We start from the raw sequence: 58,290 nt of genomic DNA, 5'->3' as shown, positions 1-58,290 counted from the left end.
GACGACGAGAGAGCGGCGGAAAGAAGAAGAAGAGGGAAGAGGAGGAAAAGAGCTACCATATTGCTATCTACCGATCCAATGTGGTAGTCAAATTGGGGGAGAGAAGAAGCAAAGAGGGAGGCAGTGCAGTGACAGTGCGTCCTTTTTCCGTATAAATCGCCCAACAGCGACCTCAGCCTCCCTCACACACTTGCCGTCTTTTTCTCTTCCCCTTTTTCTTTTCACAGCTTGTCGTTATTATTATTATTATTATTATTATTATTATTATTATTATTATTATTATCCTCCTAATCCCAAATAATATTTTTTTATTCATACTCGAAATAGCCCCGATTATCTATCTTTTTTTTATTACAATATGTTATAGAGTTTTCAGTAATACTAAAAAAAATATTATAAATTTTTAATATTCTGAAAATAAAAACACTATGTTATAATATTTTTATACTGCATTATAGTATTTTTTTAGTATTATTAAAAATATTATAATGTAATATAAAAATACTACAAACTTAATATTTTTCATAGAATTTATATAAAAATATTATGTTACATTATTTTTATACTCCATTATAATATTTTTCTGATATTAATGAAAACAGTGTAACATAATGGAAAAATATTATAACCGGAACGATTCACCCTATGGAATCAAATAAAAAAGATACTGTTTGAGAATTCTAGAAATAGAATGTTTCTCAAAAGAAAAATCAAAAGAGGATTTTTTTATATTTTATTTTGTATATTATTACTATTATTTTTATGTGACCAACAAATGATTATATATACTCATAAAAATCAATAAGATAATTGACTATTTATATGATTTATGTAGTGTAATAATATACGGAAATGATTAGAGTGATTACGATTACTACTGTTATGGTAAATAACTTTCGGGCCGCGAATTTGGGGCTGACGCGGCTGGTTCTGGGCTCCAAATGCCTGGGATTAGAGGTGTCCCCCTTTGTCGGGCTTTAGGTGGCGGATGCGAAGGATCTTGCTCGAGGAGTCCGCCTGGGCGAACCGGGTTGACGGTGGCTGGGTACCTGCACACAGGTCGGGTCGGTGGCTCGGCCCGACCCCTCCGACGATCAAGTCAGTGGAAGGGAATGTTATCTTGGTTGAGAGAGAGAGAGAGTTTTCCTTTCCTCCTTTTTCCCTCCCTGGCGTGGACCCGGGGGGGGGTATTTATAAGGGGGGTTGATGTTACCTGATGGGCCATCCTGCCAGAGCAGGACCGTACCTCTGACGACGTCTGTTGCCGCTGTGGGCGTTGCGTGGAGAGCCGAGCTGCCGCAGGGTATGGGGGTGTCAGCTGGCGCCTCTGCCTGCCTCGGCCGGCTGCGAAGAGTCAGCCGAGGGGGTTGTTCGGGTACGGTGGGTATGGGCGTGCGTCGCGTCGTAGTTAATGCTATTTTCCGTGGCAGAGCGCCGTACCGGGCGTCCGACGTGGGGTGGGGGGGGGGGGGGGGGAGGGTGGGGGGTGTATTACGTCAATTCTGGGGTGTTACGTCAAAGTCAGTTTTTTACCCTTATCATATGCCCCCCCCGAAAGGAGCTATGCATTAGCTTTGTGCGTAAGGAGTTCGATGCATGGCTCCCTGCTTCAACGTGCTGCTCAGGTGGGTCTGAGTGGGGTCAGTCTAGGGGCCATTAAGGCCGAAGAGTACCAGGAGGCACCGCGCAGGCGGTGCGATCGCGCTAGTGTGACTGAGGAGATACGAAGTCGAGGACCGAGGAACACAACGCGGGCGGGGTGACAGCGCCGGTGTGACTCGGGGTGGCGCAGAGCCGGAGAGCCGAGGAGCACAACGCAGGCGGGGTGACCGCGCTGGTGTGACTCGGGGTGGCGCAGAGCCGGAGAGCCGAGGAGCACAACGCAGGCGGGGTGACCGTGCTGGTGTGACTCGGGGTGGCGCAGAGCCGGAGAGCCGAGGAGCACAACGCAGGCGGGGTGACCGCGCTGGTGTGACTCGGGGTGGCGCGGAGCCGGAGAGCCGAGGAGCACAACGCAGGCGGGGTGACCGCGCTGGTGTGACTCGGGGTGGCGCGGAGCCGGAGAGCCGAGGAGCACAACGCAGGCGGGGTGACCGCGCTGGTGTGACTCGGGGTGGCGCGGAGCCGGAGAGCCGAGGCACTTGGTGTCGGCCGAGGCGATGGCCCCGGGCGTAACGTGACCGAAGCGATACTCGTCTTTCGGTTATCGTTTGGCCATTTTGACCACTGAGCGGGCGTGGGCAGCCGGATGGCCTTTTGCCTGGGGAAGGTCAAAGGGCCATGCCTTTCGGGCGTCGTCGGTTTTCGAGGTTGATGTGATCAGGGGCTCCGTACTTCGCACCGTGCGGTAATTAAGAGCCTCCCCGGACGAAGTTATGGCGATGCGACTTTTGCATCTTCGCAGCGCGACCCAGGAGGGGAAAGGTCGCCGTTTCGGCGGGAAACAGGCTATAAGTAGTGCTCCGTCCGTCCCTTTCACCTCTTGGTACCTGCCTTTGCTTCAATCCCTTCTTTGGGTGTCCTAGCCCGGTACTTCTTCAGCCGCCCTTCCTTCCCAAAAGCTTCGGTAAGGATGGCTTCCCCTCCTTCGTCCTCTCCTTCTCCGCCTCCTCTTTCCGGCGCTGCCGGTGATGAGGTGGCGTTGGCGAGCTCCCGCTCGTCGTCCGAGGAAAGGGCCACCAAGGCCCTCGAATCGCTTATGTGGCCGCATGACCTCGACTCCACCGTGAGCGAGTCGTCGCTCGGCCTTCTCCGGGATCGTTACAGTGTCCCGGCGGAGTTCACGCTTATTGCCCCTGAGCCGGGGCAGCGGGCGTATGACCCTATACCCAAGGGCTTTGCCCTAACAGTAGATGCCCTTGAGGCCGGGTTGCGCCTTCCGTTCCACCCCGTCATTACTGCCTGCGTCGCGTGGTGGCGCATTTCTCCTTCTCAGATGGCGTCGAATTCTTGGCGCTATCTGGTGGCGTTCCTCGGGGAATGCTACTATGCCCAGATCACTCCGAGTCGGTCCCTTTTCCTCTCCTGTTTCCGTCTATCCAGAGGGTCAGGGGGCTATTATTTGTCCGCCCGACCGGGTTTCCATGTCAGTGGGGCTCCTTCCAGCAACAAGGGGTGGAAGGAGCGCTACTTCTACGTCTGCCATCCGAAGAGTTGGAGCTTCGGGCTCCGATGGGCGGCGCGCGCAGTCGATAATACTGCCCCGGCCTTGGACGAGGGGGAGCTCCGGGCCCTTCGAAGATTGAAGGAGATCCTCCCTTCTTCCAGAGTCATCCGAAAGATGACCGAGGCGTGGTTGGTCGAGGCGGGCTTGAGTCCCGTACCTCGAGGTATGCCTTGAGGAGGTGGCAGTGGGCCTTCCAGTTTTGCTTTTCTTTTTTTTTTAGGATACTGACCAAGGTCGTGGTGTTTGTGCAGAGATGGTGAATCTTGCTGTGGTGCGCGGAGGACGTCTTTCGTCTGCCGTATCTCCGCGGCGCCAGGTCGGCCCGAGCATCGGCACTAGAGATGCGCCAGTGGACCTCGAGGACGTCCGTCCTCGAAAGAAGGCGAAGGTTGCAGCGCCGAAGAAACCGAATCCCCCAAGGGCTCAGGAGAGCGCAGAGGCGGCGGAGTCGGGCTCGCACGATAGGCGGGGAGGGCGAGGTCGGGGCGAGGCAAGCCCGAGCAGCGTGGTTGCAGGGAAGGCGCCTCGAGAGCCCTCGATCCGGGACTTGTGTCGCCTTCCCGCGGGGCCGCCGAATGACTTCTACCATGCGCGCCTGATGGGCGAGCTTTCTGAGGGCCAACCCTCTGACCGGTTGGTAGCCCGCTGGGGGGGGGTTGACCCGCGGGACCCGGGTGTGGGCTGACGGGGAGACCGCGGCCGCGTTCGTCCGAGGGGGGCTACACCCTGATCTGGCCCGGGAGATGTACACTCTGCCGTCCGACGTCCTTCTCGGGAAGTCGGTGAAGTCGCTATTGTGGGTAAGTGTCCCGCTGCTGGCTTCCCGCTTGTGGTGCTCCGGGGGGTCGTTCTGACTTTCTTCTTGCAGGGCCAGCATTACGCGATGGCACTGGCGGACCGCGTTCGCGATGCGGGTCGGGCCCTAGGAATTTTGTGCGAGCGCAATGCCGAGTTGCGCAAGCAGCTCGAGGAGGTTCGGGCCGGGGCGGCTCCGGAGGCGGTTGCGGCGGCCGAGCAGCGCTCCTCGGAGCTCGAAGCGGAGGCGACGCGTCTCCGAGCTGAGGCGGGGGCGGCCGGGGAGCGCGTGTCGTCGTTGGAGGCCGAGGTTCTTCGCTTAAGGTCCGAGGCGAAGGCGTCCGAGGAGAAAAGCGATCTCCGGGGACGCTTGGAGGGAGCTCAGTCCGAGGCTCGTTTGGCCCGAGGCGAGGCAGCCGTCCTGACCCAGCGGCTGGAGGGTGCGCTGGCTGACATGAAGGGGGCTTCCGACGCCCTGTCGACCGAGCGGGAGCGGCGGTCGGAGAAGGAGAAGGAAATAATCGAGGCCTATAAACAGTCCCCGGGCTTCCAGCTCGGGCTGGCTCGGTCGGGGCAGGTTACCTACGAGTACGGGTACCGGATCGCCCTTGGCCGGTTCCAGACGAGCCATCCCGGGCTGGAAGTGGAAACAGATCCGTTTGTCTCGCATCCAGAGGATTTGGATGTGGACATGCCGGAGGACGTTCCCTTTGATGATGGCATGGGAGGATCAGACGGTTAAGGCGGCCCGGAGGTCAGCTCAGCCGAGCAGTTTCTGTACTTTGTAATTTTTGTGACCTTCGGGTCTGGTTACGGTTGTAACACCTTGCCTTATAAAGAAAACTTCCTTCCAATATGTCTTCCTGCTTTGAAAGTTGAGTCTTGTAATCCCATGCTTTGTGAATAAAAGCGTCTTTTAAGCTCCGGACATTGAATTGCACAACTTCGACTTGGGAGCCGGGGCATTGGCCTCAGACGTAGAACTTCTTAAGGTTCTGGATGTTCCATGTCCTCGGCAGGGAGGAACCGTCCATCTTGGTGAGTCGATAAGTACCTGGTCGAACCACGCCGGTAACCCGGTAAGGTCCCTCCCACTTGGGAGCCAGCTTCCCCCTCGCTCGGGTTGGGTCGCTGACTTCGGCTCTTCGTAGGACTAGGTCGCCTAACCTGACTGGCCTGGGTCGTACGCTTCTGTTGTATACCCTTGCGACGGCTCTCTGGTAAGAGAGGGCTTTCAGGTGTGCGTCAGTACGTCGCTCCTCGAGTATGTCGAGGTTGGCGCGAAGTCCCTGGTTCGAGGCCTCCTGATCATAGTTCCTCGTCCGAAGCGTGGCGACAGTCAGCTCGGGCGGTAGGACGGCCTCGGTTCCGAAAGCCAAGCTATAGGGGGATTCTCCGGTCGCGGCCTTGGGGGTGGTGCGCAGCGACCACAGCACGCTAGGGAGCTCGTCCGCCCAGGTCGATCGGGCCGCGGACACTCTTCTTCTGAGGCCATCCAGGATGGATCGGTTGGTTACCTCGGCCAGCCCGTTCGTCTGAGGATGGGCTACCGAACTGAACCTCAGTTGAATGCCATGACCGGCGCAGAACTCCCGGAACCTCGTGCCGGCGAACTGTGGTCCGTTGTCGGTGACGATGGCTCTAGGCAACCCGAACCGGGTCACAAGGTTTTTCCAGACGAATTTCTCCATTTGGTGTTCCGTCGTCGTAGCCAGCGGCTCGGCCTCGACCCACTTCGTGAAGTAATCCACTCCCACGATTATATACTTCCGCTGCCCAGAGGCCGGTGGAAAGGGGCCGAGGAGGTCCAGTCCCCACTGGGCGAACAGCCATGCGCAGTCGATGGGACTGAGGGGGACCGCCGGTTGTCGGAGCGCACGGGCGTGTTGCTGGCACGAGCTGCACCGCTGCACGTAAGTTTTTGCGTCTCGACACATGGTTGGCCAGTAGTAGCCTTGGCGAAGTATCTTGTGCGCCAGGGTCCGCCCGCCAATGTGTTCGCCGCAGATCCCCTCGTGAGTTTCAGCCAGGACGGTCTGGGCTTCGTCAGGCTCCAAACACCTCAGGAGGGGGTAGGTGAAGGATCGTCTGTACAGCCGGCCACTTTCCTCGGTGTACCAAGCATGTGTGCGGCGCAGACGCCGAGCTGCGACTTCGTCGAGGGGGAGGGCTCCATCTCGCTTGAAGCGCAGCAGCTCTTGCACCCACGTGGTCGGCGCACTGCCTGGGGCCGTGGTAGCTACCTCAATGGCGTGAGCGGGAAGCTCCTCTATCTCTGACCACGCTTTGGGGGTTCGTCTTGACGCCAGCTTAGCTAGCGCATCGGCCCGTCCGTTCTCCTCCCTCGGAACGTTAGACAATGTAAAGTAAGGGAATTTCGCGGTTAGCTCCCTTACCCGCGTCAGATATTTGGCCATGGTTGCGTCACGAGCCTCGTATCCTCCGCTGAGCTGTTCGGCCACGAGTTGCGAGTCAGTGAGGACGTGTATTGCGGCCACCTGCATTTCGAGGGCCAGCCTCAATCCGGCTAGGAGCGCTTCGTACTCCGCCTCATTGTTGGTGGCTTTAAACCCGAAGCAAAGGGAGCGCTCGAACGAGCGTCCGTCAGGGGCGAGAAGGACCAGCCCAGCTCCGGCGCCCCCTGAGTTGGTCGAGCCGTCCACGTGTAGGGTCCAAGTCTCTGGTGTTCGCTCGAGGTCTTTGCCCACCCGAGCTAGTTCCACGATGAAGTCGGCTACCGCCTGGGCCTTAATGGCGGTCCTGGGTACGTAGCTGATGTCATGCTCTCCGAGCTCCACCGCCCATCTGAGAAGCCGACCTGCAACATCGAACTTTGTTAAGATCTGCCGGAGAGGTTGGTCGGTGACGACTTCCACCGAGTGTGCCTGGAAGTAAGGGCGCAACTTCCGGGCTGAGAGCACCAGGGCGAGTGCGAGTTTTTCTATCAGCGGGTAGCGCTCCTCGGGTCCACTCAGGACGTGGCTGACGTAGTAGATCGGGAGTTGTGTGCCGGAGCTTTCCTTGACGAGGATGGAGCTAACCGCGTACGGGGAGGCCGCCAGATAGAGCCCCAGCTTTTCGCCGGGGAAAACAGAGGCGAGTCGAGGGAGGCTGGCCAAGTGCTGCTTCATCCGTTTCAAAGCCTCCTCGCATTCTGATGTCCATTGGAAGTTCTTCGGGTCTTTGAGCACCTTGAAGAAAGGGAGGCAGCGATCGCCCGATCGGGCGAGGAAGCGAGACAGGGCGACCAGTCTACCGTTGAGTCGCTGCAGGTCTTTAACTATCCAGGGGGACTGCATATCGATTATTGCCTGTACTTTCTCCGGGTTGGCGTCGATTCCTCTCTGGTGTACAATGAACCCCAGGAACTTCCCAGAGGTGACGCCGAAAGCGCACTTCGTGGGGTTGAGCCGCATGCCGAACTTGCGTAGCGTGTCGAAGGCCTCGGTTAGGTCGGCGAGGTGTGTCCCGGCCTCTCTGCTTTTCACAATCATGTCGACCACGTAGACTTCCATGTTCCTCCCGATTTGGAGGGCAAACATCTTGCTTACTGTCCTCTGGTATGTAGCTCCGGCATTTTTCAACCCGAACGGCATGACCCTGTAGAAGTATATCCCTTGATCGGTGAGGAAAGCCGTGTGTTCCCTGTCTTCGAGAGCCATTCTGATCTGATTGTATCCTGAATAGGCGTCCATAAAAGAGAGGCGCGCGTGCCCTGCTGTTGCGTCGACTAGCTGGTCGATCTTTGGGAGGGGGTAGCAGTCTTTAGGACACGCACTGTTGAGACTAGTGTAGTCAACGCACATCCTCCAGCTTCCATTGTGTTTTTTCACGAGGATTACATTGGACAACCACTGAGGATACTTGGCCTCTTCTATGAAGCCTGCTGCCAAGAGTCGGTCCACCTCCTCTTGTATGCCACGTTGCCGGTCAGGTGCGTGGCGACGGGGTTTTTGCTTTACCGGTCGGGCGTCAGATGGGATGTTGAGATGATGCTCCGCGACCTTGGGGTCGACTCCCTTCATGTCCGATGGGGACCAGGCGAAGATGTCGGCATTCTCCCGCAGAAGGCTGACGAGCTGTTCCCGTTCCCGCTCGGGTAGCTCCGAGCCGACCCTGACCGTTTGATCCGGCCGTGCTCCCCGTAAGGGGATGTCAGCAGTGGATCCCCTCGGCCCAGGGTGAGGGGCCGACTTCTTTGCCTCCCGGGGATCTTCTAGAGGTGATTCTCCCCTGGCCCTTCTGCCCAATGAGACAGAGGTAAGGTAGCAGCGCCTGGACTCTTGGGGGCTTCCGGTGACTTCCCCGACCCCCTCCCGAGTCGGGAACTTGACGGTCCGGTAGTAGGTCGAGACGACGACTCTGACCTTGTTGAGGGTTGGCCGGCCAAGTATGGCATTATAAGCGGTGGGAAGGTCGACTACCAGAAAGGTGGTCATGACCGTCTTTGATTTCGGCGGGGTTCCCAAAGTCAGAGGGAGGGTAATGGCCCCCAGAGGTGATATCGAATCTCTCGTGAAGCCGGTGAGTGCCGAGCACATAGGGCTTAAATCTTCCCTGGCTAGGGCCAGCTTCTGGAAGGCGCCAAAGTAGAGTATGTCGGCCGAGCTCCCCGTGTCGACCATGATTCTTCTCACTTGCGCGTTGGCTGCCCTGGCCGATATTACCAGGGCGTCGTCGTGGTGGGGTCGCTCAGCGGCTCCGGTTGGGAAGGTGATCTCGGGCTCAGGCTCACGTCCTGAGGCTTCGTCGGGGGCGGCCCGGGCGTAGGCCTTCCTGCCCGACATAGAACTTCCTCCGGATGCGGGGCCCCCGGCTATGACATCGATGTGTCGCTCAACGGGGCCCTCCGGACGAGGAGACTGCTCTTTGCTCGGCCGGAGGTACTGGCCGAGATGGCCTCTGAGGATGAGCTCCTCGATTTGTCTTTTCAGCTCGTAACACTACTCCGTGTCATGCCCGTGCTGTCGATGAAATTGGCAGTACTTTGAGCGATCTGCGAGCTCTCGCGGGTTCTTCATGGGGTGGGGGTCCCTGAGCAGCCCCTTCCCCTTTTCGTGTAGGAATATCTCCGTCCGGGAAGAGTTCAAGGCGGGAAGAGGGGGCCTGGGGTCAGGCCTGTCCAGCTTTCGCCGGGAGGTGGTGGGTTGCTGCTGTCGGGGCGGTTCCGACTTGACCTTTCTGTGTTCTTCTCGCTTTCCCACCATCCAGGTTTCTGCGGCGATGAACTGGCTGGCCCGTTGGAGCATCTCAGGGACCGCGACGTGGGGCCTCTCCACAAGTGACCAGAAGAACCTGGAGGGCCGCAGACCAGTCATAAAGGCCTGCATCAAGAGAGAGGGGTGAGCATCCGGTAATCCATGGATTTGCGTCGTAAACCGGTTCACAAAGTGAGAAAGGGGCTCGTCCTCCTTCTGGTTGAGCCCCAGGAGCAACGCCATGGATGACTTCGGTCGGGCGTACGCTAGGAAGTTAAGCTCAAAATCCTTGGCGAGCTGGTCGAAGGAGGCGACGGTCCCTGACTTCAGGCCGCTGTACCATGGCGGGCTGGTCCTCGCAAGGTCGTCGGGAACGCCCGGCACATCATGGCGTCTGAAGTCCCGAACAGCGCCATCTGGGCCCGAAAAGCGGCCACGTGGTCCGCGGGGTCGGTTGCGCCATCATACGCGTCCAGGGAAGGGAGGCGGAAGTGCGGCGGGATCGCCTGATCCTGTATCTCGGGGGTGAACGGAGATCCTTGGTGTCCGTCCGTCCCGAGTTCTCCTTTCGACTTACGAACCTCCTGCTGTACCTCGTCCAGCCTTTGACTGACGAGGCGCAGTTGGGCCCGCAGGGCGTTCGTCGAATCAGCAGTCGGGGCCTCCGGCTCGGGGCGGCTCGCCGTGTCCTCGGCTTCCCTGCCTCCCGGTCGAGTCGTGGGGTTTCGAGGCGAGCCCGGAAGCTCTGGGAGTGGTACGTGGGTCCGGGCGAGGGTCTCCTGTTGCTGCGAGGGCCTCGCCGCATGCGGAGGGGTTCGTTGGGAGACAATGGTCTGCACCATGCTTGTTAGAGTTCGAACCTGGTGGGCGAGGTCATGAAAGGCCTCGGGCGACACTTGCGAGGAGTCGGCGGGCGCGCCGCCAGGGGGTGACAAGCCTGGGTCGTTGAATAGCCGCCAATAGCGTTTTGACACCGCTGCGGGACGTTCATCGTGGGTTTCGTCACGCCGTTCCCCTAAGGCGGGGAGCTCCGCATTTGAGGATCCGCCGGGGTAAATTTGCTGATCGCTTGACATTTGGATCAGGCCCTCCTTCTAGCGCCAATCTGTTATGGTAAATAACTTTCGGGCCGCGAATTTGGGGCTGACGCGGCTGGTTCTGGGCTCCAAATGCCTGGGATTAGAGGTGTCCCCCTTTGTCGGGCTTTAGGTGGCGGATGCGAAGGATCTTGCTCGAGGAGTCCGCCTGGGCGAACCGGGTTGACGGTGGCTGGGTACCTGCACACAGGTCGGGTCGGTGGCTCGGCCCGACCCCTCCGACGATCAAGTCAGCGGAAGGGAATGTTATCTTGGTTGAGAGAGAGAGAGAGAGTTTTCCTTTCCTCCTTTTTCCCTCCCTGGCGTGGACCCGGGGGGGGGGGGGGGGGGGTATTTATAAGGGGGGTTGATGTTACCTGATGGACCATCCTGCCAGAGCAGGACCGTACCTCTGACGACGTCTGTTACCGCTGTGGGCGTTGCGTGGAGAGCCGAGCTGCCGCAGGGTATGGGGGTGTCAGCTGGCGCCTCTGCCTGCCTCGGCCGGCTGCGAAGAGTCAGCCGAGGGGGTTGTTCGGGTACGGTGGGTATGGGCGTGCGTCGCGTCGTAGTTAATGCTATTTCCGTGGCAGAGCGCCGTACCGGGCGTCCGACGTGGGGGGGTGGGGTGTATTACGTCAATTCTGGGGTGTTACGTCAAAGTCAGTTTTTTACCCTTATCAACTACTACAAGTAGACTTACTTGGAAGAGAGCAATTAATGCTTGGTTATGTTATTGATGCAGTGTAATATACGAAAGATTATTAGAGTCATCATGATATTAAGTCTCATGAGTTATGCTGATTACTACTAGCAAAAATGAAAGGAAGAAAACATTTAACACTAGGCTAAATTGTATTTTCTCATGTCTTCATGCTTGGCTTGATTCGGACTATGGTGATCGTGTGTTTTTCTTTTTCTTGGATAATATTTGTTGTAGATTACTATATTATTTTTAAATTAATTATGATTATCTAACACGTAAGAGGTTGATAATCAATTCGAGTTCACTATCTACAAAGGCATATTGGGCAAAGATGCATTTGATATTTAAGTTAACAAGCGAATTGAAGAATCAAAAAATAAAAAATATGTTATCCATAATTCATAATAATAAGTGAGAGTAAGTGGAGAGCTTAATTAATGTGTCGGAATGAGTAGGTACATTAAGATGATTCTAATATGAGTGACATGATAGGTTGACATAGACGAATCATGACATGAAGTTGGCATGCTACCTTATCATTAATAAAATACTATTTTTACAAAAAATAAACTCAGTAATTGCTATCCTTAGACATGTATAAAGCTCCAAACTCAATGGCGTTGATGAGGTAAATGATTCAGATGAAGACGAGGAGGGTCCAAAGGAGCTGTACATATAGGGATGGACCAACACAAGAAATAGATTGGATCAAGTTTTCAATGATCCGTCCCACCTAAAACGCTACCAAATTGAAATCTATAAGTTTGATAGACGGGAGAGTTTTGATTCAATTATTGTGATGGTAACTCATTGACCTCTTTGAAATGCAAAGAGAAAGAAAGAATCCATCTTTTTTTTTTACTTTAAGAAGATCCTGATATTAAAAAATATAAATATAGTAAAAGAAAGTCTAGAAAATTCTCAAAATTAACAAATATAAGGATTACTATATTTTTTTGCATAGGTTCGAAGAGAAAAACCGTATTCATTATGAAACACATTATGTGAGAATATATTAAGGTAACTCAACCTCATGTCAAATCGGACGTATTTTCATTATCACAACATGATGAATATTTAGATTTAAAATATTTTTTATATGTTAAAATTTTGATAAATGTTATATTCTTAACAATACTTAATAGATTGTATTTTCCAGTAAATTTTTGATAAATGTCCTCTCAACTCTTTTTCTCCTTCAGACCGTACAAGTGATTTACTCTTAGCCTTCATAAATTGTATTTTCCAGTAAAAGAAAAAGAAATAAAGAAAGAAAGAAAGATGTACGGTGGTTGCGAGGATTCTTGCCGGCGGCGCACCAAAGCGACGCTGGCTGTTGCTACAAAAGCCTGTAAAAGAAGTCCGCGCGCGGTGGTGATTCGTTGTGTTATGTGCAAGTAAAGGAAAGGTGATGGGAGAGGATGATTGATTTGCCTGCGTTCACGTGGAGGAGGAGAGCTTATCCTTTTCGGAGCGGGCTACGTGAAGAAGGGGTGGCAGCTTCCTCTCCCTGGGCTGGCGAGATGTGAAGGGCTAACTAATGGCGTCAAATGAGACCAAAGGGGGGTACTGCCGCTTGCTTGCTACTACTACTGGTAAAGGCTGGATGGGGATTAGGGCTCTTACGGACCGGAGCTGGTGAACATGCATGCAATGGCTGGAGAGAAAAAGGCCACGAGTGGACCATGCAATGCAATGCTTGTTTGCTGGTGTCAGCCAATCTGCTTTTGCTGGCTTTGTTTGTTGGCAGGAGATGGGACATGGAACGTTTGGTAGGGGAGAGGTTGTGGAGGCTCATATTTTGGAGCAGTGTGTCAGGTTTGAAAGGGGTGATGATATGATATGTTTTGGGTCTCGGTCTCTAGTGGTAGCTTGACATATGTCAATTGGTACGATATGGCTTTGCAATGCAATTAGCTCATTAGCTGAACTAAAAAAAAACCTTAATATTGACCTTTTTCTATGTTACTGATTTCTAATTTTTATTTTATTAGTATTTTATGAATAGCAAAAAGTATGCACATATTTACAAGATTTCGATAAAATTTTCATCAACTAATCAACACATTCAAAATTTATAAGGTTGAGGATTATTTGATCTTAAAATATCATAAAGATTTGATAATTTTTATCTATCAAGCTAATTGATACCTTCAAAATTTAATTCTAATGACAAGATATCTTTCTAATAGTTTTTAAGAATTTAAACACTAATCAAGTACAAGTAATAGTGAAGATATAAGAATTTAAACACATGGTATCCAGGTTTGAAGAAGACAAAAACTATCCCTCGTAAGTTTATCCACGTGGACATGAGTCCAAATAGACTGTTATAAACTATTGCCACTTTTATTGCCCAGACAAAAGATCAAATTGAAATTGTTAAAAACGATTAAATGTTGTCCACTCGAAAAATATTTCATAGAATATTTCGTCTCTTCACTTTTTTATTATACTCACCTACCTCAAATTAGTAACTATGGCGTTAAAAGAATCGAGTTGAGAAATCTCTCCCAACCTCAATTTTCATATAAGTTGATACATCAAAAGTTTAACGTTTTCACCTTAGAGGCATCTCGACCACACCTCAAACATCCCTATGCACACGGGTCAAAAATAGTCAAGCTAACTAGGACATCAATGATATCTTCTCATTACACCATATAATTTAATTATACTCCGAATATAATTAAATAAAAGAGAAAAACTTCATTATTCATCTAAAACTAAACAATACTTGTTGAAGTGCATGGCTCATTATTGAAGTTAGTGAAAAATTTAAGTCAAACTAGTCAGTGTTAATAATATCTCATGTCGGATACTAGTTCAACCTTTAAATAAAAAGGTTAAACATAATATATGTCAATTGACTTTTGCAATCTTTAGCAACGTAAAACTATTCATCGTCCTCTTTTTATCTCTCTCTCTCTCGGAACATTGATATTCTCTTAACAAGTAGTTCTAGTTTTATGTTTCTTTGAAACAAGCTTTAAAACAAGTTCCTTCCTAACAAGTGCACTACGACCTAATCTTTAAACAAGAACAATATACTCATCAACTCTGCAGAAAAAGCAACGAAAAATCCTGGTGAAATAAATAAGTTCGGTGGCAGTCACCAATCAGAGTAAGTAAAAAAGGTATTTGCAACATCCTATCTGTTCAAGATTCAGAAATCTGAGGAATGGAATGTGATGAATGATGAATGGCATACTTAATATAGAGATATAAACAGGAATATAGATGCAGAGTCACAGGTTCAGAAAGAGGTCCATACATTCACATTCCAGTTTTCAAACCCCATGGTTCATTGAATAGGTGTGCAAGAATCATCCTGCCCTGTCAAAGATTGTATAATTCCAGTAAAAAGAGGAAAATAAAGTTAAGGTTAGAGAGTATCTAAAATTTTTCAAGGTGAATAATGTATAACATGTAGGCCAATATTACCATATACATACAGACACGACTCCGTAAGAATAAAAAAGCATTTAACATGAAAAACGAGTGTTCAGACTCAGAAAACATAATTAAAGCATGAATACAAGGCATCTGGACAATGCCCTACTGATGTCAATGTTAAACTAAATGTAATATGGAGCATTGAAATGACATTTAATCAAGGTATAGAATTCTAGAGTTAAAATGTCTGAGGAGAAATAGTTTCTAATGTAGTGAAAACTACTGACAAGAACAAAATGTTACCCACAAATTTTTTTTTCCTAATATAACGATCTGTCAAACACATAAATCGCGCTGCATGAAACACAATGATCTATTCGTAACTACAACTATCGCAACTCATTAATGATGACAACAATAAAATGCCAATAAATGTGAAGACAATACCAGCCATTTATCTTGTTTCGACATTTGACGATGCAAATAATTCATGCAATGTAAAAAGGAAGCATCATGAAAAAGATTGCAGCATTGAGTTTCCTAAAACAGCCTTATACTAGAATAGCTAGCACAGGAGATGTTTATAGACAGACAAAGATTGCACATATCCAATATGCCCTAACATTCACCTAAACAAATACTAATCCTCCCATTCCATATAAAACAAAAAGAGAATAAAGAAGACAATATAGTGGCAAAAACTACGAGACTGAACAAACTACTTATATTGTATTATCTCCAAGTTTGTGAACAATGGTTTCGTATCCAGCTGGAGTAGGCATGAGATAATCATTCTATCTTGGACATGAAAGAAAAGCATCTAGATTCAAATTTCTATGTTGGATGCTGAAGTTCTAGAACTCTTTACATTCAGCACAATGATGGATTGGCACGTAACTGGCTTTTTGTTTTCTTTGGGCAGTAGATGATTTCAAATGGTGGAAAGAAAATTGATGGCTCCAATAAAGTGATCAAATTATAGAGGACACCAACCAATCTATGAATGCTTGAGCTAGCTTAAAGTTGAGCTCAGAAGAAAAAAAATCAGATGGAATGATTACACTAGTCTTCAGTTTCCTTGTCTATGATTATTCCAAATAGAAAATAACCCCTTTGTCTGACAGCATGATTCATCATACATGCTACTTTTAACATACAAATCATAACTTGCTTAACCTAAAACCTAAGCATGTAGATAGGAAAAACGATGGTCATATAAAGGATCATAAAGATGCGCTATCAGAAGTCAGTCAGACCTACTTATGTAGCCAAGAGTTGCTGATATAATTAAGAACCTAAGGATTGTAAGTGCAATATGGAATCACATAAACAAGATCACTGCTCCTACAGCAAGGATGATTTGAATATAGATGTGCAGAAATAGGAAGCAACAGCAATGAGGTTCTAACCAAGTTTGGCCTGCAAAACCATCTCAACATGCGAGGATGAGGAACAGAGAGACTCAATGTATAAATACAACTTGAAACATTGGATCAAAGAACTTCTGCTCTATATGCATGTCTTTATATCTATATACACAGACACAAATGTGTATATGCATATGTTTATGTATTTTATATATTATTCAGACATTTACAATATTCCAGGTGTAGTTCAGTCAAAGTATTATAAAGATTGTTTATGTCCTGCAAAAACTATTAAATCATAAAATGCATGTTTTCCTGTTTTCAATCAGCAGCTTCATCTCTGCTGGTGACCAACACCAGGAGTATTATCTCATGTCACATATCTGCTGGTTTTTCTGCACATGCAACAGCATTGTTTAAATTTGATCTGTTTCTGTAGTTGTTTTATTGACCTGACATCCTAATGAAATACAATTACTTGCCTATGCAAGCTCAACAAATTAAAAGATGATATGAACTCTTAGTTAAGCCATAATTACCATATGAGAAAATGAGATTATATAAAGTGCTTAGATTAAGTTCTTACTGCTTGACTTCAAAACTGCAGCTTTGCCAAAAAGGGCATACCCAATACACGAGGCTCCTACTAATGCGAGGTCTAGGGAGGGTCAATGTACGCAACCTTACCTTTAAATATTTAAAAGCAATATGAAAAATTGACCAAAGACTTGTAGATGTAAACAGCAAGTTCTACTTTCTAATCTTTGGTAAAGGAAAAAAAAACTGACTATGACAAATTGGACAATGCTTTTTTTTCATATCACTGATCATTATCTAACCTAAATGGAGATAAAATATTTATCACCCTGCCAAGCTTCTTCTCAAGTGTTCTTTCTAAGCAAATCTAAAACCATCACCAAACCCTGAAACATCCATACCTCTCTCTTTCCGATAATTTTTAAAGTGGTAACCAAACTTGATGTCCAGAACTCCTGTTAGGTAGTTAATTTGCTTTATAAAACTACTCTATAAAGTCTTGTAAGCATCAACCTATTTTTTACAGCAAGTATCTGATCACTACATTCACAACAGATAAATTCCATCAATATAACAGAGAGTAAATGGATGCCTGTGCAGAGTAAGGATAGGATTTTTCACAGATCTGATAAATATTATGAAAAATCTGAAATGCAAAAAACTTAATGAGTAAAAAGAAATCATTTCATGTTTCACAAGCCATCCAAAGTTACCGAACTGTCAACCATAGATCACATACCAAAAGAGACTTAATGCAGTCACCTTTATTTAACAAATAGGCAGATTACTATGATGCAACCACACAGTAGAGACATTCAACTTTAAACTCACACCAATTTAGGAATAGACTTAATTTGCTATCTCATGTCTGCTTTTCATGGAAAGAAATCATCATCTATACCCCAACTCACAAAATAGCCAGTACCTGTATGCACATATGAAGAAAGCCAAGAGCTTGAGATAGTTGAGGAAATCCAAGAAACCCACAGCAATGGCTTCCCTTAGGAACAGAAAAAGCAATCGGACTCATATCAAGGAAGCCAAGAGGTTGAGATAGTTAGGGAAATCCAAGAAACCCATGGCCATGGCTTCCATTAGGAACAAAGAAAGAGAAGTAACCCACATCAAGAAAGCCAAGAGCTTGAGATAGTTGGGGGAAATCCAAGAAACCCGCAGCCATGGCTTCCATTAGGAACAAAGAAAGAGACCGAACCCACATCAAGAAAGCCAAGAGCTTGAGATAGTTGGGGGAAATCTAAGAAACCTGCAGCCATGGCTTCCATTAGGAACAAAGAAAGAGGTCGAACCCACATCACTAAAACCCGCAGCCATCCATTAGGAACAAAGAAAGAGATCGAACCCACATCAAGAAAACCAGAAGGTTGAGATATTTGGGGGAAATCCAAGAAACCCACAGCAATGGCGTCCATTAGGAACAAATAAAGAGATCGAACCCACACCAAGGAAGCCAAGAGGTTGAGATAGCCGGGGGAAATCCAAGAAGCCCGCAGCCATGGCTTCCATTAGGAACAAAGAAAGAACAAAGATCAAATCAAAAGAAACAGAAGAACATCCAATGGGGAAGTTGAACTCCCGGAGTCGTTTTCAAGCACCGCCATCGATCTGCTGTCGTCCAGCACGGCAAGCCAACAAGGAACAGAGAAAGCGGGAGGAAGCAGGAGGTAAGCCACACGTGGATTCCCAAACGAGAGCACGTATGACATGATCGACCGAACGATACGGCTTATACGGTGGCGGAGGCGAGGGAGACAGAGAGAATCTTGCAACGAGTAAACAAATGTGCACGGATGGGAAGATCCAGCAACGATGGATGCGCATCACAAGCCGATCTGTCATGTCCGGTTGGCTCGCACACGCACTCCTCCTTTTTGCGTCGAAGGTTCCAAAAATCTATTGGTCGTCTGCATGATCAAATTAGATATTGACGAATGGTAGTTCGCCACTAAGACTATTGCTCGTCGGCGGGCAACAGCTCATCGGTTGTGATCGCCATGAGATGGCACGCTAAGCTTAGAGATGACGGCGTCTCTGACCAATAAGTATGATTTAGTTGACACTGTTTCAATAACCACTGACAGATTCATCAGTAAGAGATCATCATGAAAGAAACATGTAATTGATGTGACTGCTTCCAGCCCAATTCCATCATCGTATTACTTCATACGATAGTGATTGATCGCATTAAATTATTTCACGTTAAAGCTATCTAATTGATTCCAGCATCGACAGCAGTGCCGACGATTACAGCTGTCGTTTACTGGACATGGATATGCCGGACGTGTCGGGGCTCGTTTCCTCGCTCGTGCACCATTTCTTAAGCCCCTCCTCGCTACCTTACAAGCAGAACTCTGAAGAAGAGGAGAAGCTCACACGTGCCTGTTAGTATTCTCGCAATGGTCGTTGCATTCCGCGGCTCCATCTCCCTCCCGGGCAGCCCGAACCCCAGCGAGGAGAACAAGCCCCACCACGCCCGCTCCACCAGCCTCCCCTCCCTCTCCCACCCCGCCGTCTCGCACCTGCACGGCCAGATCTGCGCCCTACGATCCTGGCCACTGCAGCCCGACTGCCGCCACTCTCCGCCCCCCGCTGGGGAATGGATCGTCGCTGGATTTACCGGCATCGGCCGACTCCATGATGCCCTCCACGACTTACTCCGCCTCCCCCTCGCCAGGGACCGGCTCCGCCCCGCCCCCTGGGCCGACCGCCTCCTCGACGCGTTCCTCCGCCTCGCTGACGCGCACGGGTCCTTCCGCTCCGCCGCTCTCGCCCTCAGGCAGCACCTGTCCGAGGCCCGCGCGGCAACCCGGCGCCACGACCCGGGCCGACTCTCGTCCGCCCTCCGGGCCCATCGCCGCGCCGAGAAGGCGCTCGCCCGGCTCGCCTCCGCCGCCAAGGACATCGCCAGGCAGACCCCGCTCGCCCCAGGGCTGCCGGCGGACGAGGAGGAGATCGCAGACATCTTGAGGGAGGCCGTGGCGGCGACCGCGACGGCCTCCGCGGCGGTGTTCGCGGGGATCGCGGCGGTGTCCTCGGCTGCAGAAACGGCGGCAGCTTCGGCGTTAAAGGGATCGTCGACGGTAGGGACGCTAATGAGGCTGTCGTCGACGACGAAGAAGGCTGCGTGGGAGTCTGAACGAGAGACTGCGGCATTAGAGAGGTTAGAGGAGTCGAAAGAGTGTATCGAGGGATTGGAGAAGGGAAGCGAACGAGTGCTTAGGAGCTTGATGAACAATAGGGTTTCACTTCTTAACATTCTCAGTCCCTCCTTGTAGACATGACATGCACGCAAAGCTCAGAGAAGAATAAGGGTACCATATACTACTGTGTTGGAATGGACACGAGGGAGAGACCTCCTTTTCTTTGTTGTACTCAACTCACATTTGACCAAAAAGATGTTGAGAATAACCCTTTTTTGAATAATTAATTAAATATATTCATATAATATTTGCACTTCATTTGAGCTCCAATATCATGACTTAGGCTTTTAGGATTATCAATCATCCCAATCAAAACTTTTCTCAGTTATCATAACTTAGATCCTAAGTTATGAGACTTCATTAAACTTGATACAAACACATATCTCAACATCTTTTCATGAAATAAGTAAGATAATGGCTTTCTTCCAAGTGTCAATCTTCATGCAATTTGTACATATCAAGGATAGCACATGGTTGCTATGTATTCTATCAGCTATTAGCCATTGAAGAGCTTAAGAGCTTAGTTTGATCTGCAAGCTCACATGGGCAAGTGGCCAACAGTAGTATTATTGTGTTGCAAGCTTGATACAGATCATCATCATTCTACACAGTCTTCAAAGCGGAAGCCATGCATGGTGACTCCACAGACATGGCAAGAGGCAACAGATCTCATATCCCCATCAATATTTTTGGTTCCACCTGCAATCTCTGGCCTGCTCAGTGAAGCCCATATGTTCTAATGGGCTCATCATGCAATGGCAAATCTAATCATAATTATGTAGATCGAGTCGATCGATGTTAAAAGAAGCGTTGATCATGGAGCCACCGCATCTCAAGGCACCGAAATGGACGCATGTGCTGCACAGCGGAGACTCCCAACTCGATACGGCAACAAGTCTCCCTAATTGCTTTGACAAGAGTGAAAGGCAGATCCAAATCAAAGGTCACTATCAAGTGTGCCACACCTGCGGCGACCGGCCCGAGAGGGCACGTGTGTGATGGTACGATGATAGTGCCAAGATTCGTGCACCAGCACCGATCATCATCGAAAGGCTGCAGTTTCCGCATCAGATGTGGCTCCATCATTTGATCTATTGCACTTCAATGTGACCATAAATAAGAGACAACAAAAGGGATTGTTGGAGGACATCGATGTATCCATCATGCCACGAAGAATATTCTCATCTTTGAACAAGGAGGCAAATAAATAAAGTAGATAAAGATGAGGGCTCTTCGTACCATGCATTAAAAATGAGAATGGTGGGGGTTCCTTTTTCTCCACCCATCTCTTTGTCTCTACACCATAATTTTAATGCATATGATAAGGATCAACACTTTAGGATTTGTCATCTAGTAACAAGGCCTATTATTAAATGATTTTTTGTCGGTACAATATTTAATTTTATTTTATTTAAATAAGAAGAATGAAATATTATAATTTATTATGAGGAATATACATTTTTAGTTATTAATGCCTCTTATCAGTATCTCCTTTCTCCTTCTCCTTCTCCTTCTTTATTATTGTTCTATAAAGGAAGCAAAGAGTGCGACCGAGAACCACACGAGATCATGTTCTTCCAGTTCTCCCTTGTCAAAAGAAAGCCATGGCGATGTGCCTATAAAAGGCAGCTTAATCTGAGAGTTAGACAGCAATGCACAACACTGCAGAGGCCATCGGTGGCCACGTGAAGCAACTGGGGCGGCGAGAAACTGGAAGGTGAGGAGGAGCAGCAATGGCGGACCATGTGCTGTCAGTCGCCAGTGGCCTCCCACCACACAGCTAAGCTGTGGGAATAAGGGATGATGCGCTTGTAGACCTCTTTCCTTCTTCCTTTTACCTTTTTCCTTGTTCCTCCTCTCGATTCCCCTTGATCAACTTTGGAGTGCTCTCCAAATTGGAGGAGCTGTTCCTGCACTGGTGGTTTCCCCACTGCAAAAAGACATCACAGTGATGGTTGCAGTATATACTCAATACTGCTATATGAAAAGGAAGAGAAAGAAATCGTAGATGTGATACAATGATGCGAGTCTCTGTCCTCTAGAAGTGAAACTATCAGCAGTCTCTCACAGCTATTCCATTTATTTGTCCTCAGTTTTGCTGCACACATATGACACATACCAGATCACTATATTCCATCCTTTTCACAGCCAGGCTTGCCGGGTACATCTTTTCTCTGTAGCTCCTCTCTCTTTCTTCCCCATGATAAGAGATAACTAGAATGTAATAGTGTAGATTTGCTGTGGAGATGAGAGTGGCAGCTGATCCACCAGACCACAAACAGTATCATTCATTTTCCGCAGAACCAATCCACTGTTACTTATTGGCACGGTTGCCGTCTTCCTTCTCCTTCTTCCAAGAGAGCGCTAAGTTCCAACCATCCCCTCTGACATGCAGCTGCGGACAAAGTACATGATTATTTTTCTCGAGGGAGACGGTGACTCACCTACTTTTTCTTCCTTGCGTTGCCATTTGTTCTTTCGAGGCAAACTGCGTGAGCATTTGATGGAGTACTCAACCCACTCCATCCAACACACAAGCATTCGGATGTGTTCTTTTCAGAAAGACAAATTTGACCACAACCTTCGTCAGAGAAGACGGCCGGACTTGCAGATTCTCTCATCCTCTCGCTCCTAATTGCCATTGCACTCGTGCATGCCTTCTCTAAAGGTGGACTGGGGACGTAGGCCGAGAATGATACGTGCGTTTACCCCACGTGAGTTCTTATACTCATCCAAAGCATCAGTAGTCAATGTTTCTGCTATTTGGTAACGTTTGGTGAGTCTAATGACATCAAAGAACGCATGCGTTCTTTTTAATTACCCCTTCAACTCGTCCTTCTCCGAACGATCATATCGTAATCACAGCTATTGTAGTACACCTCCCAATCCCTTTCACTTCACCGCCAGCCAACAGAAGAGTTCAATGTACAATTGAGTTCAACATGATGAGGTAGATACTATGTAAGTAATTGGATATACGAAAGCAATATGATCAGATCCGGAAGACGACGAGTCGCAAGGCCGAGTCATGGACTCGACGATCCGACTCGGAATCCGACAGAAGACTAGCGACCAACACGGGAGGGTATATTTGTCGTCCCGTAAAGGGTATCTTCGTCAACTCACTTTTTAATACCCCATTAATAAGGAATTTAATAAAACAAAAAAATAAATAAAACATCACATGGAGGAGACAGGCGTCAAAAGGACAACTTCCTCGCACTGTGGTGTTTGCAGAACACCGTATCCCGCGGTACATAGTTCCGGTGTTACCGTTTCCTCTTATTACCATCATCATGTTCAGCTATCGCCTTCTCCAGCGGTATATGCAATTTTGTCCCGATTACCCCGTCGACGATATCGTATCCCCACTTCCCTCTCCTCCCCGTTTCCCAAACCCTAAGATCTCCGATCCCGTTGGGGCTGCGATGTGATCTCTGTTCCCGTGGTTCCCTCCGCGTCTCACTCCCTCTTCTGATCGTGGGAGGGCGTCGGTTCTGCTTCTTCTTGCTGCTTCCGAGATGGGCTGCGGGGGCTCCAAACTGGAGGAGGCGGCCGCCGTGGCGCACTGCCGCGAGCGCTCGCAGCTCCTCGCCGACGCTATCCACTATCGCTACGCTCTCGCGGACGCCCACGCCGCCTACGCCCGGTCCCTCCGCTCCGTCGGCGACGCCATCCAGGGGTTCATCTACCCTGGGCTCCCCTCGGCGTCGCCGGTCCTCCCCCTCCCCGCCCAGCGGAAGGGCGACCCTCTCCCGCCTCCCGCGGCTGCCGCCTCCGTCCCCTCCGCTGCCGTCCGTGGCCACTCCCGTTCTGACTCCGGCTCGCACATCCAATTCCACCCCACTGATTCCGACGATGATTCGCTCCTCCACTCCGATGGTGCGTCCCCGATTCACCATCTTCATGCCGATGATGCTCCCGTTGGGCCGACCTACGTCAACCTTAACTACGCTCGGAACCGCCCGGCGGAGTCTTCCGTCTCCTACGAGCAGCCGCCACAGAGTTCCGAGCCAATACGCCTCGGCTCCGTCGATGAACAACCTCACGTGGCTTACCCTTACTATGGCTACCCGTATCCCCCTCAAAACTCGAACCTTGACCCTTATCCTTCTTACCCGTATATGAGCTACGGCGATGGCATGCAGAGAGGATTCCTTGGTTCCTCTTCACGGCCTCCAAACATTCGACCACCAGCCGTCGCAGATGGTGCGAGTTCTACTTCTCGGGAGCCTCCACCGCCGCCTGCGCCTCAGGCTTCGACATGGGACTTCCTAAATCCGTTCGACTCGTGGGATAATTATTATCCTCCATATACCCCAAGCCGAAGCTCGAGGGAGTTAAGAGAGGAGGAAGGGATCCCTGATCTGGAAGATGAAGACCATGAGGTCGTCAAGGAAGCCTATGGCGACCCAAAGTTTTTAGCTTCTACATCGCCTGCTGTGATTGGGGAGGATACAGTGAAGGCTCTTAATGGGTCGAAGGAGGGTGTTGTCGGCAGTGTTGGGGAGGATCCCCATCGACAATCGAGGTCAATTGAGGCAGGGAGAAGCTCCGAGCATGAGGTTCTTGTGGTGGAGAAGAGCGTGGTGACTCAACCAGCAGAACGACGCGGTGCAGTGGGCTTTCCAGTGTCTCGGAGTTATCAAGATGTTTTCGAGGTTGTGCAGGAGATAAAGACCCAGTTCGATAGGGCGTCTGAGTCGGCCAATCAGGTGTCTAAAATGCTTGAAGTGGGAAAGGTTCTATATCACCAGAAGAATTCTCCTTATAAAGGTGAGAAACTACTCGGAAATTTCTTTTCTGAATTTCTAAGGACATTTGTAACAACATCTGATTATTTCTCTTTTATCCGACACATTTCTTTTTTTCTCTATGCAGTTTCTGCCAGGATGATATGTGGGTTGCCTCTTCTAGCGACCTATGACAATGAAGATCTTTTAGTATTTGAGGAGGATAAGGCGATGGGCTGTGGTAATCTTTCATCAACTTTGCAGAAGCTATACAATTGGGAAAGAAAGCTTCTTGAGGAAGTCATGGTTCGTATAGCAACCATGTTTCTAGGTTTATAGTTATCTCATCTTGATTTTGTTTTGGTATGAGTGTTGGTTTTACAGAGGAGGTGGCCACAAGGAAATCAAATAAGTAGGTATAGGGCAGCTACTGATTTGAACAAAAAATTTGATGCTGAGCCAGTAGTTTACTCGTAAAAGAGAAAGTAGCACAAAGAGTAGAATAATCAGAGGACTTGTTTCTTTGAAAATTCCTTTCTAAAATAAAGTTTTGTCCTAATATTTGTCTGAAGCAGTTTAATGATCTGACAGCTCTTGGGGGAAAACCTTCTTCTTTTGTTTGCTTTCTCAAGAACTTGGCTTCCATCAAGTCTGAGCATGAAATCCCTCTGAACGTTCATATTCTTGATCCAAATCCATGTTGGGTTGTTGAAATCATCATGTTTCACATCGTACACTTTGACTTTACAGGACAATTTTTTCATTTAGGATCACTAATATTATTTGGTTTGTGGCCTAATATAGGACATTTAAATTTTGTTGGTGTGTGCTTTGATATCGAGGATTTATTAGGAAGGCTCAGCCAGCTTCAATCCACTTATTTTCTAAAGACGATACATACGTAAATGTATATGCATTCTTCCTTGTTCATTCTGTCACTCATACATGTATAATGTGATTTGAACAAAACAAATGAATTAGCTTATTAATCAAGCATCTCCTTTGCACAGCCTCTTTTTGTCACATTGAAATAAGCAATTACAAAGGTTTCACTAGTGTTTGAATCATGTTCTGGATCTTTGAGTCTTACCTCAATTAGAGAACTTCTGACTGATTGTGAAATAATCATTCCTTGCACATGTGTGTATCTTCTACTTATATAGGCTGAGGAAAAGATGAGGACACTATATGAACAAAATCGTGAGCGCCTGAGACACTTGAGCGAGAGGGGTGCAGAGGCTGAAAAAGTTGAGGCGGTGGAAACTTCTAACAGGAAGCTATCTACAAAGATAAGAATAGCCATTCAGGTTGTGGGCACAATTTCTAGTAAAATCAGTCAGCTGAGGGATGAAGAATTATGGCCACAAGTTCGTGAACTTATTGATGGGTATGAGATTGTTCATGATATTTCTTTGTTTTAATTTTGTTGCATTATCTGTGGCTGCACATGTACTCCTCTTGAAAGTAGACAACTTATCTCCATGATATTTCTTACCATTTTCTCGCTAGGTCTATGAGACATTTGACTCCATGATGCCTACAGCCATGTATGTTATTTTGATTGAAACCACATTGATATTACAAGTTTTCACAAGTTAGAACCTTCTGAGCTACCAAATATACTAAGGATTACAACTTAGGGTGGATTGTAGAAGCAGTCGGGTGAGATGACTTGCATTTGCCTTATTACATTTGCTTATTGCTTAGTACTTCTACGGAGTTCAAGTTTGTCTTGATTGATTTGCTCTAAGTTTAAGTATAACATGTGGTGCTAATCTTTTCCCCCTTTAAATGAGTGCCTTAGAATGTTGTAGTTTAAACTAAGCTTCTTGTGTTTATATTTGTGTTATAAATTATGATGTCTTATGTGGATCAACATAACCTTGCAGATTTATGGGAATGTGGAAAGTTATGTGGGAATGCCATCGTATTCAGTGTCAAGCCATATCTGAGGCTAAAGATCTAGATTCTATTGTTTCTGGAGTGAAGCATGGTGATCGTCGTATGGATGCAGTAAAGCAGTTAGAGTTCAAGATGGTGGATTGGATTACTAATTTCTCTGTTTGGGTCACTGTTCAAAGGAGCTATGTCAAATCCTTGAATGGCTGGCTTGTGAAAGGTATGCATTATGTGCCTGAAGTTACAGATGATGGAGTTGTTCCGTTTTCTCCAGGGAGATTAGGTGCACCTCCTGTATTTGTCATTTGCAATTACTGGTCTCAAAGTGTGGATAGGATATCCAAAAGGGATGTTGTGGATGCCGTGCATGCTTTTGCTGACAATGTTTTCAACATCTGGCAACAGCACAAAGTTGAGCAGCAGCAAACGTTGTCGGCCAATAGAGATATGGATAGCAAGCTAAGGTCAATGGAAAAGGAGGAACAACAAATGCTCAAGCAGAAAAGGAAATTAATGTTAATTTCCAGTGAGAATGGAGTATCAATATCTGAACATGTAGTGCAGCAGGGTTCCACCGTGAATAGCCTGCAGTTAAGTTTAAAGCAGGTCTTTGAAGCTATGGAAAATTTTACTGCTGATTCCATGAAAACTTATGAGGTACTCCACAAACGTTCCGAAGAAGAGAAACAGCGGTTTACCAGAGAGAATGAAATTGTTTCATAGGATTATAGAGGATCTAAATTGAGCATCGGACAACACTTGACTTTGTTGAGATTCAACCATTCATTTGAGAAGAGTAGGCCAGTAATATATAAGGAGATCATAGTGAATCTCTGGCGTATTACACCTGATGCTTGGGAAATGGGTGGCTGTTTACCCTCAGCATCATCAAGTCTAAGCTACAGGAGCATCTCTGCAGGTGTCCCCTGTGGAAGGAGTTAGATGCCAATCATAATTAAAAAACAGTTCTGGGGAACCGGGGAACCTGAAGTGAGCTTCTGAGTGTTCTCTTAAAAGCATTTCCAGAAAGTCTGGAGTGAACTTGGAACAACAATCTGCTGTCGTATATAAGATCAATATCAATTGAATATATCCTTCTGTCACTTGTGTGCCTAACAAGATCTAAGAAGCTTTGCACTAATGGTCTCCGCTTTGCTGTTGTTGCAGAAGTTATGACTGGACTGAGTCGTCAAGAGGGTATATAGTGATTGGTTTCAGTGTAATTGTTGGCATTTCATTTTGTCAATAATGCACAACAGAAATGTGGATAAAATAGTTCGCTGTCAGTGAAGTCAATGGTCTCCGTCTTCATTCATTTTCCCAGCTGCATATTCGTTCTTGTTATCGGAAACATTTGTTTCCACCGCTACTGCTGCACTATGTGAGCTTGGAGAAAGTATAATGTACACGAACATTTGCTGTCACGAATGCCCCTGCCACTCTGGTTTCCACCTCTGAGCTACAGTCATTCTCGTTATGGTTGGCATCGAGCAGCAGTACGAGGGGAGGAGCTTCATAATATACCGAAATCTGGTCAGTATGTGCAATTCTTGGTCCATAATTTGATTCGTTCATTAGTGATGCTGTATAAAAAGGCATTTATACATAGTATGTCAAGAGCATCTATTTTCTGCACCAATTGAGTCGCATCTGAAACAGGGTTTCGAAGACTGCAGGGAGGAAAAGGAATCATGTACAGGTACACACGGCAGCTTGCAGTATTTGAATAGTTGCTTACGGAAGAATGTAGAGTTGCTTATTTCGGTTGGTGTGGCATAGGCAGTCTCATGAAGATTTGCCAGCTTCACTAGAAGAAAAACAACACAGTTTTAAGCTTCTTGTGACTTGTAATCTCATGGATGTTTGGCTATTCCTTTTTTGTGCTTCAAGAGCATTTGTGCATGTATCTCTTTATTGTACAAATCTTTGTACACACACATCTATTATGTGTAGCCCTACCATTATGAATTCTGATAGGAGAAATATTGGTTCTGTACATAAACATCTGTATTCATGTCAAATGCCCAATCTAAGAATTAAAAGTTGATGCATAATAGCATTCCACCTTTTACTTGGTCAAAGTCCTACAAGATTATAAGAATATATTATTCATATGTTGCTTTATCATAAATAAACGTCGCAGACTTCTGGTTTCGTTATGTTGACATGAAATGGTTGACCATTAACTTCTATGGATATGACTATTTGTTGCGTTGTTTTCTGCTATTTGGAACAGTCAATAATATGCTGCTGACTCTCGTATTACAGGATGGGATTTATACTTCTCTATCAGAATGACCTATTTCTCATGATTAAACGTAACATAAAATACATATAAACTGTACATGTGATCATTCTATCTGTTCCTCCTCGCCTTCACTCAATAGTCTCCCTTGACTTTGTTGCAATTATGTGTGCGGAGGTCAACATTTCTTGACCTGAAACCGGAATTACTGCTTCGTGGAATGACCTGAGTCCGGTAGTCAACGCCTTCAAAGCTCAGCAGTTGAGTAGAGCGACCAGGGATCCATCATCCACGGGATCCTCAGCTGAGTCAAGAATGGATCCTGCAACCACTCCAACTCGCTGTTGAGCTTTGAAACCTCCAGTTCGGGGAGACTCGGCCGCCGGAACACCCACCTCTTCCTCCTCCTGTGTGTGGTCGCAAAGAACATCCATCACGTACGTGCATGTCATCTGGAAGCTCTCCTGATCTGACCACCCCGGCGAGGAGACCGCCACCGAGCCAGAAACCTGCGACGCCGACGTCTTCTCCTCCATGGCCGCCGCACGCTGCTCCAGCTCCTTCATCGACGTCGCTCTCCGGCATATCTTGCACAACACGATAACCTCCTGCACACAAGCCGAGTCGAGAACCAGCTGATCTTACTGCTGCTACTACTCGAAGTGTGTGTCGTCACATGCAGACACCTTCAGTGGGGGTGAGCTCTCGGGCGAGTCGGTACTCGTTCATGACCCGGTCGGCCATGGTGCCCCGAGGCGCCCTGCCCTGGTAGTACACCAGCGTCTTCTTGAGGCCGACGAGCCGCTTCGGATCGGTGGCGCTGCGCACCGGCCTGTCGCATCCCGTGGCCTTCCACAACCCCGTTCCGTCGTCCGACTCGGCCGCCCGCCGCCTTGCTTCCGGTCTCTCGGCACGTAGAAGTGCCACTCTCCCCCATCTTGGCCAACCCTGCGCAAGGATTACACAAGAATCACGTAACCGTTCCCCCCACACCACCAACGCAGATGACGAACGCATGCAGTAATTGCCGCGAGATGAATGGTGGTGATGATCTCCCAAGGGTCGTGGCGGTAAAGATGAATGGTGGTGATGATCTGGAGCTGAAGCTTCCTGCCGTGAATCATGCGCAAAGAAAATAAATGAGTAGGTTGAATTTTTATTAACAGTGATTATAAATTTATACACATATATAAATATTATAGAATATGATAATTATATAATTTTTAATTAATAATAAATCTAAACTATTAATCTAAATTATTTCATAATAAAAGAGATCAAGATCATAATCTTTATTATTTGATATAATTATGATAATTTATTATCATAATTTTTATGATTTAGAATTATAATAATATATTATTAAAATATTAAAAGGATCATGATGATCTTATCATAATTTACTTTTCTCAATAATATCTTTCCTATATGTTGTTGTAAAATTGTGCTCCCATCAAAGACACCAATCTTAGATCGAAATAAAAGAAATTGTTGGTGAGACAAAAGCTCAGTAAAAACATTTGTAAGTTGATCAAAAGATAAGACATGAAAGACACATAGTTCACCATTTTGAACTTTGTCACGAATAAAATGAAAATCAATAGCTATATGTTTCATTCGAGAGTAAAATATAAGATTACCACATAGATATATTATCCTATCATAATATATACAGGAGGATTGACAAATAGTTTATATTAGTGCTAGATTCTTTGTCCTCAACACCCCCTATACAACCATAAAAATTGGTAACCCCTTTTAAATGGCAGTCTCAAAAAGGCCTACTTCTATGTAAAAAAAATGAAATAAAAGCCAAAGCAAAGTGAAAAAAAAGAAAGAAAGTAAAACTCAAGTTCAAGTTGCGAACCAAAAGGAATGACGACGTTGGGTTGTACGAAGTCTGAAACCAACTAGATTTATTTTTTGCCCCATATTTCCTATTATATTGTAGAAGCAATTACTTGATATTCAACCTTTGTAAAAGACATTACAACATATTATTGTTTCTTAAAACTTCAAATGATTAGATTATGACTAAGAAATATGATATATATAGTTGTTTTGTCATCCTTACCAATTTGAAAATCTACGAAGTAATAGAAAAGAGTTCTTTAAAAAGGAAAAAATCATGATCAATAGACTTTTAAGTACTAGAGAAACCATCTAATAGTTGTCTCAATAGTTAAAAATAGACTTGTGCATAAACTAAGATAACATATTAATTTCATATGACGAGTGAAATAATTTATTTCCAAGTTATTAAATAAATTGATTAATTATTACTAATTTATTACTAGTAATAATTAATTCATCTATATAAACTAGTAAAAATATGATTATAGAATAAATAAACAATAAATTATTATATTAAAAATTATGAAATCCAACTAAAATACCAAGCACGAGGGGCCTACCATTCTCTAAAATATAGTTATATCCAATTGTCAAAATCCTCGATTATTATATAAGATAAGACACAAAATAATATAAATTATTATTAGCTTCATAATTGAGCTAAAGGTGTCGTGGTACTCAAGGTCTTGACATTGACGAAATCCTTTTATAACAAATCTTATTATACACTTATTAATGGACCAATCATGATTTTGAAAAACTCATTTGCACCCTATAAGATAGTGACTTAGATGAGATGAGACCAAGTCTAGTGTATCATTTCGTAACGAAGCGTTATATTCTTCATATATGCTCATTATTTATTACTTTTTAAAGCTTTGTTGATAGTCAAAGGCTCAAAAATAAAATTTTAGGATTGTTTTATAGAAAGAAAAAAAATATTTATTGGTTTAAAGACTTAATTTTTTGATCTAGTAATCATCAGATAAATTGGCGTATGATTAATAACATCTCTAGGGTGTGTTAGATAAGAAGAATTTAAAATATAGAATATTAAAACTAAATCTTGCTATTAATTCTCCTAATGTGTGATAATCTCACGAAGCAACCCATGGATGAGGTAACGGATTGTACATATACACCACCATTGATGAAGGACTTATGGGTTTTGAGTGGATAAGTGCTTAGATTGATGGGTGAGGTGATGTGTACCTGAATTGGAATGATAATATGAGGTGAGTCATGAATTTGGGGGACATAATTAATAAAGTTATTTAAAGTTAGATGAGGCAAAAGAGAGTCAAGTGAATTATAAGAAAAAATAAATTCCACAAAATTAACATGGTGAGAAATAAAAAGTTCTTTTGGTTGATGGATTAATATATTTAAAGACACTTTAATTAGTAAAATATTTAAGAAAAATATATGGTTTTGATCGGACTTTCAATTTGTTATGTGTGTAAGGTTTTGATAATGGATAATATAGACACTCAAAAATTTATAATTTATTATAATTCGGAGTGGATCCAAATAATCTTTCAAATGGTGAAATCATGTTGAGAACTAGAGTGAAAATATCATTAATAAGATAGGTTGACATGATAAATATATGTGACTAAGATTAAAGAGTTAAGGAGTCTTAGTAAAGAGTATGACTAGTTTAGATGATGTGTTATTGACGAAGTTTTGTAGTTTCATTATGTTTATAAGTACGTGGAGGGGTGAGAAAAATGAGAGATTTAATCGGTTTCAAAAAGTTAGTTATAAAGTTTTTAAAATTCACTATCATTATCAAAGTAAAATGAAATAATAAAATGTTCAAAGAACTTTCCAACAATATGTTTGAATTTAAGAAAACTGATGAATATTTTAGATTTTTTAGTGAGAAATAACCATATATACTTTCGAGAGCAAAATTCTTTTTTTTTTGGAAGACTTTACTTCATGATCATATACTTTATATGTTATTTTATAGGTTGTTAAATATCCTACGAGTTTTTCAAGAGGAAGAGCTTTTTGGATTACCATTATCGTTACCGATCCTAACTTTTTTTGGAAAGAGACTTTCAAATCTTTCAAGATTAGTATAGTTTTTACCAAGAATTTTTAATCCATTGATAATATTCATAAAACAGGTATATATGCTATTAATAGATTTATTTAGTTTTATTTTAAATAACTCATAACTATGAATAAGAAGATTAATTTTAGATTCTTTTAGTACTTTGTGACTTAAAGTGTGTATCATATATCATGTATAGTGTTATAAATAAAAATTTGATTAAACTCATTTTTATTTAAAGTATAAAATAAAATATTCATAACTTTAGTATTTAAAAAATATTTTTTTAAAATCATTTTATTCATCTATCGGTTTAAAAGATTTTTGAAAATCAATTTTGATAACATTTCATGAATCAAATTCCATAGAGACAAAAAGAATTCTCATTCTAGTATTTCTATAAGTATATCCATCCCATTGAACATAGTAGAAAGAATTATAGAATGATATATTGATTATCTAAAAAAATAATTAGATATCTTTTGGGTAGTAATCCAACCGAAAAAATCTAGCTTTGATATTAATTATTAAAGATTTTAATGGCACTAAGAGGATGGAGGGTAGGGGTTGAATTAGTACAATAATATTTTTAATCAATTTTAAAACTTGATAAAAAAATGATATATTTTAAAAATTTAATTGTTCATGTTAAAATAATGAGTAAAAATAATAAAATAAAATTATAGATAAAGAGTAAGTAAACATAGGTAAACCAATTTATTATGTTTCGATCTACCTATGTTTACTCTTGATTCTTCTTCCTTCGAGGCTATCAACTTTTACCATTAATTTTTTTTTCTAATAGGCGAAGATCAACTATCTTTATTATAATTTTTTCTATTTTGAGACTTAGGAGATAACCTTCACACTCTTTTTACAAGGGATCTCTCACCTCCTACAACTTAAAATGTCAACCAAACTCAAAAGGAGGCTTAAACTATGCTTAAAATAAAAATTTACAATACTTCAATAGCTTAAGAATATATACTTCATCAACTAAATAAAGTAAAAAATTTATTAATCTCAAAAGGATTCAAGAATAGAATAAAAAATTTAAATCTTTAAAATTTTGAGGTACGAGTGATATTACCGCTGACACTTAGTAGTACTATTACTAACACTACGCAATACTACGATCATAACAATTGATACTATCATATTTTTTGACTCTGATGGTATTATCATTCTAATTTTTAAATTTTGGATAGTACTATCGTTAGTAATTTTATCTAATTCTCGAGATTACTCAAGTGCTAAAAAAAAAAGAAAAATAAAAAGAGGCAACTGTATCCTTCGCTTATCTGAGCCATGTAATGAAAGCCCATTAGTTGACGACTCGGGCTTTGACTCACCAAAGCGCATTAATTTGGGCCGACTTGGCCAAATTAATCTCATCAAAAATGGACAACAGTGCCGCGGGTGGAGTGCCAAAACCCTACTCGACCAAACCAGCAGCGAGAGAGCTCGAGATCCGAATCATGGGGAAGCTGCCTCCTTCCCTGCGCTCTGCCAAATTACCCCTCCCCTTCCACAAACCTCCCCCTTCCCCTTCCCCTCCGTCACCTTCTACTCCTCTTTCCCAGTCTCCATCCCCGCCCGAACGTTCCGTCTTCTTCAGGTCTCCCCTCAAGAAACCCAAGAAGCCCTCCAAAACCCCCAGGGGAACCCTCAACCCCTCTCCCCCGCCCCCACAGCAGCATGTCTTCCGGTCCCCCCTCCTTTCCGACGCCATCTCCACCTTCGACGCCCTCGCTGCCTCCTCCCCTTCCTCACTCGACCCTACCTCCCTCCTCCAGTCCTTCTGCAACGCCGGCGCCTCCCCCGCCGACGCCCTCTCCTTCCTCCGCCACATCTCCCCCTCCCTCGCCCCTGGCCGCGCCTCCTTCCACGTCCTTCTCGGCCACTCCTGCCTCCACCACTCCGCCCCCGACCCGGCCTCCGTCCTCGACCTCATGTCCGACAATGGATCGCCCCCGGACGCTGCCTCCGCTGACCTCGCCGTCCGTGCCCTCTGCTCCGCCGACCGCCTCGATGATGCCTGCGTTCTCCTCCGCGACCGCCTTGCCTCCGCCGCCGACCGGTTCACCTACAACTTCCTCGTCCGCCGCTTCGCCCGCTTCCGCCCCATCTCCACCGTCTACGCACTCATCAAAGAACTCCGCGGCGTTGGACTTCAGCCCGACGTCGTCACCTATACCAACCTCATCGACGCTGTCTGCCGCGGCCGGAACCTCCGCGAGGCAACGCGGCTCCTCGGCATGCTCGCCGACGCTGGCTTCAAACCGGACTGTTACGTGTACAACGTCATCATGAAGGGCTACTGCATGGTGGATCAGTACGGGGAGGTGATGGAGGTCTACAACAGGATGAAGGACGAGGGCATCGAGCCTGACCTAGTGACCTATAACACCCTCGTGTATGGGCTTTCCAAGGCTGGGATGCTCACACAGGCAAAGAAGTTCTTGAATGTGATGGCAGACATGGGGCATTTCCCAGACGTGGTCACGTACACCTCGCTCATGGGCGGGATGTGCAGGAAAGGAGATGCCCTGGGGGCGCTCAAGCTTCTGGAGGAGATGGAGGAGAAGGGGTGCAACCCGAATGAGTGCACCTACAACACGTTACTTATGGGGCTTTGCAAGTCTAAGTGTTTGGACAAGGGGATGCAGCTGTATCAGGAGATGATTGCTAAGGCTATGAAGCTGGAGAATGCAACCTATGCAACGTTTGTGAGGGCACTGTGTCGTGCGAACAAGATTGCAGAGGCGTATGAGGTGTTTGATTATGCAATTGATAGCAAGAGTTTAACAGATGTAACAGCATACATGGCATTGGAAAACTCACTCAAGTGGCTGAATAAGGCAAAAGTGTGAGTTGCACTCACCCATTAGGTAGTTCTGATCTCTTGTATTGTCATTTTCTCCTATTATGTCTTCATTGTCGTTTATATGTGAGATGAGATATGCTGATGATTTAGTATTCTAAGTTTGCTTTTACATTTTAAGAAGATGTTACAATTTACTGAAGTAGGATGACCATATCTAATCCGACATTTTCTTTATAATCATCTAAATGGATGGTAAACTGGAAAGTGAGTGGAAAATCAACTTCCATTGCCTTCAAGCCTTATAATTATAGTACCACTAAATAGTGTTTACATTAGGTTATTCCATAGGTGGCTTAATCATGGGGGCGTAACATGATGCTCTAGCTATTCTGATGTTATGTGCCAACCTTAGGTTATTCCATGGGTTTAATCATTGGTGGTAACATGATGCACTAGCCATTGTGACGCAATTTGTTTTATTGTCAGTTCACCTTTTCACTTTTGGAGAATTTAGCACATGTATACAGATGTATAGATTTGATCTTTAGGCCCCTAGGTGCTTCTTTAATTATTTAAAAGTCACACTTCCTAGCTCAGATGCCCAAACCTACTCCAGAAGAAGCTAAGATATGGACAGGAGACTTTGAATTATTTCTTTGTTGGTAAGTTGAAAAATAATATAGCATAGTCAACATGGTATGATAATCCAAATAAGATGATGGATTTGCAGATCCAAGGAGCAGAGATTGTTTTGGTTGCCATTTTTTTGTGTATTTTATGTCCACAGATGATAGTTCTTTAAGATCACCATTTATCTTAACATCACTCTTTTTATGCTTTATTTTGTTACTACCATCTGTAGCATTAATGAGATTAGGGCTGATTCCATTCTGCAAATAAGGTTGTTAGCTAACTAAGAACTTAACCAGTTGTATCCTGAATATACTGGATTTGAGGAGGCACATCACTCGCTTCAAGTTAATTTTAGGATAAAAATGAGACTCTGTCTCCTTTACCACCCATTTCTGGTTTCCAATAATCTCAAACTGGGATGCCTTTTTTGCTGGTAGAAGTAGATTAAGTAGTGATGACAATAATTTGGAATAATTTGCATGGTAACAGATCTTGAAGGTTGAATGAGATGTGCATTTCAATGCCTTAAGGACTAAATGCTTGCCTATAGAATGTACTTTCATTCTCATTTTCTGCATCACCCCTCTGTTTGAGCACTTTGCAATTTACCTCCAGCCAAGAAAATTAGAAGAAAAAAAATGGGGGAGAAAGTTTCTTGCTGAGTTTGGTGGCTCATGCCTTTTTATGTCAGGCTTGTTTTTTTGGTTATTTGACTTGTCAAAAAGCTTGATAATCTCCATATGAATCATGGTCATTTCTACCAATTTAATCTCTCTGTTTGTTGTATATAACTTTTATCATGATTTTTACCATCAAAATATAATCTAGAAGTGAACGTGAATAATACAAAGGGCCCACAATAGACATGATTGATTGTGTTATATTAAGTTCACTTGGAAGGAACCATTTAACATCTGTTATATGGAATGGATTGACAAAAAATAATTTTAGGACCAGATTTACTATATTAGATATAGGTTATGAGTTTTATGACAAAGGTAGCCATGGGCTAGTTGAATCTGTTAAAATAGTTATTTTCTACTAATGACTGTATGTCATTTACTGATTAATTCATAGTGCTTAAAGCTCAACACTTATTGGATTCTAGAATCAAAAATTTGGGAAACCCTACTTGAAGGTTATTGGAAAATAAAGAAAAATAACGACCTGACTGATTATTAGCAAATCCAGGTTAATCTATCAGGACGGATTTATCAGCAAGTTCTATTTGTGGTGGTTACTTTGTAGTTTGTCACTGATAATATCTTTGACCAGTTTAACCACATTTCTTTATCTTCATTCTCTCTTTGAGGTTCCTTTGTCCTAAAATACTATTTGACATCCCAAAAGCCAGTTATGTAAATTTTCAGTCATCATGTACATGAGATTATTGCTATCATTTATGTGATTTGCATTGTTCGTTTCAGGTGAATAAACAAGGATATGATTATAAGGCTGGAAGGCTAGGGGTGGGTGCTTTGTTTGCTATCATAATTCAATTTTGTCACAGTTTTGTGGCTTTTGTTCAGACAGACCCCAACTTGAGCTCTAATGGAAGGTACACATCTTGCCCCAATCCATGTGGTTCCACTTATCTGTATCCTTGATGCATTAAACACCAAACTTAATTGCAAAGGACATGTTACAGACAGTTTAGCATGCTTGGTATTTATTAACCAGGAGATTACTGCCCTTGTGCTACTCTTTTCATGCAGGGTGTTGGACACTGTGTGCAGCTTTTTAGCTGGCCCTCTAGGTGTTCTCATCTTGAGTTATGTTTATATATAGAGGATTCTTCATGGAATCCAATTATTAGTTTTATGATCAGAGCTTCTTTATCCTTCACACAAACAGTAGGAGAGTTTTTTGCACTCGGTTTCAATAACTAGATTGTTTGGTGCAAATCAAGCATATAACGTCGAAGCCTGTCGTTGGTTATACAGACATATCAGGGAAATCAGAGGTAGATGTTCATTTGAATTTATTATTTTTCAGTGGCATCAAATAATATACACTGAGATACTGTGCAGATTTATCCGATTTACCAAGTGATACTGTGCTGATTTACCTGATCGATGTGAATGTTTGAGTTGCTCCAACAAGTGACAGATGTTTGATGTTTGCCAGATTGATTCTTTTGTATATCTTTCCTCTGCCACTGCAATAATTCTCGTCCAGAAATTAGCATGACAGTGCAGGAACTGCAGCAACCATCTTCGCAGCTCAGAGCTGCATCCACTGCATGATGAGCCAGCCATAAGCAATCTGGATTCTTGGTGTCTCTCAATCTCGAGACACATCATTTGAGCTTCTCAATCTTGTAAGACATGCATGCATTCTTCTTTTTCTTTCTTGGTGATGTTGCCAACAGATCAAGTCAAAGATGTCCATTGCCTGCTTCTATCTTGTGCTGGGAAGACAAGTAGACAGATCCCACTCGTGCTGCACAAATATACTAATATTAGGAGTTGTTGAGTGCTACATTATGGGACTGTAACCTTGTGATTAGACTCTTTATTTGCATTGATGCCTTCCACCAAGAAGCTGCCTGTTGTTAGCCACTGAAACATTACAACTGGATACTAGGCATCCACTTAATCATGAGAATTAATGTAGCAGAAATATTCACTGGCCTGCACAGAGGAAACCAGTACATGGAGTTCAAGCTTCAAGCTCAAATCTATTGTGGGGTCGAGATCAGGTAGACAAGATTCCGTGTCTCCCTCCCTCTTGAGATGATGGGTGTTAATGTTGGCCTATAACTACAGATACCCAAAGGGATGAAGTCCAACTTGCAGAACTCAGAGCGAGATGGCTCCAAGCCAGCGTTGCCACACCCGCTCCATCAGCCTGCCCTCAGAGCTTCACCCTGCTGCGCTCAGGGTGGAAGAAGAGCTGCACAGGCTGAGGTCTTCGATGGCTTCATCCTCTTCCACGCCGCAGATGATATGCGACAGCTTGAGAGGACTCGGAGGCCTGTACGAATCGATCGAGGGGCTCGTTCGCCTGAGAAGCAACCATCAAACCCTCATCCATCCACTGCAAGGGAGACGCGTGGAAGGAGAACTGGTTGCGTCCATCAGACTGCTGGACCTGTGCAGCGCAGTGAAGGATGACTTGAGCACGATGAAGGAGCACGTCCGAGGGATTCGGTCGGCTCTCAGAAGGAGAGACGGCGCAGTGATCGCGAACAAGGTGAATGACTATGTCCGCTTCGGGAGGAAGGCAGACAAGGAGATGAAGGATCGCTTCAGATCATTGAAGCGGGTCATGGAGGACGAAGACACGCCGATGGCGATCTGGGGGTTGATGGAAGCGGAGATGATCGCCATTTCTCTACTGCGACTGGTGTTCTCCTTCGTGTCGATGCAAACGGGAAGGTCAGAGCGTAGCAGTTGGTCTTTTGTTTCGAAGGCATTGAGCAAGAGGAAGGTGGCATCCGATGAGGAGCAGGAGGCTGGAAGTGGAGTGGGAAGACTAGAAATCTTCTCATGGCGTGCTTCCTGCAAGGATGGTGATGGTGGGAGGGCAGTCAAGGCGCAAAGTCAACTGCAGAGGTTGGAGGTTAGCGTTGAAGGGCTGGAGAGCGGATTAGAATCCTTGTTCAGGGAGCTGATCCGAAGCAGAGTCGCTCTGCTCGACGTACTCAGCTCATAGAAGAACTCATCAAAGTGTGTGCGCTGTGATCAGCAACCACAATTTTGGCGACTTGACTGATCATTGCAAATCTAAGCTTGTAAACATGATAAGTATAGATATAGAATACAGTAATCTTACACTCTATGATGTCTTCTTGTCTCATTCTTTTGGTGGTGGTCATTATAATTGGCAACAGGAATGCTTATCAACGATCAAACCACAGAGTTGCTCTTCCAAACGATATATGTGACTGCTGCGGAAGATTTCTTCCAACAAAAAAACCATTATTTAGTTGACCAGTTGGAGAAAATTGAAACAAGAATCACATTCTGGATTACATACGAGGATCGCATGGGGAACACAATGTTGCTGATTGATGAGGTAAGATTTTGATTGTCCCTCCATGGCTAAGTAGAGGTTAAACCATGAAAGCATGAGCTAAGTAGGTACGATCTCGAACTTGGGTCAAGCAATTGAACGGAGACAATTAGCCTAATTTCGTATCATAGGTTAGGTTAGTGCATTTTGTCCATATGCAAAAAGGAAAACCATGAGAGCGTGGGCTTGTTAGATGCAAACTCCAACTTATTGAAGCGCTATGGTGTTTTCTCCCCCTTGTATTTCATCTTGGAAATCACATTATGATTCACGAAGTGTTAAAAGCAGAATTTAAAGATTAGGATCCAACCTTAATTTAAGTTTGAGTTGGTCAAATTTGATTTCGAGAGAAGAGTAGATTAGGTAAGAAATCTTATAAAAAACTAAATCAGGGGTATACTTGACAAGGTCCTCGAATGTTTAAGTCACTAAGATATTTAGAGGATTTAAGTGTTAAAAAAATTTAAATTTTAGAAAATATAATTGAGGGGCCTTTTTATAGTGAGGTTGAGGAACGTCGAGGTTGTAATTAAATGCATGAAACGATTATACGCTTCCTTTGGTCATAGTTGGATCATGTAGCATCGAACTTAAAAAACGTGGGGCAACTATTGATCGAGTCAACTTCCTATGTAACTAACTCTATGGGGTTGAAATGATTGTCACATCATCTAAATGGTGATGAGGAGTCGATCACTAGGTGGAGAGGTATTATTATGTTGTGGTGAGGTGTTGGCCACATGATAGTGAAATGTTAGCAATGTGATGGTGAGGTATCAGTAATATTTCAAGTGTCATCATCCCCATATCATTTGTCCTCGTTATGTCTCAACGCATGGAGTAGGGTTGGAGCATTATATAACTTTCTCTCAAACTATCAATTTAACCACTTAACTATTAGAAGAGCGCTTTGGGTTGATACGGCTGCATTGTAATCAAGATAGTGCCTTGAGCCAATTCGATCATGTTATCCTTGATAGCACTTTAGGTCGATTCGATCATACGATTGTCAAAATAGTACTTTGGATCGATTCGATCATGCTATTGTTAGAATAGTGCTTTTGGGTCGATTTGATCGTGCTGTCATCAGAATAGTGCCTTGGGCTATTTCAACCACAATATTATTAGAATAATACTTTGGATTGTTTCAGTCGTGCCCCCCATCAGAGTAGCACTTTGGGTTATTTCAATCATATTTTCATTGAAATAGCACCTTGGGTTGTTTTAGGCATGCTCCTCATCAGAATAGCACTTTGGGTTATTTCAATCATATTTTCATTGAAAATATGAAAATGGCCATCTTAACTATGCTACCGTCAGAATAGCACCTTGCGTCGTCTCAACCATACTATCATCATAATAGTGTCTTAGGCCATTTTGACCATGTTACTATCACAATAATGCCTTCGTTTTGATTGTAATATTATCTAGAGATGCTTATGGGCCAATTTAACCTGTATTGTTGTTGGGAGATGCTTTTTGGTGGATTCGATATATGTAGCTATTGAAAGATGCTTTTAGATCAATTTGGCAGTGTTGTTGAAAAGGGACGCATTATGATTGGATTTAGCTGCATTGTTACAGAATGACTAGGATTGGTGGCATTATCGTCAAGGGACATATTATGGTTGGGTTTGATAACGTTATTGTTAATGAATGCTTTATGGTTGAATTCGACAATATTATTATAGAGAGATGAGTCATGGTTCCGTCATCGTCGAGAATGCTTCATGACCAAGTTTGGTTGTATCATTATACAGAAATGCTTCTTAGTCAATTCCGCTATATTGTTGTAAGGGCAACTCCCAACGATAATGCTCCATGGGTTAGTTACATTGTTATCGGGAATTATCTCTTTAAGCATTTTTTATATGTTGGTGTCGGAAATCATCTCTTAGGATAGTTCGATCATATTAGTGTCACGAGCCATATCTTCGAAAAATTGGATCGTGTTAGTGTTTGGAATTGATTCTTTAGATAGTTCAATCGTATTGGTGTCAAAGATTACCTCTTCACACTGACCGATTCGATTATATTGGTGTCAAGAACCATCTCTTTGGACGATTGTATTAGTGTCATAAGCCACCTTTTCAAACAGTTCAATAGTATTAGTGTCGGGAGTCTTTTCTTAAATATTATCTTTTACAATATCCTTGAGGGATTCAGGATTTCTCGTCAATACGATTATTTGAAAGCAAGATGCTGACTTTTTGACTCATACACAGTGAGGAGTTAAATAAAGCAGACAGGTTACAATTTTGACTAAGATCATATCTCATGCAAATCTTAACACACACAAAAGGGTTGTAAAGTAAAAAACATAACTATTAAGACACTACATTTAGAAGAAGGCAGGAAACCAGTTATATATAGACATCAACCATGTTTGCTTCAAATTTTAAGCTATTTCCATATCCAAATTGATCATTGGACATACAAACATCTTTTATCCCATAAAGTAAACAAAAGAAAACCAATATCTATTTACAGCTTTTGTGTGATCCCCTTTAAAAACCTGTTAATTAAGTGACTATCTTACAGGTAGTTCATTCAGTTCAAGATCAATCAGAGCCTCTTAAGATGACCACTCTACATTATTTCAATGTAATTGCTACTCACCACATCAAAATAACATCTTCAAACTCCTACCACAACCCAAAAACTGATCTCCAAGTCCTCCAAGCTTCAGTAGAAACTCAAGTCCCTCGATTTGTGCTTCTACCAATTTTAAGCCATTCCAGCACCTTCAAACTGTGGCCTCAAAGAGGATGATCATGCTATCTCGCATTCTTTCTATCTTTAAACTGCTTTCTTAATGTTCTCTGTGGAGCTTTAGCATGTGCCTTGAGTCAGCCCAAAATCCAGTTTTCTTTTTTTGCCATAAATCACTGAAAATATCATTCTATCCTGTAAAATTTCGTAGCTTGAAGACAAACTTTGCTTGAGATTGGGATCTAAATCAGAAACTGAGCCCTGTGCTGCGTGAAGATACTATAATTGGTGGATTATCAATTGACTGTAAAGTAATTTTTATTGTCCGAGCACCTGATGATCTGTAGATACAAAGGCACTCCTGAAGATCCGCATCACATGTCAGTAAAATCCATTCTAACTCATCATCGATATACCTGAGATTCACTGAATTTTTATTGCCTATATTGAACCTCTTTAAGATCTCTCGTCTCAAGTCTTTGAAGCCCCAAGTGGGATGTAACCTGATCCTAACTTTTTCTGCACCATACATAACTTTTACTCTAATAGAACTGACTTTATAATTATCTGAAAGTGACAAACTTGGAGGAGAACAATGCTCACCAGGTGACTTTTGACTTTCAAATCTACCAGGACATAGCTGTGTGCTTTGAGCTGAAAGATGCAAACCAATCTGACTATTTGCTCCCTGAGGAATATGAACAACTTTTTCCTCCAGGTTAACTTCCCGAATCATTCTGGGTTCACAAGGCTGAGTACACTTCTTTTTCCCAGATGAAGATGATATATTTGAAGTGGAAGTTTGACTGCACGATGTTGATGAGTGAGAAGATGATAAATAAGGATGGTTCAATTCAGCATCTAGGTATTGATGGTCAGCATTTGGATGATCATTTTGATTCGATTTGGAAATCACAAAGTCTCCTGGTGAATTTGTATCTGAGACAGATGCTGTTGTGAAATCTTTATACAGGGAACTGAGTTGAATGGATTTGTCAGCACCATGAACTGAGTCAATAACCACTCGCAGTTTCTGTAAAGAGTGATCGACTTTTTTGATCATCCGCGAAGGCCAACGTGTTATCCCATGCTGCCTGCATATTCTTTTTAGAGTGGTAGGGCACACTGGAACATGAAGATTTATAGACAACAGCATCATCAGTGATTTAAGGTTGTGAATTGAACTAAATACGACGTCTAATTTTTCTTAGCAAGAATTAGAAAAGTACATAAAAAGTAATAAAAGTCTCAAAATATCTGCAGAAACGGTTTCTGGTGAAGCTCCGTTGATGGCCAAAATTACAACTAAATTAAGAGTCTATCTAGTTAATTTTGGTGGATGTGTTTTCAGATTGGACTATGCGATACCTAACTACTTCTTCACATAGGACACATGACGACATTTATAAAAATAAAAAAAAAGCTCCTTGACACATGAAGCGATTTGGTAGTGGGACATGATCCCACCCAAGATAATTCAAAGCAGTGAAAGGTTCCTTGTATATGGAGATGACAAACTGTCTGAGTATAAATATATTGTCATGAGTATTAACAAGAATGCAACCCTTTTTGTTTTTTGCAACAAGAAAATGAAGAACAAGTTGGTATCACCACGCATTTGGTGGATGTAGTTTCTTTCAAAAACAAAAAGAGAAAATCAAAAGAAAAATGCAAGAGGAGAAGAAATAAAATATAATGCAAATTGAATTTTCTAACAAATAATAATTCTCACCACCGATGTTCTTTGCAGCATCTTTCAAGCTACCAGCGAAGTGTGTACGAAGAACTTCCAAACTGACAGTTTTCTCAGATTTTCTGCGCCTTTTTGCTGTTGTTTTTGCAGCCTCAGAACAGGTGCTATTAAAATTAGAAGAATTCTCAATATCGATTACATCTTTAGACAAGCCTTTTCGATGATGCCCAAGCTTTAAGAATATCTCTGCTGCAGGCAATACCTCCTCAGTATAACCTCTGTCAGTTGTGATACTAAATCCTTCAGCTTCAGACTTCTTAAATTTGAAAGTGTGGCTCCTTTTATTCACCGAGTTTTTCATCGTACTTGTGAACCAAGGTGGTAAATTCCTATGCAATTTCTTTGTACGAGCATCGAGTGAAGTGACAGGGTCATATTTTTGAGCTGGTTGTGCCTCGGAAAAAGATTTCTCCAACAAAATATGTGGAATCATTTCATTCTTTTGTAACATATTCGCATCTGCTAGCTCCTTAGATTTGACAACACTTAAAGTTCGACAAACTTGTTGTATAGTGCCTGACAATGAATCAAGCATCTGTTTCTGTTCTTCAATCAGTATGCAATTGGTGGGTAGAAAGAACTCCAATACAAAGTCAACATTTCCAGACAGAATACTTTGCATGCATATTGCAACTGCACCTCTCAGACCAAACATCTTGGCATGGTGAGAAAGCGGATACTCCGTCTTACTGGAAGCAGTAACATCCGACACAAAGCATGGTTGATTGGTGGTGAAAGCTCTACCTGCCGCACCTTGTCCTCTTAACAAGTGATGCTCAGAACAGGCCTCATGAAATTCAATCATAGAAGGGTCATTCACATAATAAGCTGCATCAGATGTGGAGACACAGTGCCTGTAGTTTTCATCTGAGTGGCGGATGCCTCTTTTACCTTGTTGAATGCATGGAATCCAAGTTTGAGCTAATGGTAACATGTGCATCCTGCAAACAGCTTTTAGGACCTCTAGGATCTCAGGTAAAGCAGCTTGGTATGAACCACTACCTACCTGAAAAAGAACATCATGTTCTGTAGTAAGTTGGATGCTTCAACAATAATGCTTGTGAAGTCTACTGGCTCACCTCAAAGCGAGGAACACTCGCAACTGCAGAGCTCCTAAGATCAACAGCCTGCAAATACCAGTGTCCATTAGCAAAATTCCAAAAAAAGTAGCTAGCCCATATTCTGAACTTGCCATTTCGTCATATCGAGCAGTGACATCTCAAGGAGACTTAAAAGATATGGACCATAAATACCTTACAACCCTTCAAAAAATTTCAAATCAAGGAGAATAATCCAGTAAAAACAAATACAAAGCACATCAGAATAAATTCCTCAATCTGAAAACAAGAGTCCCAAAGGAAAGTTCCTATCCAGAAGCTTAATAGTCACCTAGAAAGAAGCAAAAAATCTAACCTGGAGAGCATTGCAGATTTTCTCGAGTTCAACAGAGTAATTTAACTTTTGGGTGGTCATTACAACCTCCACAACACCCAAGCAAGATCGACTACCCTGATCAAAAACAGGAATTGCTATACTGCCACGAATATCAAGCCGCTGAGCATAATCCACACGCAGATACTCGTAGCTGCTAAAGAACCGAACATCTGGTGTCCATTCAGGCAATCTTCCTAGAAACACCCGACCAGGTAAGCCTAACACCTTGCCAGAGTTCTCCTGGGCTGAGAAATGGTAGTTTGTGGAGACCTCCCTATAATTCATGAGTTTCTCACAGTTTGGATTGAGAGAGAAAGGTTGACTATAAGTTGTAAGAATCAGTTGGTCTCCTCTCTTTACAGGCACCCATAACTGAACTAGAACTTCGCTGTCCCTCCGAGCGTCCTTGATGTGATAAAGCGCCTGCATGAATCTCTCTTTTACATAAAAATTGGAGTCACTCGGTTGAATCGACCTCCTTGTTCCTGGCTTCGAGCTCAGATCTGCTGTTCTTACAACACCAGAATGGATCGAGAATATTAACTGTCCAGTGGAATTTAAATTGGGGGATTGTGTTCTATCAAAATTTTCAGCGAGGGTTTCATCCCCTGGTGGACAAGCAGATACAACTGACCTTCCTATGTCATCTTGGCTACAACTTTCCAGCCGATCCGGGTTAGAGCTGCTATTGTTGACCTCAAAAAGCGGCGAAAAGCTCAAAGAACTCAAGGGGCTCATGGAGCAAGGAGTACCGGCTTGCAAGACATCAGGGCAATCAGGAAATTCCAACCAACCATCTCTTGAGAGCAGCTGATCCAACAGGTCCAAATCTGCAGCACCATCTGAGAAATTGCGCCCCACCAAACTTTCATGTCGAGGAACAGCTTCCATCAGTGAGATTTCTTCAATACCAATCACACAAACCTACTGCAATCATACCCCAAACACTTGCATCACATGAATCTTCCAGAAATTAAACCCCATCACATACAATTAACACTGAATGACTATTGCAAGCACATCAAGAAATTCTCAGTGAGGAAAGGAAAAGGTATGAGGCCAACCCGAAATCTTAGTAACGCAAGAATCCATGGAAATGGTATGTACCGCCAACTACAGAATCGAGCACAAGTTGGAAAGAGAGAGCAGATGGAACAAAGGTAGTCTTTTTGGAGGATCTATTCCAACATGGGTCACAGAATATAAGCATAAAAGAAGAAAAGACGCACCATTTTCCTTGAGACAAAACCAAGACGGGTCTCAGCTTGGAAGCGTGAGCACACATGTGAGATGCTTGCAGGTTGATGTGGTCCTGGGAGAAGGATCACCATGAATGGCTCCTCTTCTCTGCTCTCAAACCCACATCACCTGGCGCAGACCCCAAACTCCATTTCCATTCCCCACGGGGATCTCAAGTGGATCCTGATGGTGTCATCAAGTTTGGCTCGGCGCGCTCACACTCTTCCCGATTGGTTCCCACCAGCTTTCGGATCTCCAACCATCTCGATTTCCTCGACAAGAAAGAGACAAAGTCGGGATGAGCTTCGGGAAACTTGCCAATGAAACAGGGGGCGGACCAGGTCAAAGGGAGATGATTGTAGGTGATTCCGTCAAGGGAATGTGGTGTTCTTGCACAGTCCAAGGCGCCGATTCGATCAAAGATGCATCTTGTTAAGGGTGGCCGTCCTTGTTGGGATTACTTGTCGTCTTGCTGATTTCCTAAGAAGGTGGAAGTGATCATCCCGTTGACTGTCCTGTGGTTGGTCTGCCTTCTGTCAAGCTACTGTTTCCACGTTGCGCCGCAATGCACAGATTCGTAAGAAGTCGAGGGCACAGTAACATACTGTGCTTTAGAAACGGAGAAAGCCAAAACAACACTTTTTCTGAATCAGAGTTTGATATCAGTAGACACAGCACCTCTCACAATAGTCATTCATTCATGCAGTTGGCATGAAAGCATTCCTGTCTTTTGCTCAACTGTGGTAATCATATTGGTGTTTGAATAGTGTCTCCCCAGCAAATTAAACAAGTATATAGATTGAATATTGGCTAATAAAATAAACGAGCTTTTATTAGATTATGTCTCAATACTTAGTTTTTGCTAAGGATATCTTTTTATTTAAAATTTTGATAATATTCTTGAACTGGATTGTGATCCAACTGTGGTTTAGATTGATCCAGTCAAAGTGTCTTGGTTCGGGTTAGGTCGATTAGGATCGGATCCCTTTCATCAACTCATGAACCATTTCTTCTTCTCACCCACTTGACGTCCTCCTTCTTTGACGATATGTTATCCATCAAATCCTTATAAATCAATCTTAATATTATCCATTTTCGATTTGAAACTTGATAAGGAATATTTTGACACCACCCGTGCATTGACAGTTGGCAGCCACCAAAGAGCCAATGTGGAGCATGTGTCAGGACGTGCCCGGAGAAAGTGCAACTAACTTGGCGGACGACACCTGACCAACTCCCCATCGCTCGGAACCATACGGGTTGGTGCCGCATGGTAGGGGATCGGACAAGCCAACCCAAACTGTACGAGTTAATGTTGTGTGATGGGAGACCAGACGAACTGATCCACACCGTCAAAAGCATACGAGCCGACCACTCGCAAGGCTATGTCGAATGAAATATCGATGGTCATTAACGACTTGCATATGACCGAGCCATTGCCACAAGTATAGATACCAACCCCTAGCTCGAGGAAAGGGATCAAATCTTTTTCACCACTTAGACCACCTACTAACTTAGGCATCGGAGGGATCGAGTCGAGAATCTCCCTCCTAACATCGACTTATTGTGCAGGATTACAGCGTGGATGAAGCCGATCAAGCTCCACTTGGGGTCGGCCACGAAGACGCAATAGAAGCCGAGAACCAACCTCCGACCCGACCTCGTCCCTTTGGCCTCATTGCCCAAGAATCCTCATGGGCAACCTTGCACTTTCGGGTCAGAACCAAATCGTAGCCATCCCTAGGCCATGGCATAAAAGTACATAATATTTTTAGTACTAGAAAGAGGGGCCGATATTATAAGAATGTCCATCAATAAATAATCTCAACGAACACATCGAGGAAGCTCCACCCACTCACATGGTCTTTAGGCAGGGAGGATAGTTTCCCGCTCTCCCATAGATGGACGGGTCTACCTCGACCTAGACTTTGGGGTGCTATTGGCTCCTATTCAACGATCTTAGACTCTTGCCTCCCGGGGCTTGCACGAGGTAGTTAGTCATCCTTGCCAAGGCATTCCTCAACCTCACCCACCAAGTATATACCAGGATAGGGATGTTGTAGGCCATCGCACCCCTCATACCCCAGCTAGCCCAGTAGGTGGCCCCTTTCCTACCACCACAACTGGCGACCCGACCCACACTCGCTCCCATGCCCCTCAATGTCATCCCTATCGAATAGCCGCCATTGCCTCTAGACGCCACTTCATTGATCGGGGGATAGCCGAGGGACCCCAAACCCCTAATGGCAGATTGCAACACCCCTCCACCTCATCACACCACCTCGACCCTCCCCGAGATGGACACCCTATCCTTAGACTCCAAAGAAGAGCCTAATTATGGTTGGTGAATCGACACTTGGACGAGGTCTAAAGAGAATTCCACAAGTCCAAAGGAAAACTTGGGGAAGTCACCTCGTCAAGATTCCTTTTTCACCCAAGAGATTCAAGACAAGCCTGTCCCGCCCAACTTTCTATAGGAAAATCTAGGGACGACATCACATGCGTAATGGAATAATATAAACAAAATTCTCAGATTTCTCAAAGAAAAGGTGTTCATTGTCGTACGAAGATTCATGAGCAAAAAATCATAAAATTGAAAATCGTGCATATATATGAGAGATACGTTTACTTAGGGAGATCATATATCCTTGAAATTCTACAGATCTATGGTAGAGGATGAAGGAGATTAACTGTCCTCCTTTATAGTGGTGATCTACATGATAGAAGTTACAAAGACGCTCTTCGAATCGCTATCCAAATCTCCATACATTCCAAATAGGGGTTACTAACTTAGAAGGAGAATGAGAGAGGAGAATAAGATGTGACAACCAAAAAGGCTCTGTTAGGAAATTTGGGGTGACATCACATGCATAGCGGAAGAACAGAAAAATAAAATCCTAGAATTTTTGAAGAAAAGAAGATTTCATCATCGCGTAAAGGTTGGAGGGCAAAAACCTGCAAAACTAAAAAACAATGCATAAGAGAATAACCTTGGGAGATCGTATGTCCTTGAAAACCTACAAATCTATGAGAAAGAATGAAGGAGCTCAACTATCCTCCTCTTTAGCGGTGATCCATACAGAAGAGGCTGCGAAGTTCTCCTCAAATCGCTACCCAAAACTGTTCCTCGCGCGCACCATGCAGTCAAGAAGAGACTGCCCCTTCTTGCTATCCACCCACCCCAAATAGGGGTTGTAGTATGAGGAGGAGAGAGAGAGGATAATATATAGAGGTAGCAAAAAAGAACTAGCTTATGGGTCTTTGGTTCCCTTATATTTATAGAGGCCCCTTATCAACTTAACCCTAATGGATCCTACCATATTGGGTACTGGATCTCCATCCAACTATCCAAGCCTCTTAGATTAGTGGGTCTATACCCAGTAATCTTATATTAGCTCTTATTGGATCTCATCCATATGATCCAATAATTCAGGGGCTTATTGGATTTCCAATAAGATAGGAGCTCCAACGAATATCTCATATCCAAACCTTTACTTGTTGCAATATCTATCATATGTGTGTGACCCTCCAAGCCCAATATTGAGCTGATAGTGTGTCATCCAAATACCTATGACTAGCAGGCCCTATAAAGAAATCTAGTGGGGCAACATCACATGCATAGCGCAAGAACATAAACTCAAAATCCCCAAATTTCTCATTGATGTGTTCGTTGTGGTTCGAAGATTGGTGCACAAAATTCATGAAACTTAAAAGACACGTGTGATATAGATTGTGTTACCTAGGGAGATCATATATTCCTAGATCCCTACAGATCTGTAGGAGATGGTGAAGGAAGTCAAGCGTCATTCTCTTTAGCGGTGATCCACAAAGTAGGGCTGCGATAACGCTTCTCAAATTTCTAAGCCTATTATCTGAGGTGGAGAAGGGGAGAGGAGAACAGAAGGTGACAACCAAGAGATGCTCTAGCCTATGAACCTTTTGTTCCCTCATATTTATAGAGGTATCCTATCAACTTAACCCTAATGGATCATGCCTTATTGGGTATTGAATTTTCATATAACTACCCAAGCCTCTTAGATTAGTGGATCTCTATCCAATAATCTTTCATTTGCTCTTATTTGATCTCATCCATATGATCCAATAATTTAGGGGCTTATTGGATATCCAATAAGATAAGGACTCCAACGAATATCTCACATCCAAAATAAAATGGAGGCTCATAGGCTTCAATAATAATAATCACAAGTATGCAAACATCACATGATCCATGATCATCTATTTCACATATCATACATCACATCTACACATCATCATGATGTAGGACTACTAGATGATGATGATGATGATGATGATGATAATAATAATAATAATAATAATAATAATAATAATAATAATAATAATAATAATAATAATAATAATAATAATAATAATAATTAGTATTATTATAATTATAATTATAATTATAATTATAATTATAATTAATTAATTAAATTTTTTTATTAATTAATATTTTCTGAAATGGGAGACATTCAAAGAATTTTCTAAATTATAAGGGGGTATTTTGGTAATTTGGATAAGAGGATAAAATTAAAATTTCATAAATTCACAATGGGAGAAAATTATTTTTTTGTTCAAAAACCAAAAACTCTTCTCTTCTCCTTGCTGCATTGTCGTCGCCACCCTACTGTCAGCAACCAGTGCAGGGGTGCCACCCTTGCCCGCGGGCGATATGCCCACAAGCGACGCCGCCCTTACCCGCGGGTAGTGTGCCCATAGGCGACGCTGCCCCTATAGGTGGGGGTGCTCGCCCGCGGGGCAATGCCTACAAGCGATGCTCCCCCACCGGGCGGGCGCCCCTACGGGCCTTGTCGCCCTTGCGGGAGTAGTGCCCGTAGGTGCCTGTGCTAGCGGGCTATCAACTGCAAGCGCTTGCACGCAGATGGTAGTGTTGCCATCTGCGAGGGCAGCAAGGGCTATTGCTGCCCTTTCTTGCTTTTGCATCAATGATTTTGATGTTTAAAGCGTTGTTAAAATACAACACACGTAGTTCAAAACCAATCTTTCTCGCGAACAACCTGGCTCTGGTACCATTGTAGGGAAGTCTAGAGGGGCAATATCACATGTGCAACAGAAGAACATAAAAACAAAATTCATAAATTTCTCATCAATATATTCATCGTCGTACAAAGATTGGTGCACAAAATCCACGAATCTTAAAAACCACATGTGAGATAAATTATGTTATCTAGGGAGATTGCATATCCCTAAATCCCTACAATATATAAGAGAGGGTGAAGGAAGTCAAGCACTCTCCTCTCTAGAGGTGATCCACATAATAGGGCTTTGACGACACTCCTCAAATCTCCAGGCCTGCTATCTAAGGAGGAAAAAGGAAGAGGAGAATAAGAGGTGGCAACCAAGAGAGGCTTTAGCCTATGAACCTTTGGTTCCCTCCTATTTATAGAGATCCCCTATCAACTTAACCATAATGGATATTGCCTTATTGGGTATTGGATCTCTATCTAACTATCCAAGCTCTTAGATTAGTAGATCTTTATCCAATAATCTATCATTGGCTCTTATTGGATCTCATCCATAGGATCCAATAATTTAGGGGCTTATTAGATATCCAATAAAATAAGGGCTCTAGCGGATATCTCATATCTGAACCTCTACTCATCATAATGCCTACCATATATGTGTGACCCTCTAGGCCAAATATCAAGCTGATAGTAAGTCATACATGTCAGAACTCTTTTTATTTCAGTGAATTATTATTGCGGATGTACTAGATCACTACGCCGTAGTCCCCAAACGATAAAAGGTAATTTAATCATTTGAACCGATCTATCCTCAGTTACTATATACTTATGTCCCTCATCCATCTAATATCTTAGAGATCATATACTGAGTATGGTATTGTCATGCCCATACGGTTTATACTCGAGTCTCGCTCTAATTAGATTCACCCGGAGAACTCTTTCTCTATCAATCTGAATGACCCCGATTAGGGATTTGTTTGAGCAAGAACACATGAGATATTCCTCTCATGACATTAAGAGTAAATGATCCTCTATTAAAAGTTAATAACCCTCATAAGGTTGGTTGCCACTTCCGATGACCAACTATGCTAGATTTGGAACATCCAAACCTATAAATCTGGTATTAAAGAGTGGAGTACTTATATAGGACATCCTTGATGTCTAAAGTCTAAGGACCAAATACACCATTGAGATTACAGAATTATTGTCTAATAATGAGGTATCATTAACCATCCAACATTCCGTAAGCAAATCAATCAGTAAACTCATTCTCCAATGAGCACATGCACTGTATCCCTAGTGTCTCCACACAAGCAGCTATGAAACTAGTTGCCTTTATCATATTAATATGTATATAGCATATTAGTTTGTCTGGTTACGATGTCCCTCTAGAGCAAATCGATCTTATTATCGTGATCTCATCATGATCTGATTCTTGTTGTATTGATTCATGAACATCACAATATATATATATATATATATATATATATATATACATATATGTAACAAGCAATATAAAGTGATAAAATACCAAATAATAATAACAAGTAAACAGACTATATGTTAAGTCACACGAGTTATCACTCACGTGATTGACTTGCAGGGCACCTATGATTAGCAGGCCTAACTTATGACCCTTTGGTTCCCTCCTATTTATAGAGACCCCATATCAACTTAACCCTAATGAATCCTGCCATATTGGGTATTGGATCTCTATTCAACTACAAAAGCCTCTTAGATTAGTGGATCTCTATCCAATAATCTCTCATTGGCTCTTATCTGTAAGATCCAATAATTTAGGGGCTTATTGGATATCCAATAAGATAGGGGCTTCAACAGATATCTCATATCCGAACCTCTACTCGTCGCAATACCTACCATATGTGTGTGACCCTCCAGGTCTAATATCGAGCTGATAGTGAGTCATATAGGTTAAAACTCCTTTTAGTTTAATAAATTATTATCATAATAATAATTCACTTGACTTATCAATTGTGGACATACTAAATAACTAAGCTGTAGTCCCCAGACGATACAGGGGAATTCCATCTTTTGGATATATCTATCCTCAATTATCATATACCTATAGTTCCTCATCCATCTAATATCCTAAAGATTGTATACTAAGAATGGTCTTGCTATGCCATACGGTTTCTACTCGAGTCTCGCTATAATCAAATTCTCTCGGAGAACTCTTTCTCTATTAATCTGAATGACCCCGACCAAGTATTTGCCTAAACAAGAACATATGAGATATTCCTCTTATGACATCGAGAGTATATGATCATCTATCGACACTCAATAGCTCTCGTAAAGTTAGCTGCCACTCCCGATAATCGACTGTGCTAGATTTAGAATATCAGGTCTATAAGTCTAGTATTAAAAAGTGGAGTATTCATACAGAATATCCTTGGTGTCTCAAGTCTAAGGACTAGAGACACCATTGGGATAATAGAATTACTTTCTGATAATAAGGTATTATCAACCATCTAGCATTCCGTTAGTAGATTAATTAGTAAACTCATTCTCTAATAAGCACTTATGCAGTATCTCTAGTGTCCCCATATGAGTAGCTATGAGATCAATCACCTCCATCATATGAATGAGTATACATCGCACTAGTTCATCTGGTCATCTTGATGTCCCTCTCAAGTGACCTATGACAAGGATTATTTACGGTTTATGTTTAAAGGCGAATTTGTTTCATTATCATAATCTCATCACGATTTGATTCCCATTGCATAGATCCACCAATATCATAATATATGCGGTATGCAAGATAATGTGATAAAATATCAAATAATATAATAAACTAAAAGAATGAATATCATGTTACACATGCCATCACTCACGTGATTGGCTTTTGGGATATAAGGTAACAATTGATGTAAGCATGGTATATCTCTATTAGCTTCTACTCAAGATGATACCATGCAAGGCGATGCCAACGATAGACATTTGTGATTTTTAAAATGATAGATTATATACACTATCTAATTGGATAAATTATATTATCGAATTTATAGAAAAAATTTATGGTAAAATTTCGAGTATAGTTAATTTTACAAATGTGTACGGTTGCTTCTTGGATCAGACTACGGAATGTATTATTATCTAATTTTTTATTTATAGTTATTTAGTTTTAGTTCTTAGTATTAAATTTATTTTGCATAACAACATTATTATTATTATTATTATTATTATTATTATTATTATTATTATTTACTTATAATTGATATCAAACAATCGAAATCAAAATAACTTAGATTATAAAAAAAAAATTAGATCTTTTTATGAGATTAGATCTATTTATCTTTTAAATTATTATTTTAATTTTAAATTAATATTATTTTTAAATTAATCTATTATATATTATGTTCGATATGTGAATCTATCCCTCCGTTCACTTCTATTGTCTACGAGAAATATAACGCGGTATGTACTGCCTGATTTGTCACAGGACTGTCGTTGATATGATTGTTATCGGCGTCGGTACCGTAGAGGGTGGCGGCCATCACTTGAGAGGCCTCCAATAATAATTAGCTTGGACATCTTCCAATACTTAATTGTGATACAGAATTAAACGGGTACACACCAAAATAACAGATCAGAACATATCTTTCTTAATTTACGTCTCGAAATATTAATGAAACTCAATATGATATCGATCTAATTATTTGGTTTGACAGAAATAATATCTCAATGAACATGACATAATCTTCATTCAGCAGCATGAACTGTACTTGAGACTGTGTCATGCCGGAGCTTCCAATCGAATGTAGTCGTACATGACTCCTTGAAAAGGGCTTTCAGAACGCGTCTGAGTTAAGAAGATGATGTTGTCGCCTTCAAGAAGCCAACTGCTATCCACATCGATGCTGAACAACCAGTACAACCCATGGATTCCGTGTCGGGCGATCGAGTTTTCTCTCCCAATTAGCCCTGTCGTGAAGTGCGCAGGCAGCTGCACTATTGGGTTGTTGAATCGAACCTTCAAATCCAACATGAACACACATGTCATCACCAAGAACAAGGAGGAAGAGGTGAAGGAAGCGAGGATTTAGACATACTTGTATCTCAGAGAATAAGGCAGATGCAAGTGCCAGTCGAAGCTTGTAAGTTCCACTCCAGCGTACATTAATGAGTGGAAACTTTATCTGCCATGTAGTTGCCTGATAGGAAGCCTGCCCATGCTTCCTAGATAGGGTGGAGGCAGAAGAAGTCAAGCAAGTGAGCTCAACATGTCTTCGGAGAACAGAGATCAGAGGAAGTAAACGAACCTGGTAACGTGTGCGTAGAACCAGTCTTTCTTGTAGTCGCTGACGCCGACTGTATACATCAGATCTTGATCAGGATACAGATCTGCGTATCTCTCCCACAACCCGTACTGCCTAAACCTGTGATGAAGAACAACAACAACCAGGGGATTTACGTGAATGAAGTGCTGCAACCTCAAATGCAGTGAAATCAAGAACCCTTAGATCTGTTCTACCTATCAGGATGATTCACATAGAGTCTGTTGATATATTTAGGATCAGGATCTGGGACGAAGAACTCCCGGGCGGAGCGATCGGGAATGCCGATCTCCCACAAGGTTGGCCCATCTCTTGGTGGCCTATATACAAGGTTACCCAGATCGATGTGATTTCCTGCTCAGATTAGCATCATCAGATTCAAGAAATTGAGAGTGTAGAAGAACAAGAATAGCACAACACGTCACATACTAACCGGAGGTTACGGTTATGTTTACACTAGATTTGTAGTCCCCAATAAAACCAGGAACCCATGCATAAAGGTTGTACACTCCAGTTCTGACGTTCTTGATGAAGAAGTTGCCTTCAACGTCTGCTCTTACCCAGAATTGGTATCCCTGCAACACATCATGGTGAGTATGTTTAGCTCGAATTATGCCAAGAACTTGCTTGAACATGATCAATAGGTAGGAACCTTGCTTTCTCTCTGCCAAGATCCTGCTTCTCCTGGTGAAGCCAAACCAACAAAAGCAGCATTCCCATTTACGGAATCGTTATTGCCGGGCCTGACAGAGTAATGTATCCTCATCAGAACAGATATCGTTCTACATCACGAGACACAGAATATGACTGAGAAATCAGACAAGTGTTACATACTCGTCTACAACGAGTAGTCTACCGGAAACAGAGCCTCTTTGCTCGCTCTTTTGGAAGTCCGTTGACGCAGGAAATTTGTACGGCCAGCTTCCCTCTTCAACCCGCGCCTAAATCAAGAACAAGAAAGCTCAGTGTAGATGGGAAAAGAAGAATGTTAGAGAACACTTTATGCTCCAAGGAAATCACTATCACATACAGTAATATTAGTTTTCGATGGGAAAAGAAGAAAGACGGCCTACCTGCTTCTTGGCGTCCTCCCAGAGAAGCTTCGGATCCGATTTCGTCCAAGCAGAATTAAGGTAAATGAACACAGGGCCAAACACCTTCTTCCAGTATTCTCCGTTTCTGACTCTAGGCAAAATGTCGTCCCCGGCGTAATGAGAACTCAAAAAGATCTGAAATTTGGGGACAAAGAATTTGTACCAAATAAGTGAACCCATATCAGTGCATCTTTCTCTAACATTTCGATGCAAATAAGTCTGCAAGGTGAAAGATATCGGAGGCACAAGCATGGTACTCACAGCGAGGGAGGTAGGACCAACATGAGACGTCAGCTCCTGCCTCACAGGTCCTCCTGACTTAAACTCATTACTTGGGGTGATCACCCAAAACCCTACGGAAGGATCAGAAGAAATCCATCCATGCACCATACTGTCCTTGTTCTCACTGGAATACTGGTATTTATCATCCACCTATGCAATCATTCGGTAGATTCAGATGCTGCGCGCCTGATCATTGCTATTAACTGCATGATAAGAGAATTCAAAAGGAGACTCCTTTCTTACCTCCCCTCTCAAGGCTGCATTAATTGGGTTTGTCAGTCTGACTGCTTCTGAGTAATCCAACTTCTGTGACCTTCCGGGCAGGCGATCTTCTGGCATGGGCATGATTCTTTGTCTGTTGTCTGCAATGGCCATGTAGTGAAACCTGTTTCACAGAAGAAGTGTTAATGAAGAACAAGCTTAGGATCTATATAGCGAACATTACATGGTCAACGTAAAAAATTGCATGAGGAAAGGTGGAGATCATGTACTTGTCCTTTCTAAGCTTGAAAGCCACCCTGGTCTCTCCTAGATTGCAGTCGGGCAAGTCTTGAAGGTGTTCATATATGGCGTAGGTGTAGAAGCCTGAGCTGCCTCGCAACATTACAAACCTACAGAATTATAAGCTCAATCTCAATTAGCTAAACTACATGTATTTGCTTCTTGACAAGCGCAGAATCTGCGGTGCAACCTTTTGTCGATGTTTAAAGGCACAAGCTTGTCTCGGGAGGAGGGATCCCAATGTGTTC

At 43.5% G+C, this 58,290-nt stretch overlaps 8 protein-coding genes across 14 annotated transcripts in view; 4 read left to right on the top strand and 4 right to left on the bottom strand.

Annotated features, from left to right (window-relative positions):
- The window catches only part of LOC103994692 (rop guanine nucleotide exchange factor 1), a 4,955-nt gene extending 4,811 nt beyond the window's left edge, over window positions 1-144 (bottom strand). The window contains exon 1 of the mRNA XM_009415104.3: window positions 1-144. This exon is cut by the window's left edge and continues 301 nt beyond it. The gene's annotated coding sequence lies outside the window, so the exon portion shown is untranslated.
- Window positions 145-18,621: 18,477 nt separating this feature from the next.
- Window positions 18,622-19,664, top strand: LOC103994700 (uncharacterized). The gene has a single exon (XM_009415117.3). The coding sequence runs from the start codon at window positions 18,656-18,658 to the stop codon at window positions 19,532-19,534; it is 879 nt and encodes a 292-aa protein (XP_009413392.2). The 5' UTR covers window positions 18,622-18,655; the 3' UTR covers window positions 19,535-19,664.
- Window positions 19,665-22,754: 3,090 nt separating this feature from the next.
- On the top strand, window positions 22,755-28,162 carry LOC135653548 (protein ALTERED PHOSPHATE STARVATION RESPONSE 1-like). The gene is made up of 5 exons (XM_065175462.1): window positions 22,755-24,235; window positions 24,341-24,498; window positions 25,356-25,579; window positions 26,082-27,624; window positions 27,751-28,162. The coding sequence occupies exons 1-4, from the start codon at window positions 22,981-22,983 to the stop codon at window positions 26,812-26,814; spliced, it is 2,370 nt and encodes a 789-aa protein (XP_065031534.1). The 5' UTR covers window positions 22,755-22,980; the 3' UTR covers window positions 26,815-27,624; window positions 27,751-28,162.
- An 846-nt stretch (window positions 28,163-29,008) lies between these two features.
- Window positions 29,009-29,460, bottom strand: LOC135614562 (NAC domain-containing protein 22-like). Its single transcript, XM_065112343.1, has 2 exons — window positions 29,350-29,460; window positions 29,009-29,284 (listed from the first exon to the last, which is right to left on the bottom strand). Exons 1-2 carry the CDS (start codon window positions 29,458-29,460, stop codon window positions 29,009-29,011), a joined length of 387 nt encoding a protein of 128 aa, XP_064968415.1.
- Window positions 29,461-33,679: 4,219 nt separating this feature from the next.
- LOC135653386 (pentatricopeptide repeat-containing protein At2g17670-like) lies at window positions 33,680-39,493 on the top strand. 5 transcript variants are annotated; one of them, XR_010502438.1, is made up of 4 exons: window positions 33,680-35,143; window positions 37,140-37,270; window positions 37,428-37,675; window positions 37,743-39,493. XR_010502438.1 is itself a non-coding variant. In XM_065175423.1 (2 exons), exons 1-2 carry the CDS (start codon window positions 33,731-33,733, stop codon window positions 37,141-37,143), a joined length of 1,395 nt encoding a protein of 464 aa, XP_065031495.1. In that variant the 5' UTR covers window positions 33,680-33,730; the 3' UTR covers window positions 37,144-39,493. The 5 variants fall into 5 exon arrangements, 1 of the variants encoding a protein (XP_065031495.1); XR_010502411.1 differs by having other exon boundaries at window positions 37,428-38,413; window positions 38,481-39,493; XR_010502415.1 differs by having other exon boundaries at window positions 33,680-35,121; window positions 37,428-39,493.
- LOC135614104 (uncharacterized) lies at window positions 38,524-39,369 on the top strand. The gene has a single exon (XM_065111449.1). The coding sequence runs from the start codon at window positions 38,524-38,526 to the stop codon at window positions 39,367-39,369; it is 846 nt and encodes a 281-aa protein (XP_064967521.1).
- Window positions 39,494-42,114: 2,621 nt separating the features above from the next.
- LOC135653284 (protein NLP1-like) lies at window positions 42,115-47,412 on the bottom strand. 3 transcript variants are annotated; one of them, XM_065175252.1, is made up of 5 exons: window positions 46,693-47,412; window positions 45,608-46,555; window positions 45,274-45,321; window positions 44,174-45,200; window positions 42,115-43,566 (listed from the first exon to the last, which is right to left on the bottom strand). In XM_065175252.1, exons 2-5 carry the CDS (start codon window positions 46,517-46,519, stop codon window positions 42,689-42,691), a joined length of 2,865 nt encoding a protein of 954 aa, XP_065031324.1. In that variant the 5' UTR covers window positions 46,520-46,555; window positions 46,693-47,412; the 3' UTR covers window positions 42,115-42,688. The 3 variants fall into 3 exon arrangements, with proteins under 3 accessions (XP_065031324.1, XP_065031266.1, XP_065031200.1); XM_065175194.1 differs by having other exon boundaries at window positions 46,858-47,412; XM_065175128.1 differs by having other exon boundaries at window positions 45,608-47,411.
- Window positions 47,413-55,624: 8,212 nt separating this feature from the next.
- LOC135680455 (probable rhamnogalacturonate lyase B) overlaps window positions 55,625-58,290 on the bottom strand; it is a 2,983-nt gene continuing 317 nt past the window's right edge. The window contains exons 3-14 of the mRNA XM_065194353.1: window positions 58,233-58,290; window positions 58,033-58,152; window positions 57,785-57,926; window positions 57,521-57,691; window positions 57,239-57,394; window positions 57,000-57,106; window positions 56,818-56,908; window positions 56,599-56,740; window positions 56,363-56,519; window positions 56,151-56,267; window positions 55,941-56,067; window positions 55,625-55,861 (exon numbers count right to left, since the gene is read on the bottom strand). The exon at window positions 58,233-58,290 is cut by the window's right edge and continues 62 nt beyond it. Coding sequence (XP_065050425.1) covers window positions 55,625-55,861; window positions 55,941-56,067; window positions 56,151-56,267; window positions 56,363-56,519; window positions 56,599-56,740; window positions 56,818-56,908; window positions 57,000-57,106; window positions 57,239-57,394; window positions 57,521-57,691; window positions 57,785-57,926; window positions 58,033-58,152; window positions 58,233-58,290 — 1,625 coding nt within the window. The remainder of the gene's footprint in view (window positions 55,862-55,940; window positions 56,068-56,150; window positions 56,268-56,362; window positions 56,520-56,598; window positions 56,741-56,817; window positions 56,909-56,999; window positions 57,107-57,238; window positions 57,395-57,520; window positions 57,692-57,784; window positions 57,927-58,032; window positions 58,153-58,232) is intronic.

Source organism: Musa acuminata, chromosome BXJ1-1 (assembly GCF_036884655.1).
Source record: "Musa acuminata AAA Group cultivar baxijiao chromosome BXJ1-1, Cavendish_Baxijiao_AAA, whole genome shotgun sequence".
NCBI classification, from domain to species: Eukaryota; Viridiplantae; Streptophyta; class Magnoliopsida; order Zingiberales; family Musaceae; genus Musa; species Musa acuminata.
This window is presented reverse-complemented; position numbering and strand designations above follow the sequence as displayed.

Bases quoted from the DNA above. Each gene is read 5' to 3' on its own strand.
- LOC135653386 (XM_065175423.1), top strand. From the start codon at position 33,731: ATGGGGAAGCTGCCTCCTTCCCTGCGCTCTGCCAAATTACCCCTCCCC.
- LOC135653284 (XM_065175252.1), bottom strand. From the start codon at position 46,519: ATGGAAGCTGTTCCTCGACATGAAAGTTTGGTGGGGCGCAATTTCTCA. The intron at 45,201-45,273 runs GTGAGCCAGTAG...GTTCTTTTTCAG, and splicing joins CGAGTGTTCCTCGCTTTGAG to GTAGGTAGTGGTTCATACCA. The intron at 43,567-44,173 runs GTGAGAATTATT...TTCATGTTCCAG, and splicing joins TGCTGCAAAGAACATCGGTG to TGTGCCCTACCACTCTAAAA.
- LOC135614104 (XM_065111449.1), top strand. From the start codon at position 38,524: ATGGCTCCAAGCCAGCGTTGCCACACCCGCTCCATCAGCCTGCCCTCA.
- LOC135614562 (XM_065112343.1), bottom strand. From the start codon at position 29,460: ATGATTCACGGCAGGAAGCTTCAGCTCCAGATCATCACCACCATTCAT. The intron at 29,285-29,349 runs GTTCGTCATCTG...ATCCTTGCGCAG, and splicing joins TCGCGGCAATTACTGCATGC to GGTTGGCCAAGATGGGGGAG.
- LOC135653548 (XM_065175462.1), top strand. From the start codon at position 22,981: ATGGGCTGCGGGGGCTCCAAACTGGAGGAGGCGGCCGCCGTGGCGCAC. The intron at 24,236-24,340 runs GTGAGAAACTAC...TTCTCTATGCAG, and splicing joins GAAGAATTCTCCTTATAAAG to TTTCTGCCAGGATGATATGT. The intron at 25,580-26,081 runs GTATGAGATTGT...ATAACCTTGCAG, and splicing joins GTTCGTGAACTTATTGATGG to ATTTATGGGAATGTGGAAAG.
- LOC103994700 (XM_009415117.3), top strand. From the start codon at position 18,656: ATGGTCGTTGCATTCCGCGGCTCCATCTCCCTCCCGGGCAGCCCGAAC.